This window comes from Cetorhinus maximus, chromosome 6, assembly GCF_964194155.1.
Source record: "Cetorhinus maximus chromosome 6, sCetMax3.hap1.1, whole genome shotgun sequence".
Taxonomy (NCBI): domain Eukaryota; kingdom Metazoa; phylum Chordata; class Chondrichthyes; order Lamniformes; family Cetorhinidae; genus Cetorhinus; species Cetorhinus maximus.
The window spans coordinates 102912585-102984673 of NC_135884.1; the positions used below are offsets into that span (position 1 = coordinate 102912585).

At 42.0% G+C, this 72089-nt stretch overlaps 1 protein-coding gene and 1 pseudogene across 6 annotated transcripts; both read left to right on the forward strand.

The window, feature by feature from the left end:
• Positions 1 to 8511: 8511 nt before the first annotated feature.
• LOC144682306 (histone H2A-like) lies at positions 8512 to 8962 on the forward strand (annotated as a pseudogene).
• A 3123-nt stretch (positions 8963 to 12085) lies between these two features.
• Positions 12086 to 47505, forward strand: esrp2 (epithelial splicing regulatory protein 2). Of its 6 annotated transcripts, none has more exons than XM_078544221.1 (17): positions 12092 to 12285; positions 12415 to 12555; positions 12717 to 12845; positions 18134 to 18247; positions 27072 to 27186; positions 27942 to 28040; positions 28122 to 28176; positions 28875 to 28985; positions 33191 to 33323; positions 33413 to 33455; positions 35080 to 35381; positions 36514 to 36732; positions 40166 to 40364; positions 41017 to 41209; positions 41410 to 41587; positions 45137 to 45253; positions 46629 to 46766. In XM_078544221.1, the coding sequence occupies exons 2-16, from the start codon at positions 12424 to 12426 to the stop codon at positions 45224 to 45226; spliced, it is 2112 nt and encodes a 703-aa protein (XP_078400347.1). In that variant the 5' UTR covers positions 12092 to 12285; positions 12415 to 12423; the 3' UTR covers positions 45227 to 45253; positions 46629 to 46766. The 6 variants fall into 6 exon arrangements, with proteins under 6 accessions (XP_078400350.1, XP_078400351.1, XP_078400349.1 ...); XM_078544220.1 differs by having other exon boundaries at positions 12092 to 12257; XM_078544224.1 differs by having other exon boundaries at positions 12086 to 12555; positions 40166 to 40352.
• The last annotated feature ends 24584 nt before the right edge of the window (positions 47506 to 72089 follow it).

Genomic DNA, 72089 nt, shown 5'->3' on the forward strand with positions numbered 1-72089 from the left:
GCCAGCGATGTCCACTTCCCATGAATGAATAAAAAACATATTCAAAACCTCTTGTAATAAAGGCTAACATACCATTTGCCTTCCTAATTGCTTGCTGCACCTGCATGTTAGCTTTCAGTGACTTATGAACAAGAACACCCAGGTCTCTTTGGACACCAACACTTCCCAATCTCTCCCCATTTAAGAATATTCTGCATTTCTGTTTTTCCTACCAAAGTGGATAACTTCACATTTTTACACGTTATATTCATCTACCATTTTCTTGCCCACTCACTTAGTCCATCTACATTTCCTTGAAGCCTCTTTGCATCCACCTCACAACCCACATTCCCACCAAGTTTTGTGTCATCAGCAAACTTGGAAATATTACATTTGGTCCCCACATCCAAATCATACGAACAAGGATCAGGAGTAGGCCATTCAGCCCCTCAAGCCTGCTCCGCCATTTAATAAGATCATGGCTGATCTAATAGTAACCTGAAGTTTGCATCCCACCTACTGCCGATAACCTAACACCCCCTTGCTTACCAAGAATCTATCCATCTCTGCCTTAAAAATGTTCAGACTCTGCTTCCACCACCTTTTCAGGAAGAGAGTTCCAAAGACTCACGACCCTTTGAGTGAAAAAATTTTGCCTCATCTCTGTTTTAAATGGGCAAGATCTTATTTTTAAACAGTGACCCCTAGTTCTAGGTTCTCCCACAAGAGGAAACATCCTCTCCACATCCACCCTGTCAAGGCCCCTCAGGATCTTATGTTTCAATCAAGTTGCCTCTTCTAAACTCCAGTGGATACAAGCCTAGTCTGTCCAACCTTTCCTCATAAGACAACCCGCCCATTCCGGGTATTAGTCTGGTAAACCTTCTCTGAACTGCATCCAACGCATTTACATCCTTCCTTAAATAAGGTGACCAATACTGTACACAGTACTCCAAATGTGGTCTCACTAGTGCCCTGTACAACTGAAGCATAACCTCCCTACTTTTGTACACAATTCCCCTTGCAATAAATTATAACATTCTATTAGCTTTCCCAATTACTTTCTGTACCTTCATACTAGCCTTTTGTGATTCATGCACTAGGACACCCAGATCCCTCTGCACCTCAGTGCGCTGCAATCTCTCACCATTTAGATAATATGTTTCTCTTTTATTCTTCTTGCAAAAATGGACAATTTCACACTTTCCCACATTATACTCCATTTGATCTTTGCCCACTCACTTAACCTATCTTTATCTGTTTGCTGCCTCGTTATGTCCTCTTCATAACTTACTTTCCTACCTATCTTTCTGTCATCAGCAAATTTGGCAACCAACCCTTCAATCCCTTCATCCAAGTCATTTATATAAATTGTAAACAATTGAGGTCCCAGCACTGATCCCTGTGGCACACCACTCGTTACATCTTGCCAACCTGAAAAAGACCCAGTTATGCCTACTCTCTGCTTCCTGTTAGCCAGCCAATCTTCTGTCCATGCCAATATGTTACCCCCTATACCATAAGCTTTTATTTTCTGCAATAACCTTTGATGTGGCACTTTATCAAATGCCTTCTGGAAATCTAAGTACAGTACATTCACCAGTTCCCCTTTATCCACAGCACATGTTATTTCCACGAAGAATTCCAATAAGTTGGTTAAAAGCGATTTCCCTTTCACAAAACCATGTTGACTCTGCCTGATGACCTTGAGCTTATCCAAGTGCTTCTAACATTTTCCCTACAATGTTAAGCTAACTGGCCTGTAGTTTCCTGTTTTCTGTCTCCCTCCTTTTTTGAATAATGAGTTAAATTTGCTACCTTCCAATCTAATGGCACCTTCCCTGAATCTAAGGAGTTTTGGAAAATTAAAATCAATGCATCAACTATCTCACCAGACACTTCTTTTAAGACCCTAGGATGAAGTTCATCAGGACCCAAGCTCTTGTCAACCCGGAGCTCCAACAATTTACTCAGTACCACTTCTCTGGTGACTGTAATTTTCCTGACTTCCTTCCCCACTTCCATTTCCTGGTTTATAGCTGCTTCTGGGATGGCACTTGTACCCTCTAGTGAAACTGATGCAAAATACCTGTTCAATTCATCTGCCATCTCCTTGTTTTCCATTATTGAGTTTGCGGATGACATGAAAATAGGTAGGAAGGCAAATGGTGAGGATGACACAAGGAGTCTACAGAGGGATATAGACATGTTAAGTGAGTGCACAAAAACTTGGCAGATGGAATATAATGTGGGAAAATGTGAAGTTATGCACTTTGGCAGCAAGAGCTGAATATTATTTAAATAGAGAAAGACTGCAGTAAGCCGCAGCACAGAGGGATTTGGGGGTCCTTGTGCATGAATCCCAAACAGCTAAAATACAAGCCCAACAGGTAATAGGGAAGGCAAGTGGGATGTTGGCCTTTATTTCAAAGGGAATGGAGTATAAAAATTGGGAAGTCTTGCTAAACATATACAAGGCACTAGTTAGATCACACCTAGAATACTGTGAACAGTTTTGGTCTGCTTATCTAAGGAAAGATATACTGGCACTGGAGACAGTCCAGGGAAGGTTCACTAGGTTGATCCCGGGTATGGAGGGATTTTCTTATGAGGAGAGGTTGAGTAGGTTGGGCTTCCCCTGCTCTAGAAGGGACTAGCATTAGCTCCACATTTTCTGCTCATCTGAACGCAATGCATGCAGGCAGAAAAGCTTTCACTAAAGCTGAGGTTTTGGAGAAAATTCGGCAGGCCCTATGGCACCACACAAGACCATCAGGAATACAGTTTAGACAAGGAGACATGGTATATTATAAAAGGGAAGGCCAGAAAGAGTGGAAAGGACCTGGCAAGGTTAGAGGGAGTGATGGGAAAGTAGTAATAGTGCAACACAGTAATCAAACTGTTAGGGTACATTTTTCACTCTTAATTGGTACTGACTATGCCTTTACAGGTTCTGAACAGGACATAGAACATGAGGAGGCACCATGCACTTCAAATATACATACACTGGGTAGTTATGAGGACCAGATGATGGCAGATACAGGGTTGACTGACTATGAACAAAGTAATACTGAGGTACAGGACAATGCTTTTCATCCAAAAGGGCAATTACCCAAAGTAGGAACAAAGGTAACATACATGCCAGAGGGGACCAGTGTGTGGAGGGATGCCACCATCATAGGGAGAGCAGGAAAGGCCATTAGTAAATACAAACATTGGCTAAATGTGCAGGATGACAAGACCTATCGATTGGCAAACTGAGGTAAAGATGTGGAAACCCAGAAAGCGCAGTATGAGTTCTGACAGTGGACCAGAAAGTGGTCGTGGCCCTAGGAAAAAATCATGGACTTGCGAACGGAGTTCTGTTTGCATGGGAGGATGATCATACAGTAGCAGCACAGAAAGGGAGAGGAATGTGAGTAGAGGCCATAGCTTAACAAGGAAGACTAGAGAGCAAGCTAGCAATCTCAACAGAAGTAGAAGTCCTTATGACAGAGAGATTCTAGTAGCTGCTAATAAATTGGAAAGTAAGCCGATAAACGAAGCCAAACAGAAAGAGAAGTTGGAAGGAATTTGGGGTATATTTTGAAATACCCGACAGAGGACAGCCAGCTTTATCTCACAGATGGATCTGTACAGAAAAGGTACTTCCAGATGGCACACATAAGGCTAAAGCGAGATTAGTAGCCTGAGGCTTTGAAGAGAGACTAGGAGATCAGGATGTCAGAGTGGACTCGCCTACCATGGGGAAAGTGAGTTTGTGGGGTTTTTTTTAGCTATTTTGGCATCCTATTCCTGGGAGTGCAAATCGATTGGTATAAAGGCTGCATTTTTACAGGGGGAGAAGTTTCAAAGGGAAGTTTTTATGGAACTACCCAAAGAAGCCAGAAGGAAAGCTATGGAAATTGAATAAGTGTGTTTATGCATTGAATGATGCATCAAGATTACGGTATTTTTCTGTGAGGCCTGTCTTGTTGAAAATAGGTTGCATTCAGTTAAAGGCAGACCCCACGATGTTTCACTGCTACCACAAGGAGAAACTACCTGGGATCTTTATCAGGCATGTTGATGATTTCCTGTGGGGAGGGACTGTAGAATTTGAACAATGGGCAATCGAGAAGATAAAGAAGGAATTCCAGGTTGGAAGTCAGGCTTCTGGGGCCTTTAAATACATAGGTTTAGAGATTAAGCAGAGCAAGTTAGGAGTGATATTGAATCAACAATCTTATCTAGAAAATGTTAATTATATCCCAATAACTCATGGTAGATCCTCACAAAAAGGATCCTGCTACCAAGGAAGAAATGGAACAGTTGAGAAGTTTGATTGGGCAGTTGAACTGGTTGTGCACTTAGACTAGGCCTGATGCTAATTATGATGTGTTGGAGCTGAGTACCATGATGAAACATGCGACAACTGAGCAAGTTCTGAGAGCAAATAAAACACTTAAAAAATTAAATTCTGAGAGATGTGTGCTCAAGTTTCCAGCCTTGGGTGATCCAGAAGATATGAGGTTAGTCATTTTTAGTGATGCTTCACATGCCAATCTTCCAACACAGTACTCTAGCACAGCAGGGTTCATCATATTCTTGGTGGGAAAGAATGATGAATGTTGCCCACTGGCTTGGGAGGCCAAGAAAATAAAAAGGATAACGAAAAGCACCTTAGCTGCTGAAACATTAGCCTTAGTAGAGGCATTAGATATAGGGGTTTACTTGTCCAATATATTGACAGAAATATTATATAAGAGGCTATGTGGGAAAAGTTTGCCCATAGAATGTTATGTTGATAACCGGTCTGTTTGGGACAATGTTCATTCCACAAAAAGTGTCACAGAAAAAAGACTACGAATAGACCTAGCCAGCTTAAAGGAGATGTTGAAAGAGGGGTGTCTTATAATGATGCAGTGAAAAAAATTGTTTTTGTTTTATAATTGTGCGCATATGTGGTAAAAGAAATATGGGAATTATAGACTTGGAAATACATGACATTATTTCCTTCTGTTTGTTTAAAAAAGTGTTCAAGTTTTTTTAGTTTTAATTAGAAAAGAGGGGAATCTGTTAATATGGCAATCATCTTGATAAAACCAATTGGTAGTTAAAGAGGTGATGGACATTAATTATCCCAACTGAATAGAATAAAAAGTTACAGCTGGAACACTTTGTGTGGAAGCTACTAGCACTGAGGAGTTGTCTTGGAAATAAACCAGCTTTAACCAAGATACCTGCCTGGGTTAATTCTTCCACCACAAACTCTTATTGTGAATTTAAGAATGGATATATTTGCATTGGAGGCAGTTCAAAAGAGATTCACTGGGCTGATTCCTGGGATGAAGGGGTTGACTTATCAGGAATGGCTAAACAGGTTTGGCCTTTATTCATTAGAGTTTAGATGAGTGAGGGGTGATCTTATTGAAATGTACAAGATCCCAAGGGGGCTTGATGGGGTAGATGCTGAGAAGGTTTTCCACTAGTGGAGGAATCTTGAACTAGGGGACATAGTTTTAAATAAGTGTCCCCTTATTCTGTAACTGAGATGTGAAGGAATTTCTTCTTTTAGAGGGTAGTGAATGTCTGGAATTCTCTACCTCAGTTTTGGAGGCTAGATCACTGAAAGTACTTAAAGAGGAGGTGGATACATTTTTGAAACATTGGGGAGTTGAGGGCTATGAGGAGCTGGCACAAAAGAAGAGTTGAGGCCTGGGGCAGATCAACCATGATCTTATTGAATGGCAGAGTAGGCTTGAGAGGCTGAATGGCTTACTCCTGCTCTTATTTCTTATGTCATTATTATCAGTTCTGTAGAACCAATACTCACTTTGTTAACTCTTCTTTCTAAAATATTTATAGAAACTCTTACTATCTGTTTTTATATCTCTGGCTAGCTTTCTCTCATACTCTAATTTTTCCCTCCTTATTAATCTTTTAGTCATTCTTTGTTGTTCCTTATCTTCTGGCCATCCACCTATATTTGCACAATTATATGCTTTTTCTTTAAGTTTGACACTATCTTTAACCTTTCTAGTTAATCACGGATGGTGTGTCCATCCCTTGGACCTTTTCTTACTCTTTGGGATGTATCTATTCCATGCATTTTGAAACATCCTCTTAAATATTAGCCACTGAATTTCTATTGACCTATCCCTTAACCTAATTTGCCAATTAGGCCCCCTAACAGTAACCACATGGTAGGGTTGAGCATATAAGAAGAAATAATTGGAGCCTTTCAGAAAGGTACGGCAATAATCTTGGGAGATTTTAATTCTTGAAAAGTCTGATGGGCAAAGATAGCCTAGATGAGGAGTACGTTGAATGTTTTCAGGATAGTTTCTTAGAACAGCATGTTCTGGAGCCAACCGGAGAGCAGGCTACACTAGACCTGGTATTGTGCAATGAGGTTGGAGTAATTAATGATCTCACAGTGAAGGCTTTCATGCCCTCATAATTGCCCTTATTCAAGTTTTAAAACTTAGTCTCAGACCCATTCCTCTCTCCCTCAAACTGAATGTAAAATTCAATTATATTATAGTTGCTGTCTTCACTGAGATCATTAATTACTCTGACCTCATTGCACAATACCAGGTCTAGTGTAGCTTGTTCTCTGGTTGGCTCCAGAACATGCTGTTCTAAGAAACTATCCTGAAAACATTCAATGTACTCCTCATCTAGGCTACCTTTGCCCATCTGACTTTTCCAGAATTAAAATCTCCCATGATTATCACTATACCTTTCTGACAAGCTCCAATTATTTCTTTCTTTATGCTCAACCCTACCATGTGGTTACTGTTAGGGGGCCTGTACACAACTCCCACAAGTGACTTCTTGCCTCTACTATTTCCCATCTCTATCCAAACTGTTTCCACATCCTGGTTTCTTGAACTTAGGTCATCCCTCTCTATTGTGCAATCATTGATATAGATTGTAAATAGCTGGGGCCCAAGCGCTGATCCTTGCGGTACCCCGCAGTCACATCTTGCTAACCTGAGGATGATCTGTTTATCCCTACTGTGTTTTCAGTCCATTAACCAATCCTCAATCCACGTCAGTATATTTCCCCCAATCAATTGAGCTCTAATTTTGCTTACTATCTGTGTGGGACCTTATCAAAAGCCTTAGTTCCAATTCTTGTGCTTAGTGCCAATTAGTATTACTATCATGAAATTAAATCTAGACTGTCTTTTCCCAACATTGCAATCTTAATAACTTCAATTTCTGAGTTAGAAATGTAAATTGAAGTCTCACTTCAATTTAATTTTGATAATATACAAATTCTGCATTTAATAACTCTACTTTCCTAATTGCATGGATCCTATTACATTTATGCAGCAAGCTTCCATAACATATGTTTGAATAGATATGAACTTACGTGAATAAAGTCAGGCATTCAACTCAATTCAACATCGCTAGTGCCAGGACTGAAATGCCATGTCTGGTGGTGCCAGTCTGCTAGAATGTGGTGGTGGTGTGTTACAGTTCACTCAGGGAATCCAAGTTGCTGTGGCAACATACACATTTACATGCACGTCGACTATGGAAGAGGCTTTCCATTTCCTTTCTTTCCATTAAATGGTTGATCAAGAATCTCTCTTCCTCTTGTGTGTGTTGGGTGGATTTGCGGGGTTGATACTCAACCTGTTTGGCTACATTATGAACACACCTTCCTTGGCCATCAAGTCCTTGGTGGAACTTGAACCTGGAGTGTCTGGCTCAGAGGCAGGGACACTACCCATTCCACCACAAGATCTCCTGTGAGAATGTATACATTATCAAAGTCAGTATCAATGTGGGTATATTTGTCTGCATCAGGTTCTATCACTCTATCAGTAGGATCTTTATATCACAAGACTAATTCAGTATTCAAGGTAGTAAGGGAAAATGATCTCCCAATCACAAGGTAGCTCTATGTGGTACATATATTTGGTTTAAACGCCTGTATTAAATGCATTGCATTGACTAGCCAATATGTGTACTACGAACAGAACACAACAGGTGAACATGGAGAGATGCTATGATGCCTATCATTATACAGTGCCTGAATTACTCTTTATTTACATCTGTAAATTGACAGTTCGATTAAGAAAATACTTTAATTCCATATTGCAAAGTATTGAATCTTGTTTGATCAAAACTGTAATAAAATTGGCAAAGTGCAAGATTGGACTGTTGCCTTTTTTTATCAGATGTGATAAACATATACAATTATGTAGGTTAATCTGAAAACTATGCTGAATTTTGCACATCATATTTAGTGCAGGATTAAGCTTGGGAAAGTTTGCTCCAAACAGATAAAGCAAAAGTCGTTTTTGTTTTAAAACATTATGGTATTAAAATATGAACACAAAAATTACTTACCCTTCTCCACTTGATAGAATTCAATCAACAATGATTCAATGGAATTTGAATATGTAATTACAAAGGATGAAGGCATAATACATTCCAGACAACTCTCATTTTCATTGTCAACCTCACAGCTGAAGTAAATATAGCTGATTGTAACAAATTTTTAAAAATAGCTTTTAACAAAATTAAAGTAAGTGGATTAGTAGCTCATTGTCAAGTATTGGTGAAAATTTTCAGCAGGGATAACAAGATGTCCGATCGTGGTAAAACTGGAGGAAGAGGGTGCGCCAAGGCTAAGACTTGCTCTTCCAGAACTGGTCTCCAGTTCCCCTTCAGCCATATGCACCGGCTGCTGCGTGAGGGTCACTATGCCGAGCATATTGGGGCCGGAGCCCCCATCGACCTGGCCGCCATCCTCGAGTACCTGATCCCTTGAGCTGGCGGGCAACGTGGCCCGGGACAACAGGAAGACTCACATCATCCCTCATCACCTGCGGCTCGCTATCCGCTCAGCAGGCTGCTGAGAGGGGTTACCATAGCCCAGGGTGGGGTCCTGCCCAACATCCAGGCTGTGCTGCTGCCCAAGAAAACCAGGCACCCCAGAAGGGGTGAAGGCCTGAAGGGGGTGAGATCAGAAAAACATTAAGTATTCCAGGGGCCCTTTCTGTATTGAGAGGATTCAGGTGCACACCTCTCCCATCCTGCCAACTCCCCCCACCGAACCTCTCTACACAATTTGGAAAATCTGCATGGCACAAGTGGGAAGAACATAACAAAATCCACTAAAATATATGCATTTTGTCCATTTAAAATAACACGTGCAACACTCAAAAGATTTAATGGAAGAAACATAAAACCAGCCACCACTGCTGACAGGTCGGAAATTAGGGAATTAAATCAATAGCAAATGTAACGAACAGTAGTCGACCTTTGCTCCAGGAGGCTGTAAATACGTTTACTGCACCTACTGCAACTTTATCAAGCATTTTCGTTTTTTAAGGTCATTCAGCTATTCAGGACTTTCACTTTTGACTGGAGGCTTTATTCTCTTTGCAGTGAATTTTCGGTGGAATACGCACACGACGTGTAATGAAGAGCAGCTGAGCGGTACATGTCCCTTTGACTGAAGATCTTCAACATGTCCTTGTCGGTTTACATTCTGCGTGTTACAACCTCGTCAATACAGGGTTCGTCGGAAAACCAACAGTGCCGCTCTGGTTGGCTAGCACTCTGACCTCTGGTGAGATGACAGAATTAATTCCGTCACTCAAAGATTTACCCAGAAATGCTGGAGAATTCGTGAATAAATCAATACAGTCAACACGTTGTTTCCTTTAAAAAAAAGTTTTCACACGGATGCTTCTAGCTCCTGTCTCAAGTCATAAAGCTTGCTTTGATTCTAGTTAGCTTCAAACAAAAGCTTTTCCACCCGCCTGTTTTATTTAAGAACCGTCAAGTTCAGACTGGTTAATCATTATTTGCACCAACCACCCTTTATCTCAAATGAAATCTTTCACGGGTTAGGAATTCCTGGCAAAAACGAACTCAGTTCTTACCACGAGTTAATAAGAGTGAAATTGCAGTAAACGCTAAGAGTGCGGTGGATATTTTCAAGTTGCCTTAAGCGGGAAGTGTTACCGGAGTTTACACTGTAAGGGTCATACAATGTGGTCTGATGCAATGATTGCTACTGTACACAGATTTGTTCTGAAGGCGTGGCGCCGTTTCTATGGGAATCCCATGGTGATCTGGGCGGTTGCAATGAAATTCCTTAAAACAAACAAACCTGTCGAGTGCTGTTAAGGTGCTAATGTAAGATTCCCAAATGCAGGCTCCTTTCTGACTGGATAGTCACTTGGAGCATTTTTGTTTCCGAGTGGGTTTCCTATTGAGGAGTTTCAGGTGGCCCTTAGAAGTGCGGTCCCACCGTGTTTACAGTAGCCAGTCCGCTGGGTATTTGTCCTGGGTGAACGGCAGATAGACCTGGTTATTGTTTAACCGAGTCAGCCACAGGCCGGAGCACGTGTTCAGCCCACACTATGCGGAAGTAAATCCTATTATCACTGATTTCATTCCAAAGGAGTAACGCAAGCCTCTTCCAGTCACCAGCAGTTCCATACATTAAATAGGAAAACATTAGACTGGACATACTCATTTCTGCAATTCCAATTCAGAGTCCAACAGCAGAAGTAAGAATGTCCATACGAATTTTATTGTAACGAAATACAATAAAATGTCCGTTAATGTTAATATATTAAGCGCAACACATTAGGAACGCATCTAGAATTTTGAAGATACAATATTATGAATTACTTTTATTTGAATTTCAATAAAATAATTTGCAAGCCATGATTCCATAATATTTATAAAGTATATTCTGTTAAGTATGTTGATAACCAAATATAATTTTGCAAAAATACTGACTTGCAACCTGCCATTATGTCAAATACATCTTTATAACCAGTTGTCTCCTTTTTTGATAGAAAAAGTGAATCTGAAATTAAATCTAATCCTTAATCACTATTTAATAACCAGAAGGACTTGCTTCCAAATAACCTGTCTTTAGTTGTCAATTGCGAGTCTGCCTTAAAGATGCGCTGATGAAGATGACTGTACTACAACTTTGCTTTAAGGATCTGATGGAAAATAACACGAAAAGTATGACCATAATGAAACAGTTATCATGTTGTTGGGAGGCCGATCGGCTTTTTCATTGGCTTTGTAGACCGCCACAGACTAATGTCAAACAAATAGCTTCCTCTGAATTCAGGGAATTGGATATCATTTTCAGCAGAACTATTCCAAAATATCCACCAAGTGTAAGGCACCTCGATTAATTAAAATGTCCGGAATTTCTTAAGAAACCGGCTCGAAATTAAGTCAACAAGCCAATATTAAATTATATTTATGATTAAACAAGTAAATTGTGATAACTAGAATGCTGCTTTTCCATTCGTAATTAATGTAAATACTTCATGTGCACAGGTCCCACGGAAACATTTTACTGAGCATTCAGTGGGCAGTCTGGGCCAGTATCTTATTTTGGCCCAGTGGCCATTGACAAGCACAACTGAGGCGAGTGGTCAGTTAATCTGTTTTTCTTGGTGTTGATTGGTTTAAACTTGTTAACCAGGAGAACTCCTTGTTCAGCCAATATCTCCACGAAATCTTTACCCGAGGTGACAAGTCTTCAAGTTTTGGAGAACTCCAAGTTCATCAGTTTAATGTCTCATCAGAAGGTTGACGCCTCGGACACTGGGGCGTCAGATTACATTGCCTTTTAAACCGACAACCTTGACCCAGAGCCAGAGTACAGCCTCTCATTTAAAAACCCTACCAGTAATAGAATGTTAGTGCCACACGGCATTTGAAATAAACCTATAAAAAACTCAACAATAAACTTCCTAAAGTTTGTTAACTTCAGAGATTCCAAAATATAAAGTCTTAGAAACATGAAAACTATAAAACGGCCCAAAATGGGGTTGATGATATTGTTACTATAGATCAAAAGGAGGCAATTGTCTCTTCACAATAATTGATACTTTGAACAACTGAGTGTCTAGTATATACTGACATATTTTAAATATCAAAAGTGACCTGCTCTACTAATCAAGCCAGTGGTTAGCCTACAGAAGAAATCTTTCAAGTAAAGTGATAAAGGTGATGCGTTCAGTTTTTTTTTCGATTCTCCACCCAGTAAAAGGTGAAACGCCGGATTGGGCTGTTCCATTGCATGCAATGCCACGTCCCTGTTTTCTTGTTTGTAATAAGCCAATGGAATCTCCCTAGTGATTGCTGCTTTGCTTGTCACATGGTCTGAGCGGTAGGCAGGTAAATGAGGACAGAGAGCAGCCATCGTGTTCCCTATGTCAGAGTGAAAGAGACAAGCTTTACCAGTTTCGCCTTGTGAACGATCAAATCCACAAACACCTTGTGATCAGGTAGACCTAGAGGAGCTACTTTTGTTGTGTGAGAAAAGAGACTTTCTTATCTTCCCTTCCTTTTTATTTCTTTCTTTAAGACCGGTAGAGGTGATCACTCGAAAGGTGAACACTTTTCTTGTTTTTTTTTGTGTGTTTGAACCTTTGCTTATTGTAGTTCTTCGTCATGACGGCTTCGCACGATTCTCTGGTGGTTTTGTATGGGGCAACAGCTGGTGCAAATGGGGCTAAACTTGGTTCGGATGAAAGGGAACTAGTTCTCTTGGTGTGGCAAGTTGTGGATCTGCACAACAGGAAGGTATGCAATCGACCTGTATTTTTTTTCTCGTGTGTTTGTGTCTTCTGTCTTTTGATTTGTACACAAACCTCTCCACACTGGTGAACACTTGCTCCTTGTATAGTGTGTTGTGAGCGATTTGTTTCATGGAACATTGCTGCCCCTGTTCCTGCTTTTAACAGGTGGGTGAAGTCCACAAAGTCTTGGTGAAAGCCGACAGCCTGGAATTGAGTGAGCAGTGTAAGGAGGAGATAGGCGTTAACCCGGAGGAGATCGGCAAGGCAGAACCGCTTGATCGAGTCCTTGAGCAGGTGAGTCTGCTCTCCGACTTTTTTTGGTGGGGTGGGGGGAGAGTTTACAGGCGAATAAATCTCAGAAGGCAAGGTTCGGAGTGAAAACACGCACCGAGTGTGAGCAGACCGGGTGGGGTAGGGGGAATAAAGCCTGAGATGACAAGCGTCATCGAGACCTGTTGCTCAAATCCAGGAAGCAGCTCCGCTCCTGGGAGTGACCCACCTGAATCCTGAAGGAAACTTGTCTTAACCACTTACTTCACCCAGCTCCAGAAATGCCGGCTTTTAGTTATACCTGAAGCATATTAAATGGATTATAAGACACATGATGTAACAAATAATAACACACTTTAACCAGTTGGGAAAGTTTTAGTTCGTGTTTTATATCAGAACTTGGATTTCAAGACCCGGAACTGTTTGGATATAGAGACCTCGGCTCTCTGTTTAAACTCAGTGACAGACTGGTAGTTTGTTAAGCTTAATTGGCCCATGTTGAACTGTATTCACCTGTGACTGATCTGAGCTGAATGCTGAATGCACACAGCTGTTTGGGAATGGGGGGGATCTTTTCCATTTTAAGTTGTTTTTAAACTTTATTCAAATTTGAGTTTGCAAGCAACAAGGTTCAAGCTGTTCACACCTGAGATTTTGTTTCAACAGAATTTAAATTAAGGAGACACAAAATAAAACACCCCTTTGGGTGTAAATGTAACCTTGGGTAAATTGAAATTAATTTTAGCCGTGGACAAAAAAAACTTTGGAGTCTAGGAATTGGGAGGCGGGAGGTTTGGTCCTTTCCTTTTAGTTCTCATTTGTACATGTAACCAGTACAGTAAAAGGAAAGTCCTTATCAGTTGTTTGTTGAACACGGCTCACTATAGAATGTGGCGAACAAACCGAAAGTTGAGCTTTAAAGGAATGGAATGTAACCATCTATAATTATTTAAAATCGCAACAAAACCCCTATTTCAGACTCAGAAATCCAAAGGTTTATTGGAGATCGAAAATCTACAGTTCATTGATGTAGCAGATTTCCCTTTATATTGTATGTGCAGATAGCACGTGTCTGTGGATAGCAACATTTAGCGGTAACGAGGTTTGCTGTTTCAGTTGGAGATAAATAGATATATTGTTATCCCTCTATTTAATCGGTGCCAGTTCCCTCCTCCCCTCCCCCGCCCCAAACGTTTGGTTTCTGTTCCTTTCATCGCTCACTTCAATAACTACCTAAACCTAGCTGAACGAATGTGATAGGTTCAAGTTAAACAAACGAACAAATATTTTTGCACTGGCACTCATTTTTCTACGGGGGTGTTGCCACGTATATATCATTGTTTTTTTTTTGACTTTCAAACATTTTAATGCTGGGGATTGGGAAACCCTCCCCTGTCAATAAGTCACTGTCTAGGAGTCCTTGACTTAATGTCCAAAAACAAGTGGCATCTACCCAAAGGAAAAGTATTATTGTCACAGTGTCCATTAAACCAGCCAGTCTGACATTTTGACAACTCTTACAGTCTGGAGGCTTTTGTTGTACACTGCCTCTGATTCCAGGAAGTGATCTCTTCTCTTCCACAGCCTCAGGGATCTCTCTGTGGAACCCAGCTCGGTGGGACCCCAGATTTGAAAATCTAATGAGGCAATGGATAAGAAGTTTTGGAAATAGGCCTAATGTTTGGTACATTTTCATGTTTCAAGCAGGTCTTGGGTTAATGACTGTAGAGAATCTGCTTTTAAAGGATGGCAAATGGAGTGGAGTTGAGGTGAATGGTTGTACAGGCTTGAAGGGCTTTATGGCCTACTTGTATTCCTATTGGAAATGCACAACAGATTTGTCAGCATCTGTAATGAGAAAAAAGAATAAAATTGAGGTCTGCTGAGAGGTTGGGAGTTTCACCCCCAAACACTAGCCTGCCCTTTTTACTTTCTGAAGGCCAACTAGCCTGTGTAAATCAACACCATCCTTGTGTCTGATTTTTTTTTACCCCCGTGTTGTCTGTGTTTTTTCTCTCTTACTTGTTTGTGACTCTTTTTTGGGAGAACACAAAAAAGCAGTTTAGCAGCTTCAGCCACTGCAGGGTGCAGTGTTGGGAAAGAAAAATAAATTGACTTTCGAGTCAAATACCCTCTCTTTATATGTTTACAAATCCTTTTCTTAACATTTTATTTCTGAAATTGTCCTTGTTTCCCTCGCTTGCTGGAAAAGCCCCCTAAATGGCTATTATAGTAAAAAAAGAATGTTTGTAGCCATTGTAGTTTTCAACAAAATCTATTGAATATTTAACTTTGTTGCTTTCAATCTTTGACAAGTCAGTTAGTGGAATTGTCTCTGTCTATAGACATTTTGGAACATTTTTTATTACATAAGTGATAGGAGAAATTGAAGTATTTTACATGCACTATTTTAGTTTTCCTGTGACCTCAGGTAATCACTTAAAATCAGAGATCCTGAACAGTGCATGTGGAGATTTTCCTCTGTTTCCCTGTCCCCCACCATGGGTCTGGTGATATCAGCAACTTGGAAGAGATTGACATTTAGATCTCTATTATACGGTTGACCACTACTTATTTATTTAACCAGATAACTATTTTAAAAATTCTAATTGTGGGCCAGTAGTAACCTGAACAATAGACAAGGTCCTGCTGCTTTTTAAATACAACTTGTGTTTATATAACACTTTTTTATGACCTTGGGACATCCCAAAGCATGTTACAGTTGATGAAGGACTTTTGAAGTGTAGTCACCTTTGTAGTAGGAAACGTGAAAGCCAATTTTGTGCACAGCAAACTCCCACAAACAGCACTGTAATAATAACCAGATAATCTGCCTTAGTAATGTTGATTGAGTGACAAACACTGGCCAGGACACTGGGGATATCTCCCCGGCTCTTCTTTAATGCAGCATTGCAGGATGTTTTATACCAACCTCAGAAATCAGACAGTCTTGTATATTCTGAAAGATGGTACCTCTGAGTGCAGCACTCTCTCAGTACTGCACTGGAGTGTCACCCTAGATTTTTATATTCAAATCCTGGAATGAAATTTGAGTACAAAACCGCCTGACTGAAGAGGGTAAGTCCTACCAACTGAGCTATAGCTGACACCTGAGGGAGGCAGCTTAAAGGTTTCTGTGTCTGGCGGTGAAATCTGAGTTAAATGACTGTTTTAAAAAAAACATTATTGTTGTTTAGGTAGATAATTAATCAAGAATGGGCATTAACTAGATAATTCCATTAACTTGCATGAAAATGCTGAAGTATATTTGAATGTTAAACTGTGCCTGTAGGTCTTTTGAATTAATATTGTTTTTTTTCCAAACAGTCTGCTTGTTTGTAACAAGTTTTGTTCATACAGAAGTGTTTTGAACTAGGAGTAATCTGAGCATTTGAGATGTTGGATTGTGGTGTGCATGGCTGATGCGAGATTAGTTGTCTTTTTTAAGTGGTCGAACATGTTATTCTGCCTTGTGGTCCGGGCAATGACAGAAAGCTGCCAAACTAGTATTTCCACTTCTGAAACTTTATGTATTTCCTTTTAACCCTTTCCCAACTGGGTCAGGTTTTTTAAGCTAAATTTAAGCTGTCTGAGCATATATTGTTTTCCTTTTTTAACCCGAGTTTAATTCTTTAATAAAGATCCAGTTGGTGGAATCACTGAATGACATTTGTGGTGTTGTATTCATGATGCAGGTGATTGTCATTCTGGTCCTGCCATCAGTGCAAACCACTTGATGTTTGCAGACTTCCTGGAGCCACCCATAATTACTAGGGGAGGACACTTCAGGTTCAGTGCTTTGTGGTCTGAAACATGTAATGAAAGGGATGACATGTTTTTGCAGATGTTAGAGCAATTTCAAAATTGATAACTTGATGAATCTTCGGGGGCATGTTTAAATACCTTGAATTTTTGGTATTCAACCTCCTTTATTGGGGTGTCATCAATTGATGAAATCAAAGAAATAATGTGTTCATTAGTGCGCACAGCTCTGAGTGAGTAGGTGGCTTTTTGTCTGAGAAATCTAACACTTTTTTTTAACAGTTTGATTCTCATCAGTTTTGACAAATGAATAAGTGACAGCCTCTTGGTTTTTCTCTATGCTGGTATAGCCTGTTTGTACATCCCTTTTTTATAGTGTGTAGACATGTTGCCAGATTATGTTCCCATCCCCCAACAGGCACTGGACCTGTTAAATAAGGAATTGTTCTTTGCAAGCTTTGATATATCTTTATTTTGCACTTAAACAATTGGTGCTCTCTCAAATCTCAAAACTTTGTGCAGATCTTTTGCTATACATTGCCACTTAGATGTCCTTTAGTGCAATAGTTTTTTTTTAAAATGGTTGATGCTGATTTAACACTTTAGAACCTTACTGTATTTCTACTTTAATGCTAATTATGCAGTGGTCCTTGATGTATGGCTATTAAAGATATGTAAACTCTGTTTCACTTTGTTTTAAAATGCACTGTGCCTATAGGTATGGGAGTTGTCTCTTGATCTTCCCCTCCACCCACCTCAAACTGAACAAACCAATTTCAACACCCAAAACTCTGTCTGTATGTTAACTTGTGCAGCTCCTGGTGCAGCACCCTCTCCGTTTAAAAAAAAAATGTTCTTGTTTTCAAACTCCTCTATTGTCTCACCCTGCCCTACCTCTATAACTCCCCTCCATGATCTCTGCACTCCTCCAATGCTGGCCTCTTCTCTGCCCAATTTTGATTACTCCACTGGCGTTCATGTCTAGGCCCTGAACTCTGGAATTACTTCTGCCTTTCTACCTCATTTCTCCTTTTTAAGATGCTGTTTAAAACCTACCTCTTCATCAAGTTTTAGAGCGTTTGTCTTAATAGCTCCTTACATGTTAAAATTTTGTTAGCAATTCTGTGAATTGCCTTGGGACGCTCCATTATATTGAAAGGACTATATAAATAGTAGTAGCAGCTAATACTAAAGTTGTGCCAGTTCTGGGGCATGCTGGTTAAACTGTACCAGGCTACCTGTGATGCCTTTCGAATATGTAAGCTTTGTTTTGTTTTATTTTGAAATGGAACATGTTTACAGGTATGAGAGGAAAGTTATCTCTTGATTTGTAACATTCCGCCCACCCACCTACAGCCTGAACAAACTCAATCGAATGCTCTGGAAGTACTGAAACTGTGAATGATCATGATTTAGGAAGTAGATACTTTGTGGCATGTTGGCCAATGCAGCTTTTTGTGGTTTAAATGTTTTCAGTGTTCTCTAGAAAGGTGTGAACGAATCATTATAAATGTGCTGAATAAATACATGAATCACTTCTTTCTTTTCAGTTTAATCAGGTTTTGTCGAGTGAGCTGAAATCACTTGGGAGGAGTTCTTGTTGCCTTTGTACTGATGGCCAGCTACTCGTTCGGCAGGTTCTACACCCAGAAGCATCCAAAAAGGTGAAGAAATTTGACAGCTGTAATGTTGCATACATTTTACCATCTGGTAACCAAAACATTTAATTTAGACTATAAGATGTAGGACCAGAAGTAGGCCATTTGGCTCGGTCTGCTCTGCCATTCAATGAGATCATGGCTGATCTGATAATCCTCAACTCCACTTTCCTGCCTTTTCCCCATAACCCTTGATTCCCTTACTGATTAAAAATCTGTCTATCTCAGCCTTGAATATACTTAATGGCCCAGCCTCTACAGCCCCCTGTGGTGAAGAATTCCACAGATTCACTACCCTCTGAGAAAATAAATTCCTCCTCATCTCTGTTTTAAATGGGCGCCCCCTTAATCTTATGCCCTCTGGTCCTAGACTCTCTTCCACAGGGGGAAACAACCTCTCAACATCTACCCTGTCAAGCCCCCTAAGAATCTTGTGTTTCAATAAGGTCGCCTCTCATTCTTCTAAACTCCAATGAGTACAGGCTCAACCTACTCAACCGCTCCTCATAAGAAAATCCCTCCATACCCGGGATCAACCTAGTGAACCCTCTCTGGACTGCCTCCGATGCCAGTATATTTTTCCTTAGATAAGGGGACCAAAATTGTTCACAGTATTCTAGGTGTGGTCTGACTAGTGCCTTGTGTAGTTTTAGCAAGACTTCCCTATTTTTATACTCCATTCCCTTTGAAATAAAGGCCAACATTCCATTTGCCTTCCCTATTACCAGTTGAACTTGTATGCTAGCTTTCTGTGATTCATGCACAAGGACTCCTAAATCCCTCAGACAGCAAAGGCTGCAGCACATTCTCCATTTAAATAATATTCAGCTCCTCTATTCTTCCTGCCAAAGTGCATAACCTGACATTTTCCCACATTATATTCCATCTGCCAAGTTTTTACCCACTCACTTAACCTATGTCCCTCTGTAGACTCTGTGTCATCCTCACCACTTGCCTTCGCACCTATTTTTGTGTCATCCGCAAACTTGGTGATACTACATTCACTTCCCTCATCTAAGTCATTAATATATATTGTAAATAATTGAGGCCCAGCACTGATCCCTGTGGCACTCCACTAGTTACAAGTTGCCATCCTGAAACTGCCCCACCTTACCCCAACTCTGTCTTTTATTAGTTAGCCAATCCTCTATCCATGCTAATATATGCTTCCCAACACCATGGGCAATCTTATCTTATTAAGTAGCCTTATGTGTGGTACCTTAACAAGCGTCTTTTGGGAAATAAATATATTATGTCTGCTGGTTCCCCTTTATCTATCTTGCTTGTTACCACCTCAAAGAATTCTAATAAATTTGTTAGGCATGATTTCCCCTTCATGAAGCCATGTCTGCTTGATGAGATGATGTATTTCTAAATGCTCTGCTATTACATTCTTTGTAATAGACTGCAACATTTTCTCATTGACAGATGTTAAATTAACTGGCCTATAGTTACCTGTTTTTTGCCTCCCTCCCTTTTTCAATAAGGGTGTTATATTGGCTGTTCTCCAATCCTCTGGGACTTTTCCAGAATCTAAGGATTCTTGCAATATTACTACCAGTGCACCCACTATCTCTGTAGCTACTTCCTTTAATATCCTAGGATGCAACCCATCAGGTCCAGGGGACTTATAATCCTTTAGCCCCATTAGTTTCCCTAGTACTTCTCCTCCAGTGAAAGTTATTGTATTTATTTCCCACCCCACCTCCAACTTTTGCCCCTTGATTATTTAGTATTTTTGAAATGCTATTAGTATCTTCTACCATGAAGACTGAAGCAAAGTATTTATTTAACTCTTCTGCAATTTCCTGGTTCCCCATTATTATTTCCCCAGCCTCATTCTCCAAATGTTCACTTTGGCCTTTCTCTTGCTTTTTCATATATTTAAGGAAGCTCTTACTGTCCGTTTTTATTTTACTTGCTAGTTTACCCTCAAAAGTTTATTTTCTTTTTTTTTTTGGTCATCTTTTATAGCCTTCCCAATCCACTGGTTTATCACTTATCTTTGCCACATTGTATGTTTTTTCTTTCAATTTGATACTGCCCTTAACTTCCTTGGTTGCTTTACCCCCTTCCTTGAACCCTTCCTCCTCACTGGGATATATCTTTGTTGAGAATCATGAACTATTTTCTGCCATTGTTCATCAACCATCTTTTCTGTTAAACTGCTTTCCCAGTCCACTCCAGCCAACTCTGCCCTCATTCCATTGTAATTACCCTTATTTAAGTTTAGCACGGTTGTTTCTGACCCAAGTTTCTCACACTCAATCTGAAAGCTAAATTCTACCATTTTATGGTCACCGTTTCCTAGGGGATCCTTTACTCTGAGATCATTTATTAAACCTGCCTCATTGCATATTACCAGATCCAAAACAGCATGATCCTTGGTTGGATTCACAACATATTGTTCTAAGAAACTGTCCGAATACACTTCATGAGTTCTTGCTCATGTCTACCTCTGCCAGTTTGATTTTCCCAATCTACATTAAGATTAAAGTCACCCATGATTAATGTACTGCCTTTTTTTTACATGCCCTCGTTATCTGCTGATTTATTCTCTGTGCTACAGTATAGCTACTGTTAGGGGGCCTATAGACTACTCCCACCAATGTCATCTTCCTCTTGTTATTTCTTACCTCCACCCATATGGATTCTACATCTTCCGATCCAAGATGCTTTCTTGCTATTGTACATATTCCATCTCGTACTAACAAAGCTACCCCACCACCCTTTCCTTCCTGACTGTCCATTTGAAAAGTCACATACCCATGAATATTTAGTTCCCAGCTTTGATCTCCTTGTAACCACGTCTCCATAATGGCTATAAGATCATACTCATTAACCTCTATTTGTGCCGTTTATTCATATATTTTGTTCCGAACACTATGTGCATTTAAATAAAGAGCCATTAATTTAGCCTTTTTACCATTTTTTTTCCCCCTTTTGACCCTATTTGCTGCTTTTTTTTTATGTTTGTACACTCTGTCCCTCCCTGTCAGACTCTGTCCCTCCCTGTCAGACTCTGTCCCTCCCTGTCAGACTCTGTCCCTCCCTGTCAGACTCTGTCCCTCCCTGTCAGACTCTGTCCCTCCCTGTCAGACTCTGTCCCTCCCTGTCAGACTCTGTCCCTCCCTGTCAGACTCTGTCCCTCCCTGTCAGACTCTGTCCCTCCCTGTCAGACTCTGTCCCTCCCTGTCAGACTCTGTCCCTCCCTGTCAGACTCTGTCCCTCCCTGTCAGACTCTGTCCCTCCCTGTCAGACTCTGTCCCTCCCTGTCAGACTCTGTCCCTCCCTGTCAGACTCTGTCCCTCCCTGTCAGACTCTGTCCATCATTACCTAAATAGCTGGCCTGCAAGGCTGCCATGTCCTTTTGCTTTGTGAGCCTACATATCCCTTTTCCAGAAACCCCCTCCCCCTTTTCCCTCTATTTTGTTTAAAGCCCTCTCTCAGTTCGCCAGGACATAGGTCCCAGCACTGTTCAAGTGAAGCCCGTCCCACCGGAATAGCTCCCTTCTACCGCAGTACTGGTGTCAGTGCCCATGAACTGAAACCCATTCCCCCTACACCAATCTTTTTGAGCCACACATTTAACTCCATGACTTTATTTACCCTATGCCAGTTTGCCCTTGGCTCAGGTAGCAATCCTGAGATTATTACCTTGGAGGTTCTGCTTTTTAATTTAGCTTCTAGTTGTTCAAATTCTTTCAGCAGAACCTCCTTTCTAGTCCTATCGATGTCATTGGTACCATCATGGACGATGACAACTGGACCCCCCCCCCCCTCCCACTTCAGTTCCTCTCCAGCTCTGAGGAGATGTCCTTAACCCTGGCACCAGGCAGGCAACACAGCCTTTGGGACTCGCGGTCATGGCTGCAGAGAACTGTATCTATCCCCCTAATTATGCTGTCCCCTACCACTACTACATTCCTATTTCCTCCCCCCACTTGAATGGCTCCCTGTACCACGGTGCCGTGGTCAGTTTAAGGTGATAAATTGGTGTGATCTAAACCTATACTGGATGAAAGGTGACATGGTTTCAGTTTGGTTGTCGTTTATAATGTACTGATGCAGTTAGCTTGATAGCATCATATCCACAGATTCCAGCTTCCTTTTTTTCGAAATGTCAAATTTCACAACTTCATTGTTTATTAGCTATGACTTCCTAGTGCACAAACCTCCCTAGCAGCTAATGAGATAATGTCACATGAAAATCAGTGAGTTGCTGCTCCAGGAATTAGATTGGGTATAATGAGATTTGATTAATCGTGAATAGAACTGGATCGTGGCTGATGGGTTATAATTTTTTAAAAATTAAATCCTGTACATACACTTGAATCTTTTAGACTAAGCTTGATTACCCTGCAATGACTAGACTTTGGAGACAATAGTGGATAACATAAGGAATGGCCATTCAGTGAAGTTCATACCCCTGGTGCTCCAACCCAATTCAGCAGCTAACTTCACTTAAAACACTCCATGTCTTTGACATCACTACTCTTAACTGTTAGGATATTCCAAACATGTACCAGCCTTTAAGGTAGTAAAGATTTTTTTTTTCTTTCCTTGTGTTTATTGTCCTCTAATTTTCTTGGGCTAATTTTATCTTTGCTGTAATATTCTGTGCTCACTTTATTTAACAACTTTTATTTATATAGCACCTTTTAATGTAATAAAATGTTTCAAGGTGCTTCCCAGCGGCATTATAAAACAAGATAAGACATTGAGACGCAGAAGGTATTAGGGCAGAAGACTAAAAGCTTGGTCAAAGAGATAGGTTTTAAGGAGCAACTTGCAGGAGGAAGACAAAGTAGAGCAGAGGAGTTTTAAGAAGGGAATTCCAAACTTAGGGGCTAGGCTGCTGAAGGCATGACCATAAAAGGTGGAGCATCTAAAATTGGGAATGCTCAGGAGGCTGGGATTAGAGGAGCACTGAAATCCTGGATAGCTGTAGGGTTGGAAGAGATTAGAGCAGGAAAGGGGCCAGGCATCAGTAAGGTTCTTGAACAGCAAGCTTCTTTGTAGATGGTGAAGCTTGAGCTTTGCTAATCTTTTCTCTTTTTATACCAAGGAGGTTATAGTGGGGCACTTAGAAAATCGCAATGCAATCAGGCATTTAAGTTTTGTGAAAGGGAAATCCTGTTTGACTAATTTATTGGACTTCTTTTAAAGAAGTAACAAGCAACATGGATAAAAGGGAGCCTGTGGATATGCTGTACTTAGATTTCCAGAAAGTATTTGATAAGGTGCCACATCAAAGGTTACTACACAAAACGAGATCATGGTGTAGGGGGTAACATACTATCATTCATGCCACACAAGTGCCAGGCAATGAACATCTCCAAAAAGAGAATCTAACCATCTCCCCTTGTTATTGTGACACTACTATTGTTGAATCCCCCACTATCAACATCCCAGGGATTATCAGAGACCAGTCACAGGAATTCTGAAGTGAGTAACTCCTGACTCCCCAAAGTCTGTCCACCATCTACCAGGCACAAGTAATGAGTGTGGTGGAGTATCTCCTACCTGGGATGATTGCAGCTCCAAGAAAGCTCAACGCTGGACATCAACCAGGACAAAGCAGTCAGCTTGTTTGGCACACAATCCTCCACCTTAACCATTCGCTCCCTCCACCACTGGTGCACAATGACGGCTGTGTATTGCAACAACTTGTCAAGGCCCTTTTGACAGCACTGTCCAAACCTGTGTGCTCTCCCACCTAGAAGACCAAGGGCAGCGGACACATGGGCACATCACCGGAAAGTTCCCCTCCAAGTCACAGGCTGTATGACTTGAAAATATATCATGATTCCTTCATCGTTGCTGGGTTGTTCTCCCTGAACAGAGAAAGTTGAGTGGAGATTCGGTAAAGGTGTTGTAAATCATGGAATGGTTTTAATAGAGTAAATGAAGGGAAACTGTTTCCAGTAGCAGAAGGGTCATTACCCAGAGAGGACAGATTGAAAGTGCTGTGCAAAAGGACCAGAGGCAACCAAACAGTTGTTGTGATCTCAGATGCATTGCCTGAAAGGATGGTGAAGCAGTAACTACCAAAAGGGAATTGGATGAATATTTGAGTAGGAAAAAAAATATTCACAGGATTACGGGAAAAGAGCAGAGTCTCCGGACTAATTTAATAGATCCACCAAAAGGGTGGCACAGACACAATGAATGGCCTCCTGTATCATTCTATGAATCGTCTTGTGTTGGCTTGGTCATAGAAGACAGAGGCTAGCAGTGGAAGGGTGCTTTTCTGAATGGAGAGCTGTGACTAGTGGAGTTCCACAGGGATCAGTGCTGGGACCTTTGCTGTTTGTGGAATACATAAATGATTTGGAGGAAAATGTAACTGGGCTAATTAGCAAGTTTGCAAACAACACTAAGGTTTGAGGAGTTACAGATAGTGAAGAGGATTGTCAAAGGATACAACAGGATATAGATCGGTTGGAGACTTGGGCGGAGAAATGGCAGATGGATTTTAATCCGGACAAATGCGAGGTAATGCATGTTGGAAGGTCTAATACAGGCAGGAATTACACAGTAAATGGCAGAACGCTTAAGTGCATCGACGGGCAGAGGGATCTGGGTGTATAGGTCCACAGGTCACTGAAAGTGGCAACGCAGGTGGATAAGGTAGTCAGGAAGGCATATGGCATGCTTGCCTTCATTGGCAGGGGTATTGAGTATAAAAGCTGGGAAGTCATGCTGCAGCTGTATAGAACTTTGGTTAGGCCACACTTGGAATATTGCGTGCAATTCTGGTCACCACATTACCAGAAGGATATGGAGGCGTTGGAGAGGGTGCAGAGGAGGTTTACCAGGATGCTGCCTGGTCTGGAGGTTATTAGCTATGAGGAGAGGTTGGAGAAACTCTGATTGTTCTCACTAGAGTGACGGAGATTGAGGGGCGACTTGGCAGAAGTTTACAAAATTATGAGTGGCATGGACAGAGTAGATAGTCAGAAGCTTTTTCCCAGGGTGGAAGAGTCAATTACTAGGGGACATAGATTTAAGGTGAGAGGAGAAAACTATAAAGGTGATGTGTGGGGTAAGTTTTTTACGCAGAGGGTAGTGAGTGTCTGGAATTCGCTGCCAGAGGAGGTGGTGGAAGCAGGTACGATAGTGGGGTTTAAGAGGCAGCTTGACAAATACATGAATAGGATGGGAATAGAGGGACATGGACCCTGGAAGTGCAAAATGTTTTAGTTGACGGGCAATATGATCGGCGCAGGCTTGGAGGGCCAAAGAGCCTGTTCCTGTGCTGTCCTTTTCTTTGTTCTTGTTCTTGTTCTTTGTTCTTTGCCTCATAGGAGGCTTTTTGGAAGTCAAAGCAAACAAAGCTATTAGCGAATTGTGCTATTGTTCTCTACAATAGTCGAGGGACCTTTCACAAACTGATCCTTTCCTTTCTAATCCTGCTGGCTGCTTCTTAAGCTTTGCATTAGGTAATGCACCATTACCTATATCTTTGGTATCCTTTTCAATTATTTTACCCACTAATGATGTTGAAACTATAATTAACTGGGTTATATTTATCTCAACCTACCAGTACCTTTTTAACTGCAAAACAAAAACAGAATTACCTGGAAAAACTCAGCAGGTCTGGCAGCATCGGCAGAGAAGAACAAAGTTGACGTTTCGAGTCCTCATGACCCTTCAACAGAACTAAGTAGAAATAGGAAAGGGGTGAAATATAAGCTGGTTTAAGGGGGATGGGGAGGTTCCCCCCATGTATGTTCCCATCCATGTAACTGGATGTTTAAAAGAAAGATCACAAACGTGAACCGTATAGGTTTGAAAGGATGCCCAGAACTGTCACCTAGACAAGGAGTAGATTTTTGCAATATTTGCGCAGGAAAAATGATTAGAACTGAGTATTTGGGAGTAGGACTTGACAATGTTCCCCTTGAAGTGCAATACAAATGGGTATTGAATTACAGTAACCAAATAGGTCAAATTACACAAGATTATGTATTTTGGAATCAAATTCTGATGTCTATTTATAAATGAAAACTATAAATTAGTGGTCTTGCCAATGGGAGAATATCTAGTTTATTCTATTCATGAGGTACAATATTATCCATGATGCATTAATCTGATAGTCACTTGATCAGTTTAATAAACCTGCAGTATTTGTGTTACAATAAGGAATGTGAATATTATGACAATTTGACTATGGAGTAAAGCTGCCTATGTTTTGCAGTGATACCCGCTGTTGCCATCTTGCTATATCTTTCAAACCCCTTTCAATCTGCTTGTTGCTTGAACCTATATGTAATTGTCACTTCAGTGGTTCTCCAGGAGCTTATAATTCTATTAGCCTGATTTTATCAATTTCTCTATTAAAATGGGCAATAGAAGAACAAAAAAAAAGTCATTAACATAATTAGTTATAAAGTTAATTTTATCATCCATCTGTTGTTTCAGTCCCTCCATTTGATTATTTTTTAGACAGTATTTGTGTGATTCCTTTTTTTGGATTATCTGTTGAAACGGTAAGTGTCCTGGCACTGTCTGACTTCGCTACTTGCTGAACTATTGGGTGGGCTATGATAGCTTAGTGTTCCTAGCACTTAATTACGATTACATCTAGGACTGCTTTCCTGTGCTGTCATACGTGATTTGCAGCAGTCTTGTGCCCCCTAAGCAGGGTTATTGTTCCATGTAACTTTGTACCTATCTCGCAACAAACCTGTGGATCGGCTTTGAAAAATTCCATCTTCTATATTGCAGAAAAATCACCTTGTGATTTGAAATATTAATTTTGAAAACCTTAACTGTAAAATTTCATGCACTTAAACATAATTGATTTTCCTTTTTCTTTTTGTAGAACTTGGTGCTCCCTGACTGTTTCTACTCGTTTTATGACCTGCAGAAGGAATTTCACAAATGCTGCCCAAATGCAGCCTCCGTGAAAGAACTCTCCATCAGTTCCATGGCTGAATGTATCCTTCCTTCTGGTTAACCATCAAGAAATTTAACTGGCTTTCTGTGTCACAGTTCTGAGCAGAGGTTACTGATCTTAGAATGGATATACACTTACTGGACCCCAATATAAAAATTACTTTTATATAGCACCTTTTAGTGTAGTCAAGTGTTCCAAGACACTTCACAGCAGCATTATAAGACAAAATTTGACACCGGGCCGCGTGAAATGTTAGGGAAGATGATACAAAGCTTGGTCAAAGAGGTATGCGTTACGGAGTGTTTTATAGGAGGTGAGAGAGAGAGAGAGACAGGTTTAAGTTTGGAGTTCCATAGCTTGGGATCTTGGCAGCTGAAGGCACAAAAAGCTAATGGACCTAATTTTCTGCTTTTGCACACATACAGCTAAACCACAGGGACATGATTGAAGACAAGAACAATACAAAAAAATAAATCAACATTCGCAACTTGTTGTAAAGCAGATAATATGCAAATGGATATTAGAAGGTTCAGTGCAGTAGTTTGGGGATTTTATTTGATGTCTTGGTCAAGGATTTGTATTCAACGTCCTCTTTTCCCTTTGTGCCCCCTCCCAAAAAAGGGACTTTTCACCAATATCTAGGTGTAGCATGTCTCCTCTGATGCAACCCATTTATCTTATTCCTGAATAACAAGTACGAATGATTGTTCCCACTTAAACTTGCATCTTGTTTGGTTTTGTTAATGGGAAATTAGGAGGATCCTATTGATTTAACTTCCTTAATGCTGTGTACAGATTTGGAATTAAGCACAGACAATACAGCCAATGAGTCTGGTGTTTTTGAAGTTATTACCATGGGTGCAATTATTTCAAGTTTAATAAGTGAACCTTACAGTAAGTCATCTTTTTGATTAAGCATTCTAAGCCTTTCAACAGTGACTGGTTGGTGTATAGTTACTTCATTTTCTCTTTCAGATTATGAATTCAAAAACTTTGAAACTGTCAAGTACAAATTTGAAACGGGTCCTTGGTAAGTGGTGCACTTGTACATTTGTATTTAAAAGGTGCTGTATTGTAGTCCAAGAATGTTTAACAGAAAATGATAGTTATGAATTGTGCAAGTAATAAAGTTTTTAATGATTTGCCTTAAGAATAGAAGTACTGCCTGCATCCAGAAAAAAATAAGAGCAAGGGCAACATGTTTTATAGCTCTGAAGAAGAGTCCTACAGGCTCTTAACTCTGTTTCTCTCTCTCTGCAGATGCTGCCAAACCTGCTGAGTTTTTTTTTTCCAGCATTTTCTGTTTTTGTTTCAGATTTCCAGCATCCACAGTATTTTGCTTTTATCAGTGTGTTTTATCCTTAGTCAAGTTTCCCACAGAGAATACAGAATGGGTTGATTCCGCTTTAGTTGTGGAGAGGTGTTGAGCAAATATTGACCATTTTTGAGGAAGGAAGAAAATTAGCTGGGCTGTTCATGCAAGTACCCCAGTTACTAGCTTTGATTGGCAGCAGTATTTACCTGGACCACATGGTCTAAATGATGTGGGGAAGACCAAAGAGGAGGAGAAAACGCTTTCAAGGGAAGTGATACGTGCTGCAAATCATCATAGCCAGTTTAGACAAATTACTTCCTCTACAAGGCGATTTATACAATTGTTGCATAATGGACTTTTTTTTTTCAAGGAACAATGATGGGCAGAAATTTATGTGAAATGTTCTCTTACAGTAGCAAGGCTGAAGGAGTAAATGGTGAAACTGTAATTAGGGCAAGAGGTCTTCCATGGCAATCATCTGACCAAGATATTGCAAGATTTTTTAAAGGACTAAACATTGCAAAGTAAGTGTACTTTGGAATAAGAATACAGTGCTGTGAATGTTTTATAGTTTTAAGTTGAAATGAATGCATGGCTCAACTTACCAGAGGTGTAATTGCTATCAAATATCTGTAATAAGATTTCCCTCCGATTGTCCACACTCTTAAGTCACTTTTTCAAACTATTTAAAATCTGAATACAAGTAGAGATGGAAAGTGGGAACCAAATATCTTGGCTTTCCGACTTCCAAGATTGGTTGTCGTGTCTGTCTCTGGTGTTCCCTCTAAACCTCTGCTTCCCTTTTCTGGTATTTGCTTTTTTTAAAAAAAAGCTTTTCATTAAACAATCTCTCACCAAGTTTTAAGTCTTGTAGTTTCCTCACTATCCTGCTTTTCTTTTCCCTATCTGTAAATCACCTTGGGGCACTCCTTACAGTAAACGTACTGTACAAATGCTTGTTGGTGTTTAACCACTTGTGTTCCTGTGCCAGCCCGGCCATCAAAATTAGAAGCATTTACTGTTGCTGACTCTCCCCTGAAGCTATTTCAGTGAGCATCTTCAGAGTTAGCAGCAATGTGAATACAATTTTGCTTCATGTAATGCCTGCCATTTGTTTCTGTCTGTGGGTGGATTGAATCTGCCCAGTGTAGTTGGCATTTTCTCAGTTTGCAAATATAATTCTTTTTAGACATGGAAGGAGGGCTGACAATCAAAAATTCCAAGAATTAAAGACTTTCCAAGATATGAGAGATCAAATTTGCTATCAAAATTAAAGCCCTTGGGATTAAAGGATCAGGGACAATGGGGACAGAAAGCAAAGGATGTGGTGACCGGTTGTTTTTCAGACTGGAGGAAAGTAATATCGCAGTGACCTTCCTCAGGGGTCAGTTTTGGGAACACTGCTCTACTTGGTATGTCCTTGACTTGAATATACTTGGCCCATAATTTCAAAATTTGCAGATGATACAAAACTGGGAAATGCAGTAAACAATGAGGAGGATAGTATTCAAGAAGATGTAGACAGATGAGCAGGCACAAACATTTAATAGAGAAGTGTGAAATGACACATTTTGACAGATTGAGAAGCAGGCAATATAAATTTACTGGTACAATTCTGAAGGTGGTTAGCTACAACAGTTTATCTGGGAGTGTATATAGCCAAATCTTTGAACGTGGCAGGACAAGTTGAGAAGGATGTTAAAGTGTATGAGATCCTTGGCCCTATTAGTAGAGGCACTGAGTACAAAAACCAAGAAGTTGTGTTTACCCTTTATAAAACGCTGGTCAGGGCTCAGCTGGAGTATTGTTCGATTCTGGACACCATCCTTTAGGAAGGATGTCGAGACCTTGGGGAGAGTTCTGAACTGATTTACTAGAATGGCACCTGGGATGAGGGACTTCAGTTATCTGGAGAGACTAAAATTACTGGGTTGTTCTCCTTGGAGCAAAGAAGACTTAAGAGGAGGTTTGATAGAGGGGTTCAAAATCATAAAGGCACTTGATAGTTTCTCCTCATTTGCTCTGTTTCCAGTGGCAAAAGACTTAGCAACCAATGGACATTAAGGTGATTGGCAAAAGAGCCAGAGGTGATATGAATACTTTTTACACAGGAAGTTATGATCTGGAATGCACTGCCTGAAAAGGTGTGGAGGCAAATTTATAACTTTCAAAGCAGATTGCAAAGCAAATACTTGAATGGGGGGAAAATTAACATGGCTGTGGGAAAGAGCAGGGGAATGAGATTAATTGAATACCTCTACCAAAGAGCCAGCATGATTGGATGAATGGCCTCCATCTGTGTTGTATTGGTCCATGATTTGAGAATAGCTTGGGTGCTTTTTCTATATCTGAGCTGCCTGATTCTATTTCCCTTCTGCCTCCTTGTTTCCCTTAATATTTTTTGTTTATCTAATTCCCTCTTAAATGCTGCATTTGAATTTGATTCAGTCGGTACTTTTGGTAATGCTTTTCATGGTCTATTAACTGCATGCACTGGGTCAGATGCTCTGCTCAAAGTCAAATAGCCAGGCTCAGATTCAAACCTTAGTAGGTGAGGGGGATTCATCAGTGACGAGGATATGGAGTCCATGGTGAGGTGGAAGATTATGGCTTTGATCTCCAGTGTTTAGCTGAAGGAAATTGTGATTCATCCAAGTTTGGATGCTAGCCAAGTATCTTATCAACACTGGCAATGAGGGGTCTAAGGGGATGGTGAAGAAGAAGAGCTGGGTGTTAAGTGCTGAACTTGTATCAGGATGATGTTGCCATTTGGAGCATGTAGCTTTGATTGATCTTATGGTGACCCTAGAGATACCAGTGTCAGGGTGGGAAGCAAGGACATTGCTAGGAATGCACTCACTAGTTATGGCCAGACATTACTTTTGAGAGGTGGTCAAGAGAGAAAGAACATTCACTCGGGTGGAGAAGTGAAAGGAGGAAAATACTTTAGGACCAGTTACATAATGCATAGATATGTGTTCTTGGCTGGGAAATTGTTGGTTTGGGGTGAAAGTAGAACAGAATAGACCTAGAGATGGAAACACCTGTAACAATTACTTTTATGACTTCTTAATTTACTTTAAAAGATAGTCAGTGTAGGTGACCTCCCTCAGCCACAGTTGTCAGCCAAGACAAGTGGTGAATCAAAGGTTTCTTTTGCAATTTTCTCTCTTGTCGGTGGAATGATTCTGTTCCCCTTTCCCTCCCTCAGCACCATTATCTTCTAGTACTCTGAAATAGTTGTTCATATGACAGCTGTGACACTGAATGTCAACAAGTCTTTAACTATAAGGGGAAACCGTGCCCTCATCAAATGTTGCACACATTGCTGAACAAAGATCAAGAGCAAGAATCTTGCCCCTTTATTTCTGTGCTTAAATTGGAATGCCAAGGTCCAATTTGTAGCACCCACAGAATGAAGATTATTCATGGGACTTATGGTTCAATTACTTATTGGATAAGCTTGCATTATTGAGGGAAGCCCTGCAAGAATTGTATGTTGTAAGACAAATCAAGAGTGCAGCACTGATTTTTGGGGTTTTTTTTTACTGGTGTTGTTAAAGGTGCAAAATATTAATAGAGTTTAAATATTAGTGTTGCAAGTACCTAGTTCATGGTCCATGTATTTTAGAGTACAGCTTTTAGTTTTGGGAATTAAAGTTTATTTGACTTAGCAGCTGGAAAGCTAAGATCATAAAGCAGCAGGTGGGCTTACTTAGCTGGAGAGATGATGTCTGCAATGCTTCCAACAAAGGTGTTCCAGAGAGATGTTCTTGTTTTGGTAGTTGGAGCTAAATCAATTTTAAAGCATTTAATGAACCCTGGAAGGTTGTAAAACCCATTTACTCAATCAGATCAAAGAATAAATTGTAAATGGGGGGGAGTAATTAATCTAAAGGTCGGTTTGAGGATATCCCAGAGCAAGCTATGTTGTAGATGGGTGGAGTCTAGAGAGGTTTTCTGGTTTCAATTTATCTGGGTGTTTTTGCCAAGAGACTTAGTTGCAGATTAGACCTTGTATGGTCTGTAGCTCATTGAGTGAAGATAGCCAAAATAAATGACAATTAGATAGACTACTGTAAGCAGAGTTTTTTTTAAAAAAAAAACTAACTACTTCATTCACTGTGGAGTGCAGGTGAGGCTTAATCTCAGTTTGAATTTGTGAGGCAACAGAAGATGGAAGATTGCCTGGTTTGAAACGAGTGGAAGAATCTACAGTGGTCCTCCTTGTGGCAAAGAAGGCAGCAAGTAGATTAGCTTGGAAGTATTGGAAAAGTAACCAGAACAAGGGACTGAGACATCCATAGTCAGAAATGAAAGTTTTACCTTTGAGAATAGCTGGAGCTGAGGAATATTCTCCGAAGGACTGTGGCATACTTATGCGTGGTCCCTACAAAAGTAAATAACTTTTGATGTGTCTTCTAAGAGAATTCTTGGGGGAAAATGAGTGCATAACCTATGTAGTTGTAAACCATATTGTTAAATGAGTAGTGTTTGTTTTGTTTAACCCCCTTTTTATACACACTTTTTTTTAAAAACAGAATACAAACTAAAATCTTGTGGTATAATTCTATTAATTAAAACAAGGTATTCTGGTATTATTAAAATGTTAATGGTCCCTAACTGGATCGTAAGTGTTTAAATGGATTGAAAGCTCAGATTTGTGGTTGACAATAATGAATGAATCAGTGTATAGTTTTATAATGGGAATTCACTGGTTTTATTGTAGAGGTGGCGTAGCACTGTGCCTCAACTCCCAAGGAAGAAGAAATGGAGAAGCACTAGTCAGGTTCATCAATCCAGAACACCGAGACCTTGCACTCGAGAGGCATAAACATCACATGGGGAGTAGATACATTGAGGTGGGCACAAATGTGAAGTAACTTTAAATTTCATTTTAAATGGCAAAGTTCAAACGAATGGCTGATTCTGAAAATTAATTTCCATTCAGGTATACAAGGCTACTGGAGAAGAATTCTTAAAAATTGCTGGAGGTAAGTTTTTAGAAAAATCCAATGGAATGTTTGCAAGTTAGAATATATACATAAGGAGAATAAATCTCAAGAGATCAGTGGTTGCTGATCTCATCGTTCCCACCCCAATCCCTGAGTACTGAAGGGGATCCATTTTAAATATTGTACAGGCTGGTGCATTCAGTTTGATGATCAATGGCCTATTACAGCTCGACTTAATGAATACTATGACCCTGAAAATCTGCAGTTTTGCTGCACCGCCATAACCATGGCCAAGCGAGTCTTTCTGCTTTGGGGGAAAAAAAAACCCTTATCTGGGGTGAAGAGCATCTCCATTTAGTGAGAATGTGTTCCTGCCAGCAGTGGTACTGCTGAGTCATCTGCTTGTTTGGGTGGGGTGGGGGAGGGGTGGTTGGAAAAAGAATTAGCAAGGGAGGAACACTAGCAGATCTCGATGGCAATGAGGTATTTCTAACTATTGTAGATGCTTGTCTTCCATGGAACCCATGCATACAAAGACTGCCCTTGCTAAGGAGATTGCCTTGCAGCATCTGTGGGGCTCACTTCTGTAGCCTGGCAGCTGCTGGCGAAGAGGACACTTGCTTACAGGGATGGAACTAGTTGGAACTCTGATGACATTGCCAATGTGGGCAGACACCAGAAACATCTGCCTCCTCTGTTTAAGGAAACTCTGCCCAAACAGGGCAGAGATGCAGTGTAGTGGGCATCAACTCTAATACATAACCTCTCTGTCCAGAATTCACTTTGAAGGATTTTTGCAGAATGGGTTTCATTCTCCAATCCCTCCTGAGGAGTGTGTGCATTGCTACCATAATGGCAACTCGTACCTTCTGTCCTAAAGCGATTAAGTCTGTGCATGTTGATTTCATTCTAGATCATCATGTTGCAAAATTTGTGGCCTACTTCAGGTGAGGTTTCTAACTGGAAACCAAGATGGCAGCCAACCCTTTGGCATAGTCTTAAAACTCATGAAATGGGTGACTGGCAGCAAAACCTGAATTTGCTGCTTAATTTGGTTTTTAAAATGAGATGTGTGTGGGGATGGAGAAGGGGATAGTTTAGTTCCTAATGTAGTGAAAAAATGTGAAATAATTCTGATTTTTTTATTGTATCTAACATGCATCCAAATTGTTCATTCACTAAAACTGACTATTTTTGGTAGACTGGCTGAGAATTTTGTTCTTGGTCTTGCCTACCAGTTGCCATAATAATCCTCTCCCAAGAGATTAATTTATGAAGCAGGAGCCCAGTGTAGTAGCCATGTTTTTTTTCTCTCCTGATGGCAGTGACTCAGTAAAATGATTAAACCTGTTAACCTGTTCCCAGTAAAATGATTAAACCTGTTCTCATTGGACAGCTATTTTCAGTAAAACCCTGAAGTGATTACAAGGCAATAAACTCATTTTGAGATTCAAGTGACCATTATAATCTGCTTAAGGTTTGTCTTTTATTGATTTATTATTAGAATTATTTAACTTACCACTTCATAATTCATTTTTTTTCTGTATTTAACTAATCTTGGGCCCTTGCTGTACTCATTGTTATTTTTATCTTGGACAATTAGAAGGTGGTTACATAGTTAATGTTCTGTTAGTACCATTTTGAAATATACTTTTTAATGCAGGTACTTCAAATGAAGTGGCACAATTCTTGTCCAAGGAGAGCCAAGTTATAATACGAATGCGTGGACTACCTTTCACAGCCACAGCAGATGATGTCCTAGGCTTTTTTGGAAATGAGTGCCCTGTTACAGGTGGCAAGGAGGGGCTCCTCTTTGTTAAGTACCCTGATGGAAGACCGACTGGGGATGCTTTTGTGTTGTTTGCCTGTGAAGAGTTTGCACAAAATGCACTTAAAAAGCACAAGGAAATATTGGGGAAGCGTTACATTGAGCTGTTCAGAAGTACTGCGGCAGAAGTACAGCAGGTTAGTATTACTACATCATGTAGCACTGAACATTATATTGTGGTTGTGTATGATCTTGATGTAACAATGTTGATGGTCTCCCCTCTTCCAATTCATCACGTGCTTTCTCCAAATTCTCTAAATTTGGTGCTAAATTGTCCTCGGTTTGAGGACATAATCTTATGGCACAGAATAGGCTGTTTAGTCAATCATGCCTGTGCCAGCTCTTTGAAAGAGCTACCAAACCAGTCCCACACCCTGCAAACATTTCCTTTTAGAATTGGATCTGTTACATTGCTGCGCAATGTTACTTAATGACTTTGTTTATTGCCAGCCGAACAGTGCAAGTCATGATCAGGACTCGTGCAATAACATTCATAAAGTTCAATTTCAGGGAGTGTGCTTATAAGTTGGGAATCCCAGTGATGATTAATCAATTCTGGGGCACATTTTATTCTGTTGAGGAACCATTTTAGCCAGTACCTTCAGATAATAGGCTGGTTTTTAAAGTAAAATTCAATACCTTAAGAGTAAATATGTCAACTGCCAGATGATTGAAATTTAACATTGATAGAACAAACTTCATTCTCTGATCTCGCCTGGCATTTTTACTTTTGATGTTTGTTTCCCAAACTTTAACAAAGACATTCCTTTTGAAGTATGGAATGTGAATGTTTTGAGAGAGAGAAATGTGATGCCTGGTATTGATGTAACATCGATTTTTACAAAATCTAGACTCTGCCAATTTTCCCAGATCAATATGGGCTAAGTATTTCCTTGTACTAATTAACCAGCACACTGGACCTGCATTTACAATGTGATTGTAACATTAGGATGAGGTGCTGGGAATTTGCAATGTTAAGTTTGGAACTGAGGCTCAATGGAACTCCACAGCAAAGTGGGGTGTTGTGGCCTGAAGCAATAATGCAAAGCAAGATCCTCCAAGTTGTCTGCTTCTGGCTCCAGCCTTGCAGTACTGCTTCCTAGCTTGCTTCACATGGATACAGCTGAAATATAAATGTGGCTGTAATGCCTCTGTGTAAGGTGCACCAGGTGTGTTGGAGCAGCTTTGCAATAATGCTACATCTTTTTTCTAATTTTTTTTTTTACACGAGAACTCCTTCCAATTGTTTTTTTTCTTCCAATGCCTTAGGTATTAAATAGATACATGTCTACACCACTAATTTCAACACTCCCAGCTCCTATCATCCCTGTGATACCTCAGCCGTTCATTGCCACTGGACATACAAGAGACTGTATACGTCTACGGGGCCTTCCCTACACAGCAACCATTGAGGATATTCTAGACTTCATGGGCGAATTTACAATTGACATAAAACCTCATGGCGTTCACATGGTACTAAATCAGCAGGTAACTTGCAATCTGCTGCCATTAATGTAATGTCCTTACCCTTTGAAAATGCAAACCTTTAGTTGGGATTGGAGAAAAGGATATTTGTGAAGCTATCCTTCAATCCATGTGCCACAAAGCTCTCTGAATTTCTAACATGACTGTGTAAATGCCAACCTGTAAATCAAACAGCCTATTATTTCAAGTGCACTCATTGAATTAAGATTTTTTCTGTATGTGAATCTATTCAAGTTGTTTAGGTAGCAAGCTGACCTCCACTATACTTGTAATGTAGTGTAGATTTTTTGGCTTGTGGACAATACTTGTCCATTGGGCAGCAGGTTGGGAGGGAGAGAGATGGGAAAAAGTGACACTAAAAGAAACCTCCCTGTTGTGTTGGTGACTGGTGGGTTTAGTTGTTCCACTGGAGTTTTAGAAGTTAGGAAGGTACCCTGTTTTGGAGTTTTTGAGCTTTGCATACGAGCTCTGGGAATGTTGTGTGTTTTTAAAAATTCTTTCACGGGCCATGAGCATTGCTGGAAAGGCCAGCAATTGTTGTCCGTCCCTAATTGCACTTGAACTGAGTGGCTTGCTAGACCATTGCAGAGGGCAGTTAAGAGTCAACCACATTGCTGTGGGTCTGGAGTCACCCTTCCCCAAAAGGGTATTGGTGAACCAAATGTGTTTTTACAACAATTGATGATTGTTGACATGGTCACCGTTACTGAGCCTGGTTTTCAGTTCCAGAATTATTAATTGAATTTAAGTTTCACCAGCTGCTATGGTGGGATTTGAACCCTTATCCCCTAGAACATTAGCCTGTACACTATTGTGTATGTTGTGTACATGTGTATAGTTTGTGATTTTGATCCAAATGAAATTTGTGTAGTCTCAGCTGACATCTTAGCTGGCAGCTTAGTATTCAGTCTGGATTTGCCTTCAATCTCCTCAATGACTTTGGGAAGAATTTCACCCATGTCGGGTGGGCTCAGCAGGGGTGGTTGAGAAGCTGACCACTACCCGTGATCGGGTCCGCAAGGCAATTTCATGCTGGTGGGCCAATTAAGGCCCGCCCAGCGTGAAACGTGAGCGGCAGCGCTCAGCACTGCCTGTGCGGGCGGTGGAGGGGGGAGGCTGGGGAGTGCGACCTTCGCACGTGCGAGTGAGTGCACGCTTCATAATCTCCGAGGCAAAGAGCTGCCTCAGGGAGATGAAGTGTTATATAAAAAAAAATTAAAATGTAATGAAACGTCCCCTCATGTGACTCTCACATGAGCAGGGACATATTATTAATTTAAGTTTTTATTTTTTATTTGCTTTAGGAAACCTTATCTCACCCATGGATGAGGTTTCCTAAAAAATGCAAAGGCCTCTTGCCTGCCCGCCAACTGAGGTTGGATGGGCAGCAAAAAATTCAACTTAATTGACCATTTAATGGCCTTAACAGGCCTTTTAATTGTCGATGGGCGCACAGCCAACTCCGGCGCATGCCCGCCACCCGAAATATCGTGGGACTACGCAATGACGTCAGGATGCTCGTCCAACATCATCACGCGTCATTTTGCGCTCGGTCGAGTTAGATCCGCCGCCTGCCGAGCTAAAAATTTTACCCTTTGTCAATTAATATTTTGCATTTATGTGAACTTGAGTACATTTGAGATTGCGAGAGCAAGAATGGCAAAGGTTGATCGGCTCACTTCAGCAATCGTGATTAGGTATAAGAATGCACTTAAAGGATATGCTGACTCTTTTCTACCTAGTCCCTCCCTGTGTCAAAGCTCTATGTTGAAAAATGGACCAAATTAAAACCCAGTCAGGCCTCCTGGTCACACAAAACCAGGCACTGAGTTATAAATACGTAATTCAACATGGAACTTGTACCTATGCTTTAAATTTATTATTTCAAGTTGCATGAAACCACTTTTCTCGTCCCTATTTTTTACCAAGGTTCTCATTTTCAAATATGTCTAAGGATTAATGAATTAAACACTGAGCGAAACAGTTCCAGGGACTAACCCTTGAGCCCTGTCAGACATGTTTAGGCAGGGATGCAGTGATGCACTGATCTACATTTTTGTTTTTTTGCAGCAATACTTCATGAGCACAATGTTGGTACGACTGGAGTTAGCAATGTAGAAACAATTGATCGGTTCATCATCTTGATCCTTCAATGACTGCAGCTACAGGGAAAATCCTATTCATGGCCATGCTCTAGGCACCCTGCTGGCGAGAAGCAGTCAGGATTTAGTGTTTGAGGTTTCTTCTATGGCCTGTGTTACTAACTTCCTCCTTGATACGTGGTAGTTCCATCTCCCAGATATTCACAATCACATTATTATATAGTTTAAGTAATTGTGTCGCATGAGCCAATACACTGACGGTTGTCCTCCGTGAATTGTTAAAATGCACTGTCCTGTCAGTAATTTTGTCTTCTCAAATTTTAGTAAAGTAGGTAAAACTTAACTTGGCAATTTGAGCAATTACTTTGAAAGCTATTTTAAATAAATGAACAATGTACGTAATTCAATCTTTGGGTACTATATAGAAAATAAAAGCCTGTAAATTATTCTATAAGCATTTTGGACATGTTAAGGGAATGAAAATCTGGGAGTATTGACAAGTTCTGAGCTTGATTTTCCTTTTAAGAACCTTTTGTCTTTTTAGCATAGAAAATTGTTTTATTTTAATAATTTGCATATGAATTGGCTTAACTGGATACATAAAACTGCCCCATGCTTGAAGCGGTTTTGCAACCAATGGGTGGGGAATAGGAAAACTCCACCAGCACCACAGCAACCTGCACCAATATCTTCTGACTTTTCTTTTTGCATGTGCCTTGAGGTGTAGCTTTGAAATAAAGGGAGGGGAGAGGAAAGTCTTCAATCAAGTACAAACTTCCCATTATTTAAAACGTTCTACATAGGAAGCAGGCTGTCTGTAATTGAGAATGAGTTTTACACTGGTTGTGTTTTGAACTGTGATTTGTTGATTTGGGAGTCTTAGAATTACCTTCAAGTTGGGCCAAGATCTCAGGGTTGACTTCAAGCTCAACCAGTTGAGATTGGGATTAAAAACAAAGTACTGGAAAAACTCAGCAGGTCTGACAGCATCTGTGGAGAGAGAAACAGAGAGAATGTTTTGAGTCTAATATGACTCCTCATGTGACTCCTCTTCAGAACTAGACTGAAGAAGAGTCATATTGGGCTCAATGTTAGCTCTGTTTCCCCCTCCACAGATGCTTCCAGACCTGCTGAGCTTTTCCAGCACTGTTTTTATTTCAGATCTTCAGCATCTGCAGTATTTTGCTTTTATTTTGAGGTTGAAATAACATGTTTTAGCACCTTTTTTGAAAAGGTCCTGAGATTTGAGTCATGTTCTTGACTACAATGGTGCATTTGCTTTGTTTTAAAGTGTCCAGCTCGGAATAACCACTCTTTGTCCCCAAACCCCCCAGGGCCGGCCCTCAGGTGATGCTTTTATTCAGATGAAGTCTGCAGATCGTGCTTTCTTGGTTGCACAGAAATGTCACAAGAAGACAATGAAGGATAGATATGTGGAAGTATTTCAGTGTTCTGGAGATGAAATGAGCTATGTCTTAATGGGTGGCACTTTAAATCGTAGTGGCTTGTCTCCGCCGCCATGTAAGTTACCATGTAAGTTTTGAATTCTGATGCTCTCTTGCTGCTAACGGCTGACATTGTGGTAGGTGGAGCCTGGGGCTTTGTTTACCTTTTTCATCTTTACCTGGTTGCCATGATCAGTAATTCATTAATCAAGGCTTGTGTCTGAATGGGGGTTTTGATTATTTTTTTTCCCCACCCCTCCCCACTCCCCCTTCACCAAATGGCGAAATTGGACATTTGTACTGGGCAATTTTTTGCTTTTGGGGGTATTTTCTGGAGCTCTGCATTTAGTCTGCCTGGTAATAGGATTTTTGATCTTTGGAGATGATGCTCATAGAGTTGCCAGTGGGTTGAAGATAAGGTGGCCATTCACCAGGGTGTCTCTCATGCTTAACATCCAAGATGTCATGCATGTTCAGATTAGCATTTGACTTGCACAATTATGAGCGTGTATAGTTTTTAAAATGTAGGGATAAACAAAATGCCAAATTAATTTGAAGGATATGCATGAAGGCAAAACTGGATTTGAGAATTTATTGGCAACGATGCAATGGCTGCCGATGGAGGTCAGACACCTTGAATGCTCGTTATGCACCAAGGTATTTGGGACTCTGTCAGATGCATAAGGTGATTATATACACTACTGTTTTCATTTATCCCTCTTTTTTTATTCATCTTGCAGGCCTTTCCCCACCCACGTACCCCACATTCTCACCTGGTACTGCTGTGATACCAGCCGAAGCAGCACTTTATCAACCCCCAGCCCTGTTGGCTCCAACACGGACAGCACCGCCACCACCACCTGCAGTTGCCTATTATCCCGCTCAGGCAACAGCCACTCAGCTTTATATGAACTACACAACCTACTATCCAAGGTAAATGTTTTTGGTATTTTCTTATTATTACTGGCAATCTAATGCTTGGGCCTTTAGTCAAGAATGTTTGTTTGTGATGCCTTTATAGTTCAGTGTTCAAATGTACTGAACCATGTCATTAAGAAACATCTTGGGAATCCTGCTGTCCTCTTTTTTTGTGGATATTTGAGCTGATTTTATTATGGCCACTTCCCTTCCAGCCCTCCAGTATCTCCAACGACAGTAGGATACTTTGCAGCTCCCCAAGCAGCAATGGCTGCTGCAGCTACATCAGCAACCCATGCTGTGTTACCACAACCAGGAGCACTCATTCGCATGCAGGGCCTGCCGTATAATATTGCAACAAAAGACATCCTTAGCTTCTTCCAAGGATATCAGGTAAAGATCATTACTTTGTACTCCTTCTTGAGGATCTGTTTCCTTTCCACTACAGCATAATTTGATTTGAGGATGTTCTGCATATATGCCTCCTTTTTCAGGATTGCAGTACAACGTTTAAAACTCAAGTGTGCCTGTCTATATTATAGTTCACTTGTTTGCTAAGGCCTAAGAATGTCTAACTGAGCAATTTTTTTTCTCATGCGTTCCATTTCTCTTGCTCTCCTGGATGTGTTGAATGACCGTGCTGATCTTAAAGTGAATACATGTTGGACCGCCTCTAGCTTGGTATGGCCATGTGAAAATGGGAGTACCGTTTACAATGCACTGTCTGTGGGTATTGATCTGACAGGTGTCAGTGGTGATGTAATTTAGTGGGAGTTTGGTCTCTACCATCTCTGGGGGGGAGAAATGAGATGGTGGTGGTTTTTTTGGGGTTCCCTGCCCCCTGTATAGAATCCTTTTCGGTTTTGTGGGGCTTTTGTACTGCATGTGTGAGCACCATAATGAACAGTTGCAGTAATACCAGACCTGCCATAGTATAAATACCATCTTATGTGGCAAGTAAATATACTGTCTCAAAACTACAGTGATATCCATTTAAATGCACAAGTATTCTCCCTTTTTTAAAAAAAAAACAAATTTCATGAGTTCATCTTTTAAATGTGATGAGGGAATCTATTGTGCTTTGCATCACCTTTCTTGGCTGTAATTTACTGTTCTTGACTGTCAATGCTACCCTTCTGTTTTTTTTGTTGACCTCTTTAATTTTGATGATCTTCTATCCAGTTCTGCCTGTTGTCTTATAAGACATTGTTGTAACTCTACTTGGTGATTTTACTATCAATTTTTGTGTCAATCCACCTGGTGTACAGTTTCTTCAAATCTAATTGTGCCATTTTATTATATGCTCAAATGGGGGGAAAGGTCAATGCAGAAGCCATTTTGTTAATAGACTTGTGCAATTATAGTTCCAGGCATATCTTTAATTAACCATGGTGTGGACTGATCAGTTTCTGCTTACAGTCAAACCAAATGGGTTTCTTTCCTAAATGCTCCATTTCCAAAACTCTTATCTGCAGAATTATCATCAGCTGCTAGGTATACAAGAGTAGCATTTTCTTTGTCCGAGGCTGGGGAGCAGGGACTAACTTTTTATCTTTTTCTTTTGGTGATTTTGTTGTACTAGCCTGAAAATGGCAACATATGCTCACGATATTTTAGACTTTTATATTTAACCAGTTAAACAACCAGTTAACCTGCACGTTTTGGATCTTTTTTTCCTTCCACTAGGCTGTGCGCTTTTGTATGTGCCTTTTGAGCTCTGTTTGAACAGGGAGCACTTCTACTGTTTTGATATTGCTGTATATTTTCCACTTTACATATTAAAATCAGTACTGATGGTCACAACACAATGTTTTGAAGTAGATCTTTACAGAACCAGAACAGACCAGGCTGGTAGTTACAAGGAAGACAAACAAGCTAATCTTGTCAAATCTTTGTTTGCAATTCAGATTAAAATCCTGGATTGGTGCAAAAGTTTTGTTTTCTTTCCCCACTGTATGTCTGCTGGAGTATTGCACAGAATAGATTGTACCACGTTAGACTTGCAGGAGCAACGAGTCATAAGGCAGCCAAATATTTGAATACCCTCACATAATAAAAATGTTTGTTTTTGGTCATTTTATCTGGGAGGTTTTCAGTTAACATATTTCTGTTTTGCTCTTATCCTTTTCTGGATCTCCTTTCTGTCTTCGCCCTCCATCCCTACCCACAAAAAAAACACCTTTTTCTACAATTGCATTCTATGCAAGCAGGTCTGGTAATATGCTAATATTTGCACAGCCTAGCCAATCCAACCTAGAGTATTTTGCTGGGCAGGATTAGTCACAAGGTAATGGTTTATTATAAAATGGTGGATGGGCCTATGCCAGGATTAATGATTCAACAACAGATTGTGACTGCATTGTGTGAGTTTGTGAATGTACACCATCTGCTTTTATTGTAAATTTTGACTTTTTGCTCCAGATACCTGAAGCAATTTTCTCCCAAAGTATGAATCTTGAAATTGGCAGGAGAGAATTTGTGCTTTTACAGGTGTGATGAAAGTAAGCTTGCGGCGTCTTGGAAAATGGTAAAGACTAACTGGCACTTCCCAATCCCATTTGTTCAGGAGTCCACAGGCTGCTTAACTTTTTCCCACTACTCTCACCATTTGAGCTCTATTTTTTGAAGTGTTCCCATCTTATCCATAAAGATATCTTTCAGCATCTTCTAAAAAAAAATATGAATTCCGGATCTAGATTCAGGTATCCATATTTGAGCTTTGAATGGGTAGTGGAATTCTGTGTTAAGTGCTGCTATTAATGAATAACTAGAGTGAACTATTCACTGTCCTGTTGCTCTTTTGATCCCATTCAAAACTTTATATCACGTTGTTGTATCTTTATTCATAATGTTATAGTGCAGTAATTGGTAGGTTTGCATAATCATACAGGGCTCTATAGCACATGTGCTGTGTGTATGACCATTTTTAACATGACTAATATTCTAGTCAAATAGTAGTTTCATTGTTTGCGGCTTGTCTTGTTCTGCCATGATCAGAATATGGCTTATGCTTGCAATGCACAAGTTTAATGAGGGTATACAGTTGTGATTGACTTGGCAACTTGGGGGTTACCATTGACCAGAAACTGAACTGGATTAGCCATATAAATACTGTGGCTACAAGAGCAGGTCAGAGGCTGGAAATCCTGCGGCAAGTAACTCACCATCTGACTCCCCAAAGTCTGTGCACCATCTACAAGGCACAAGTCAGGGGTGTGATGAAATATTCTCCACTTGCCTGGATGAGTGCAGCTCCAACAACAGTCAGGAAGCTTGACACCATCCAGGACAAAGCAGCCTGCTTGATTGGCACCCCATCCACAAACATTCATTCCCTCCACCATTGGCACACAGTGGCAGCAGTGTGTACCATCTACAAGATGCATTGCAGGAACTCACCAAGCTTCCTTAGACAACACCTTCCAAACCCTGACCACTACCATTTAGAAGGGCAAGGGCAGCAGATAGATGGGAACAGCACCACCTGGATGTTCCCCTCCAAGTCACTCACCATCCTGACTTGGAAATATATCACCATTCCTTCACTGTCGCTGGGTCATAATCCTGGAACTCCCTCCCTAACAGCACAGTGGGTGTACCTACACCACATGGACTGCAGCGGTTCAAGAAGGCAGCTCACCACCACTTTCTCAAGGACGACTAGGGATGGGCAATAAATGTTGGCCTAGCCAGTGATGCCCATATCCCAGGAATGAATTTTTAAAAAATTGCTTTTTAATGTATTTTAAAAATTTTGATGCCTTTATTCTTGCAGTCAAAGAGCTGTTAATTGATTCATGGTTTGTAAAAGTTAAAGTTCTCTCTTGCCAAGTTATAATGCCCGGGTTAAGAACTTTCTAGGTTTGGAAATTGTGGTGAAACATGAACTCACCAAGCTATGTTCCTTTTTGACTGATGCATGTATTCAAACTTGTACTGTAGTATGCACCTGATGACTACAGCGGCCTTATTCAGATGAACGAACAAGCAAGGAGTATGTTTCAGGCACCCAAAGAGTGGGTCTGTTTGTAGATGACCGCCTTTACAAATTTCAATAAGGTAAGAGAGAAACTTCCCAGCTGGCTCTGTGGCCAGGCTTCACTCTCAAGTGACATCAAGTGGTGTTTCAAAACTGGGATTTTTATTTCTCTCTCTCCACCTCATCTCTGGGACTACTATCATCTTTCTTGACACCTTCCAATGATGTGCTGCAAATACACGGTGAGGTGGTTGCAGCCACCTTTTTGAGCAGTGGTGGTTGCAGTGCTTTTTTTTCAAAAGGGAAAGAAGTTGAACTTTTCTTTGCATGGCTAAGATAATGCTGATTCTTCACTCGCTACAGTAATGCAGTCACTTTGTGCACAAATTAAACAAGAAACTCTTTCTGCATAAGTTTACTATTATTCTTGCACGTAAATTCCCCTTTCCCTCCAAGGAGGAGCTGGATAGTTATCACGACTGGGTTATAAATAAATAGAATAAGTATAGGATGATCCAGTCCCCTGACCATGATGGCTCCTATGCAGCTTTAGAAGACAGAGAAGATGAAGGTGTGAAGGGCAGCAAGACATGGTTGAGTAATGGATATAAATACGATGAGATCAATAAAGTATTTCATGGAATATCACCCCCCCCCGCAGTGATTAAATAAGTAGGTAGAATCAATGAAGGGCCCTACATTTGTAGGAGAAATAGACTTAATGGGAAGGAAGACATTTGGAATCCATCTTTTCCAACAAAGGGTACGGACTCTGAAATTAGTTCCTACCGAGTTATCCAGAACAAACCATTCTATTGCTTTCACCAGTTTACAGTCTACCCAAGCTCTAAATTGCTAAGCTTGAGACGATCTGGTGATTCTGAACTTCAGGCAAAGGCTGTTATTGTAACACTTCAGAAGTTTAACAATTCTAAATTTAAATTCAATGCCCTGCACTTAATTTTTATTTTAAACACTTAAATGCTTTGAGAAAGCAACATTACCTCTTGTTCTTTGGTTTTATCTGCTGTGCAATTCTGTATTGAAGAGTTGAAGCATAGCTTTGCTCTCTTGTGGTGGTTATTCATTACTTCGGAGCTCTACTGCTTTTCCTGTTTGCTTTGTGTTTTTGTCCTTACCTGATTTAATGTAGCGATATAGCTGATAAACTAGGTCCAAGAAGAGGGGATCCCTTGGAAGCTTGACAAAAGACTGCCCAACACTGAACCACATTAGTCAACATACACAGTTTAAAGCTGTGGCAATTCAAATTTTTGTTTAGCTAAACATTTTGAAGTCTACCAGCTGGACGGAACAAACCAATAGATTGACTTGGAGTTCATTTACCAAAATATGCTGCTCCATCCAAGATGCAGAAGGCACGCTAAAGACTCCAACTTTACATTAACAAATCTCTAGCCATCCTTCAATGTGTATTTTCTCTTTCTCCTTTAGCTTCCTGCAGATGCGATCTTAGTTCTGTATAACTTTAACGGCCAGCCCAGTGGAGAAGCTTTGGTGACTTTCCCAACCGTTGAGATGGCTACACGAGCGGTGTCAGAAAAGAATGGACAACTTATTGGCCATCAGCCTGTAAACCTCAGATTGGTGTAAGAACCACAGATTGACTCATCAGCCGTCATACCAATGGGAAAACGATGATCATTCCTTTATAAAAAGGAGTGCGGCCTTGTACAGAATGTGGCAAAAAGAGGAAACTGCATGTGTCGGACACCCCCTTTCTGCCAAAGGGTTGTGCACTAATGCAAAAGCCATAATAGACTGCAATATTCTGCATCGACCTATTTTTAAGCTGCCAACTCGCATTTATGATTTTGACTTTATGCTGATGTGGAAGTGACTTGCAAAACTTGACGATGCTAAGTGTAGTTAAGTTATATATTTTATTTAAACCTAGTAGCTTCAGAGCCACATGTAGACTCGCCATTCTTAACATGCATGCAGTGTTTATGTTAAACCATTTGTATATTATGATACAAGGATGCTGCTTATAGGTAATGTCTTTAATGCATGCAATAGAAAAATTTTGTATATGCCTATAAGCTATAAGGATGAATTTTTTTTTACTCTAAGACGGCTAAGTGACAAACTATCTGCTGTTGGAGCACTAACACTTGTTATCCATGATTTCTTTATCCCCGTGCCTTAATGCAAAAAGTGCAATATCAGCAGAACAAAAGTTTTGAAAAGGCCTCATGTGAGGCTAAATGAGTTGTATGTACTTTAGTTAATAGAGCAAGTTTGAAACTTGCAGCAGTATAAAATTGTATGCTTTGTATAGCCAAACAATAAAGGTTTGAAGATGCATAAATGAGTCTGAATTAGTGATGTTATTTTGGAAGGGGAAACGACAGCCAGCTTTCAATATCTGAATACAATATAGATTCCATTTATTGTAGAAATGAAGTCTCCTTTGTGTTCCTCTGTCCATCCATAAAAAGCAAAAAAAAAGCCATTAAGGCAAATTGTGTATACAAACTGTGACTTGAATGGGATTAAGCTCTGACTTTCCTGCTCTAGACTCTGTAGTGCTAATTTGACTAAAACTGCTTGTTAATGTAAAGGAAAAACTAGTAGAAACATCAGAAATTGCCCCACCTAGGGATGCCCACATAACTGGGTGTGACAGAGTAAGGACAGATTCGTAACTCTCTCTGGGAGAAAAAGGGTTGGTTTACCAGCATGAGCACCAGAGAAACTCACCACAGTATGAGTTGTTTCCTTCAAGAGTAGGGCTACATATGTAAAGACCCTTCAGCCCTTGCCTTCACATCCTCTTCCCACCCCACCCCCTCCCCCCAAAAACCCATCCACTCCAATCCCCCCCACAGTGTTTAAGGACTGTATTCTCTGTCTTGTCCCATGTTGACAGTTTTCTGTAGTTGTACTGGAACAGCTTGGCTAGGGGTGTGGCTAGTTCTGGAGCATAAGCCTTGAGTGTGACTGCAGTGCTGTTGTCAAGGCCCATAGCCTTTGCAGTATCCAGTACCTTCAGCCATTTCTTTAACATGTGGAGTGAATCGAATTGCCTGAAGACTGACATCTGTGATGCTGGAAACCTCAGGAGGAAACTGAGATGGATCAACCACTCAACATTTCTGGCTGAAGATGGTTGCAAATACTTCAGCCCTGTCCTTTACATTGATGTGCTGGGCTCCTCCATCATTGAGGATGGGGATATATATGGAACCGCCTCCTCCAGTTAGTTGTTTAATTATCCACCACCATTCCCAACTGTGTATGGCTGGACTGCAGAGCTTAGATCTGATCTGTGGTTGTGAGATCACTTAGCTCTGTCTGTTGCATGCTGCTTCTGCTGAATAGTGTGCAAAGTAGTCCTGTGTGTAGCTTCACCAGGTTGACACCTCATTTTTTGGTATGCCTGGTGCTGCTCCTGGCATGCCCTCCTGGGCTTGATGGTAACAGTAGAGAGAATGCTATGTCAGGCCTTTATGTGGCCAGACCCTTAAACTATACTTCTTCCGCTGCCGCCCCCCACCCCCCCCCCCAAAATAAAGTTTCTATCCATCATATTTATAAGTTATCCCATGTATTTACATCATTAATATTACTCTATCTTACACCCCACCACCCCACCCTCCCTAAAGTCTGAGTTCATAGGTTCAGGCAATCTGGAGGACTGGAAAGCTCTGTTGCTGCAGGTAAATTTTGTTGAATTGGAGGTTGTTCTGGCATCTGGGTGCCTGTTCATTCTCTATTTCCATTTTTTGGCATTGAATCGCTCTTTGTCGGTTCCCTTATTGATGGCAGTTGGTTTATCGTGCTCTTTATGGAGTGGACAAACTCTGGGCTCATCTCCTATAGTGTTTTTTTTCCTTTTTTTGTGTGGTTTGTTGTGACGCGTGCTTGGGATGGAAGGTGGCTTTTCCTGATGTGTGTGTGACCTGGTAGTAAGTTCACCTTTGCATTTGGCTCTGGTGTGCTGTCGTCAATGGATGGCTGCTATTTGGTTCCAGCATCATTTGTGGCACTGTCATGCTGGCTGGGGATTGCAGTGTCTGCTCCGTGATCTCGGGATTTATCTCTCCAATTGCCATTGGAGCCAGAGGTTGAGGCTTTTTCTTGCTGGTTCCTCTCTTGACTGTCATCTACTGGAGGTGTCATGGTAACCTTCTCAGTGGTTGGCTAGTCTGCTCAATGAGGGGCTTCTGCCACCTGTAATGAAAGTAGTCAAACATGCTCTGGAAAGAGAGGAGACAATTCAGAGCTAAATTCCGAGTCAAGCGAATCTTGTTGGAGCTCTCAGGAACTTGCCAGTTCTGTATAATTTACGACAATTGTTGTCTTGACCCAGACTGTTGTTCATAGCCAGAGGTCTCAGCCATGGTTCTTTGTTCAATAGGACCATAATACTGGCTCCCATGTCCAGTTTAAAGTTTGTGAGATGGCCATTAAACAAGATATCCGCATTCCAGAATGAAACTCCAGGATCTTTGACCTCGCCCAAGATGCATATTTGTGTGTCCTCTTGGTGCTGTCTCAGCCTCATAGATCCTCTTGGGATCTTCTGTGTGTTGTCATGAAGCTATTAATGTATATATTTTTGGCAATTATTTTTCTTTTAAAATAGAGGTTTAGTTTGAGTGTGGCTTAATTGTATTAAAGCCAGCTAGTCTGGATGCTTTGATGTAAACTAGTTTTGAGGTGCAGAGAGGTAAAGGTACATTTGTATTTTGTTGAATAGAGCATTCAAGAAGGGAAGTGAAATCTGGCACCTAGCTAGCAGAGACCAAGCAATGCTTAATAATAAAATTGGTGGTATGAAAGGGGTTTTATTGTTAGAAGAGGTGGTGCTCAAAGGGGCTGGTGATCCAATGAGAATTTGCATTCAGAGATGTGCTGGGTGTAACACAGCAGTTTAAGCTGTGCAGGGCAGAGGCAATGTAACATCAAAGCCTGTAAGCCTACCACTGTGTCTGCAATGGAACCTCATTTTGAATTTGTAAGGTGAAACTGCTTTGCCTGGTGTTTGCTTAAAGCCTATGGGTTGCTGTTGCCTTAGTGGAGATTAGTTTGGGAACTTGTTAAAAATTATGATAGTAATTTGTAGCCTTGTGTATATGTTTAAATTGTGTAACTTAATAAATCTCATGTAATTTGATATAAAGATCCCTCAAGAACTGGTGGTTTTATGCCTGAATTCAGAGTTGCATCTCAAACATATCAAATGAAAATATAGGTTATGACAGTTGTTTAAAGTTTCCCTCTGGGAATTTTAAATAACTCAGCTTTACCAACTGCAGTGTCATAACAATTGGGGGCTTGTCTGGGATAAAAATATTTCTAATTCCTTGATTGTTTGGAATTGGTGAATCTTAAGGTTACGAGTACGAGAAGCTCTTTGAATCCAGGAGTTGGTGAAGTATTTTAGAAGTGGTGAGACTGTAAGGTGATTTGGCAATTGCAAAGACTTGTCTGGGAGTAGGAGAGATAACTGATTGGGTTGGAAAAAATAACCAAAAGTAAGTTAACAGATTTGGCAAATAAGTTAAAATTGGGGTTACCTGAAGGGGCTAGGAAATTAGACATAATTAAAAGTATAGCACAGCATCTACAGTTGGAAGTGAAACCTGACACTAGTGAGTCACAGGTGGAGGTAGTGAGACTTCGGGTACAAAGACACTTGAATTTGAACAAGCAAAGGAACTGAAACAACTTGAATTAAAAGCAAAGGACAGAGAAATGGCTTTTGAAAAAGAACAGGTAGAAAGACAGGAGAGAAAAAGAAAACAGGAAAGGAAATTAGAAATTGTGAAGATAGAGAAGGAGGAAAGAGAAAAAGAGAGAGAATATTCCAACTGAAAATGTTGGCAGCTAAAAAAAAGAGTAGAACCCAGTGGGGAGATGTTAAAATTTGAAAAGCTCTTCTAAAGTTTGAAAAAGATATTGAAGCATTCTTTATTTCATTTGAGAAGCTAACTAAACAGATGAAATGGCCACAGGAAAACTGGACGTTATTATTACAGTCTAAGTTAGTCAGTAGTCAGGAGAAATATTGATGAATTATGATGTGAAAAAAGCTATTTTGAATGCATAAGAGTTGGTTCCTGAAGCATACAGGCAGAAATTTAGGAATGAGAAAACAGCCTGGGCAAATTATATTGAATTTGAAAGAGTAAAACAAAGTAATTTTGACCAGTGGATACAGGTGTTAAAAATAGAAACAACCTATGCAGCTCTTGGGGAAGTAATTCTTTTGGAAGAATTAAAAGATTCAATCCCCTCGGTAGTGAGAACTCATGTGATTCTGTAAGACAAGCAGCAGAGAGAGCTGATGATTATGAGTTAGTTCATAGAGCTAAACCTTTTTCTCGTCACCCTTTCAAATTGGAAAAGGATAAAAAGTGGGAAGGTGAAAAGAAGGTAAGTAGTCAGGGAAGAGAAGGAGTAGCTGGAAGTTCCCAGGAAGTTTTTTCTCAGAACAAAAAGGAAGATGCTGAAGGTGCTGAAGGTAGAGGTGACATTTGAAAATTGAGATGTTTTCATTGTAATAAAGCGGGGCACACAAAGTGTGTTGGAGGTTGCAGGAAAAATCTGTTGGAATTATTGGGGTACAGAAAAGCTCTGGAAGTAAAAGTACTCTGGGTTCTGAGGTTCAGGCACAGGAGAAACCTATGGTTTGTGTACAGGTAAAACAGGGAGAATCCATGAAAAGCGAAGAAGTGGGAATGTGTTCATTTAGTTTACTCAAGAGAATTCTGAGGAGCAGGTTGCAGAAATGTTTAAAGATTTTGTATGTGAAGGGAAAGTCTTTCCATGATGAGAAAAGGGAGGTCGGATCATGTCTCAGCAAATGAAAGCTGGAGGGAAATGCATCAGATTGTTATTCCATTAGGTTATAGAAATGATATTCTGAGGATTGCTCATGAAATTCCAATGGGGGGACATTTAGGAATTAGGAAAACACAGGAGAAAAGATAAAGGTTTCTTTGGCAGGATAACATAGGGACACAGTCAAATTCTGTAAGACCTGTTATACATGTCAAATAACAGGAAAACCAGAAGCAGTGATTAAGCCGGTGCCTTTAATCTCAATACCAGCATTTGAAGAACCTTTTACCAGGGTCATGATTGATTGTGTAGGACCCCTCCCTAAGACTAAAAGTGGAAATCCCTATATACTGACATGGATGTGTCTACCAGGTTTCCTGAAGTGACACCTTTAAGAAATATTACAACCAAGAAGATTGTGGAGGAGTTAATTACATTTTTACGAGATATGGTTTACCAAAAGAAATACAATCAGATCAGGGGTCAAATTTCATGTCACAGCTGTTTAAGGAAGTAATGAACAGTTTGTGGATAAAACAGTTTAAGTCAACAACTTATCACCTGGAGTCACAAGGAGCTTTGGAAAGATGGCATCAAACTTTAAAAACTATGATAAGAGCATACTGTCAGGATTATGTACAGGATTGGGATACAGGAAATCCATTTTTGTTATTTGCTATTAGAGACGCTCCTAATGCATTGATCAGTTTTAGCCCTTTTGAACTAGTTTATGGTCATGAGGTAAGGGGACCACTGAAATTGATTCATGAGAAATTGGTGCGTCAAAATTCAGAAACTACTCTCCTGGATTATGTATCAAATTTCAGGGAAAGATTGAACAGAGCATGTGAGTTGGCTAGGGAACATTTAAAGATATCACAGCAAGTGATGAAAGTGAAAGCAGGTAAGAAAGCTAAAACTCGCAGTTTTGTTTCTGGAGAGATTGTACTCGTTTTATTACCAGTGCTAGGTGATTCATTAAATGCAAGGTTTAGTGGGCCTTACACGATTGAAAAGAACTGGAGTGAAGTAAATTATTTAATAAATACTCCAGATGGAAGAAAGAAGCAGAGGGTATGTCATGTAAATATGCTTAAAAAGTACTTCGAGCAAAGAGAGGTGTTAGTGATGGCGGGAGATGAAAACAGGACTCTGAAATTGATTTTCCTCTAATCAAATTGGATAATGAGGGGGTACTTGAAAATTTAAATGAAACATTGGGTTACCTTCCAAGCAAGTGTCAAAGCAAAACTGGAGTCAATGGGAATCAGGGGGAAAACTCTATGCTGGTTGGAGTCATACCTAGCACAAAGGAAGATGGTTGTGGTTGTTGGAGGTCTGTCATCTCAGCTCCAGGACATCACTGCAGGACTTCCTCAGGGTAGTTCCGTCAGTATCTACATTGTTTCAGACCACAAGCTGCTGTTGGGCCTTTTTAAGGAGCATGACGCTATTTCACCAGTAACCTCTGTGAAGATTCAGAGGTGGGCATTGATCCTGGCCACATAGGAATATACCTTCAAACACCGACCAGGCTATATATTGTGAATGCAGACGCCCTGAGTCACCTGCCCTTGAGAGATCTATTCCTCAAGAAATTGCCTTGGCCTTAAGCGTTTTGGATACGCTACCAGTCTGTGAAACAAATCAAAACCTGGACCAGTCGGGATCCACTGTTATCTAGATATGAGATAAAATCCTTACGGGATGGGGAAATGAGACAGCTTGAGGACATGAAACCTCCTCCATCTGTAAACATGAACTTAGCACTATGCCATCTTGACAACTATGGGGAGCGCAAGTGGTCATTCCTGCGCTGGGCCAGAAGCTACTCCTGATGGAACTATACAGTGGCCACCCTAGTATCTCGGAAGTGAAAATGTTAGGCAGGAGTTATATATTGTAGCCCAGAATCAACACTGATATTGAGAACATGGTAAGGAATTGCCAACAGTGCCAGTTGCAGCAAAACCTGCCAGTCACAGCTCCACTACTCCCTTGGGAATGGCCTGGCCGGCCATGGGTCCACATCCATGTCGATTATGTAGGACCATTTATGGGTACAATGTATTTGATGCGCACTCTAACTGGTAGAAAATTTTGAGGTGAAAACACCGACATCACCGCCATCGAAAAGCTGCAGCTCTGTTTTGCACCTCATGGTTTGCCTGAAGTAATCATGTCCGATAATGGGGCAATGTTCACGAGTATGGAGTTTCAAAACTTCACCACTCTCAATGGTATAAAAGACACAAAGGCAGCACCCTACCATCCAGCATTGAACGGCTTAGCCGAGAGAGCCATCCAAACCTTTAAATCTGGCATGAAAAATACTATCAGGTGGATCTTTAGCAACAAGAGTCTCTCATTTTCTGCTGAGTTACCGTACCACCCCGTACCACGCAACGACAGGTGTTCCTCCTGCTATCAATGAAACGTCATCTCAGAACGAGGTTAAATCTTGTGTTTCCAAATTTGCAGGGGAGGGTAAAGTCAAGTCAGTGCAACCAGAAGACAAGTCATGGTTCTCACAGTAGATCTAGGAAGTTCTCGACTATGAAAATGTGTGCGTGAAAAACTTCAGTAGCGGCCCTAGATGGATTCCCTGAAGGGTGGTCTCTGAGACCGGACCTCTTTCGCTTTGAGTAAGGATAGAGGGATGGAGCGTTCAGAAGCAAGTTGACCACTTGAAGGGTAGAGAGGCACTCCTGCAGTCAGTGTCACCACCGAATGTTGGCGAACCTGTGTGCGCTGAAGACTCTGGTCGACTTGTAATGAACATCAAGGACATCCCTGTGGAAGTTAATGATAATGAATTGTCTGTACCAAAGGAGGTACCCATTAGTACAGTTCTGGAAAATATTGATCCAGCATAAGCCTCACAACCTGTCGAACTATGCCACTCGACACAAATTCAAAATCCACCCCAAAGACTTAATTTAGAACTATGGAGTCTATTGTATGTATGGTGAAATTAACGACCAGGCTGGCGACATATAATTATTTCTAGAATTCAGAAAATTCTTGGTTCAGTTGTATAAAGCAATTGTTAACTGAAAAGATGTACAAAAGAGTTAAGGGGGGAGGAATGTGATGACTGTCACTTTAAGTTCAGTTCGACTGAGTAGGGTGTCACGTGATTTGTTCAACCAACATCAAGCGAGCACAGGGGAAATAAATTCTAAGGGAGGAGTTCCCTAGGAAATGTTTGTATGAGGGGCTGGCTAGAAACAAGCAGCTACAGAAGCTCTCGTGTAAGTAAAGTTTGTTTTGTTTGACTAAGAAGCCTCCCAGAGCGTGTTTCTACACATCTCATTCAAAAAACTGCACTTTCAACAGTGCTGCACTCCCCTAGTACAGCCCTTCTGTTAGCTTATATTTTGTGTTCAAGTCCAGAGTGGGACTTGAACCCACAAACTTTCTGATTCAGAAGTGAGAGTGCAATCACTGAGCTCTGACTGACATAACCAAATTAATGGCTGAAAATTATATGCACACCTCCCCCACCTATCCAACTATTGTGGGTCATTCAAATATTGAATATTCACAAGAGTACAAGCTGTAACTAAAATGCTGAATTTTTGTTTGAGGGATAGAGTGATTAAGATACATTTGTTACTGTGATTGGGCCCATGGGAGAAAGGTGCAATAACACACAAGATGGTAAAAGCATTTGGAATTCTCAGAGGGATATTGTATGCGTCAGCGCATGAATATTGCCATTTTTAAAATAATACTACATAAGAATCCTAAAATGGTCTAATTTTAGGGGAAAAAAAACCATACATTTGTAAAACTTAAACTGATTGCTTCTTTCAGGGACCACAGAATTCATGTTCAGAGCTGTCTCCCCAAGAAAAGAGCATAGTTAAATAAATGAATCAGTCAGTCTTCAAAGTGTTAATTGAGACTGGTGAGCCCTGTGAATTTCCTGAACACAAATGCTCAATCAGCCATGATACATGCACCAGTCTCCACCATGTGGAGAAAAGCTGAATAACATAATTTTTCTTATAATGTTATTTTTCTGGAATGTTGTCATTGAGTCATCGTCTTTGCAGTACAGAAGGAGGCCATGCTGCCCATCGAGTCCATGCTGGCTCTCTGTAGAGCAATCCAGTCAGCCCCATTCCTCCACTCTATCCCTCTAGCCCTGCAAGTTAATTTCCCTCAAATGTCCATCCACTTCCCCTTTGAAATCATCGACCATCTGCACTTACCCCACTCTTGTAGACAGTGAGTTCCAGGTCATTACCAATCTCTGTGTAAAAAAGTTCTTCCTCACGTGCCCCCTGTACTCTCTTGCCCAAAACCTTAAATCTGGGTCCCTTAGTCCTTGTACCATCAGCTAAAAGAAACAGCTTTTCTTTGTCTACCCTATCTAACCCTGCTTAGGAAGGCAAATGGAATGTTGGCCTTTATTGTAAGGGGAGTGGAATATAAAAGTAGGGAAGTTTTACTGCAGCTGTACAGGGCCTTGGTGAGATCATGTCTGGAGTACTCTACAATTTTGGTCTCCTTATTTGAAAAGGATATAATTGCTTTAGAAGCATTTCAGATAAGACTCGCTCGCTTCACTCCTGGGACGAAGGACTTATCTCATGAAGAGAGGTTGAACAGGTTGGGCCTATACCCATTGAAGCTGAGACTAATGAGAGGTGACACATAAGAAACAAATATGAGAGGACTTGATAGGGTCGATATGAGAAGATGTTTCCTCTTGTAGTGGAGACTAGAACTAGGGGACACTGTTTAAGAATAAGAGGTCTCCCTTTTAAGACAGAGTTGAGGAGAACTTTTTTTCTCTCAGAGGGTTGTCAGTCTGTCGAATTCTCTTCTCCAGAAAGCAGTGGAAGTTGGGGCATTAAATTTATTCAAGGCTGAGTTAGATAGACTTTTGATTGACAAGGGATAAAACAAATAATTAAATCAGAGATGAGGAGGAATTACTTTTCTCAAAGAGTCATGAATCTGTGGAAACACTGCCTCAGAGTGCCTCAGCCGGGATGCTGAATAAATTTAATGAGGAGATAGACAGATTTTTCATTAGTAATGTGTTGAAAGGTTATGGGGAGAGAGCAGGAAATTGGAGTTGAGGCCGAAATTAGATCAGCCATGATCGTATTGAATGGCGGGGCAGGCTCGAGGGGCTGAATTCCCTACTCCTGCTCCTAGTTCTTATGTTCTTATGTTATGGGGGACAGGCAGGAAACTGGAGTTGAGACCACAAACAGATCAGCCATGATCTTATCGAGTGGCAGAGCAGGTTCGGAGGCCCCAAATGGTCTTACTCCTGCTCTAAGTCCTATGTTCCTATGTCCTATGATCATTAGGAGATACTGGGGCCTTTTGGCCCTTTGGTTCAGTTACAGAAAGACTCGATGAAAAATCAGGGGAACAACAGCAAATCAAATATATTAAATATAGTGTTGAAAGGCTGTTTGTGATTCAGAAAATTGAATCTCAACACAATAAAACACCAGCATTCTGGCTGATTTGTTTTAATATCCTCATTGGTTCTTACAATTTAGATCCAAAGATAATGGATCATACTTTGAATAAGATTAGACAAACTCAATTTAAAAAGTAATCACATCAAAGCACATTACTTCCATTGTTGGATTCTATCTAAAGTTACATAAAATTATTTTCCTGAAAAGTTATGGTAAAATAAGAATTAGTGAAAGAGAGAGCGTGGGGGAACAGAGATGACCTGATCAGAGGTGCCAGCAGCAGTGGTGGAGAATAAAAGAGAGAAGGTGGGGAATACCACAGACATGATCGGAGACACCAGTGGATATTCCACTGAGTATTTACAAAAAGATACAAGAATTGGCATTGCAGGGCAACAGGTGGGTGATTTGTTAGTGAGCATTAGTGCTTTTAATAATAAGGATCGTGGTTTAAGCTAGGACTAGGGAACTATAAAGTACTGTTTTAAATGTATAGTTTAACTAGTTATGCTAATTAATATAACTACAAATAATCGTTGAATAATCAGACAAAAGGAGAGGTCCAGGAGCAGAGCAGCAAAAACTGTGAGTCTGAATTGAACAGGAGGAAGAAAAACAAAAATATCGCAAAGTGACTTCACAGGTCAAGAAGCCACAAAGGGGAGCATACTGATAATCTTTTAATTTAATCTAAATTAAGCAACTGTAAAGTAGGATTTGATCAACTGATTACTATAAAAAGTAAATCCAATTGATTTAACGTATAATTACAATCAGTGTACAATTAATTAATCAAGTCCAGAGGATGAAGTCTAAATTAAATAGACACTAAAAGTGTTCTAACTTTTTAGGTGAATTAAAACCTGAGGTATATGAATAACGGGGAGTTGATGGCGTAGTGGTATTGTCACTAGACTGGTAATCCAGACACCCAGGGGTAATGCTCTGGGGTCCCGAGTTTGAATCAAATCATGTCAGATGGTGACAAGCCAGTCAGTTGTATCAAATCGTTAAAAAGTCAGTAAAAAGGAATGAAACCGGACAGGCTATCTGATATTGATCTAGGCACCGGAAACGACAACAGCAAACCCAACCCTGCTGGCCCTGCAAAATCCTCCTAACTAACATCTGGGGACTTGTGCCAAAATTGGGAGAGCTGTCTCACAGACTAGTCAAGCAACAGCCTGACATGTCCATCCTCATGGTATCATACCTTACAGATAATGTCCCAGGCACCACCATCACCATCCCTGAGGTGGCGGCACAGTGGTATACAGTCAGGAGGGAGTTGCCCTGGGAGTCCTCAACATCAACTCTGGCCCCTGTGAAGTCTCATGGCATCAGGTCAAAGATGGGCAAGGAAACCTCCTGCTAATTACCACCTACTGCCCCCACACCCCCCTCCCCCCTTAGCTGGTGAATCAGTACTCCTCCATGTTGAACATCCCTTGGATGAAGCACTGAGGACGGCAAGGGTGCAGAATGAACTCTGGGTGGGTGACTTCAATGTTCAAGAGTGGCTCGGTAGCACCACTAATGTCCGAGCTGGCTGAGTCCTAAAGAACATAACTGCTAGACTGGGTTTGCGGCGGTGGTGAGAGAACTAACAAGAGGGAAAAGCATTCTTGACCTCATCCTCGCCAACCTGCTTGCCACTGATGCATCTGTCCATGGCAGTATTGGTAGGAGTGACCACAGCATAGTCCTTGAGGAGACGAAGGGCAGAATTTTCCATGCCTTGCCCGCTGGCGTTGGGTGTCATGATGGGCATGAATGGACAATATGGCTGAAAGGCCAAAAATCAGTTTCTCGCCATTGTGAAACCAGTTTGTATTCATCAACTCTGCCCGTCAATGCCAGGCCATGATTCCCACCACCACAGGTCGGGTACTTCATTTTAGTACATCTGCACCTCATTATAAGCCCTGCTTGCTGAAAGCATCCCCCATGCTGGATCATCCGGGCATGTCAGTGTGATTACACGCTGATATGTTTCTCAACAGCATTTATAAGGCGTACACCAGGCGAGCTTCAATTCGAGGGGAACTCGGAGGTGAGCGCACAGTAATGTTGCGCAACGCTCACAAGGGTCGCCTGTTGGACTTCAAACTTGAGGTACCACGCATTCAGGTGAGGGCACAGGTAAGTCGCTTTTTCCCGGCTGGCTGACAGTGTGGTATCGGGGCAAGGGCTGCACTGCAGTTGAGGTGAGTTTGGGGGGGGTGCAAGGGTTGCACTGCAGTTGATTGTAGTGCACAAGCACATGTGGGGATGGGGGGGGATGCAGGGAGTGAGGGAAGTGGCCACGCAATGGGGAAACTTTTGTGTGAAGTGACAGTTCCTCTGCAACTGAGACAGTTCAGATGCAGCCACATTGATATGATTGGAGTCAGGTCTCTAGCTTACCTGCCCACTCAAGCAACACAGAGGCATGAAAGTGCCACCAAATGCTCCAGAGCTTTTCACCCCTCAGGCACAAACAGCAAACTAATGAATATTTTAGTGGACCGCAGAACAATTGGACAACTGGGCACCTTGTACAATCCTTGTGAAAGCTGGCTGTGAAACAGTCACTGGTGAAGGTGCTCACAGCCCCTTGCAATGTCATCATCCCAGATTGGACCAGTATCCCTCATGGTTCAAGCTTACAGTGCAGCCTTGCAGGGTGGGTTATGAGAATGCCTGTGCCTGTACTGGGAGCACAGCATGCAGTCCAATGGGCAAAGCTGCCACCAATCGGTCAGGTAGAGAGGGGCGGAGGTGGGTGGGGTTTTGGGCAGCTACACTAAACTCTGGGAGCACACTAAACTCTGGCCATCCAAGTGGTGGCCAGCACTCTCTGGGATGTGTTAAGGGGCCTTCAGACTTAACCAAGAGAGGTTCTTAGTATACCCAAGCTAACCCATGTGTCTTTTTCATCCTGCAGGAGGAGTACACCAGCAGCATGGCGCCTAATGACCTGGCTGTATGCCTTATGGCTTACAGAGAGCGGGAAAAAAGGAGAAGAGAGCGACGGGGGTGCCTGGCTGGGCAGAGGGAGAAGCAGCACCCCCAGGAAGAAGGGGCGGCTGGGGCCCCCATGCAGGCTGCTGAAGAGTCACAGAGGGCTGTTGCTAGTTGACGCCTAGCTAGACCCAGCGTCTATAGACGGTGCTTGTCATTCCTGCAGATGACCGAGAACCAGTGCCGCTGAAGACTGCGCATGTCTAAGGAACTGGTCGGTCACATCTGCCACCTGTTGCAGGATTTGATGCCATGGGGACATGCAGGGTGTCCATTGCCAGTGGCCATGAAAGTGACTGCGTCGCTCAATTTTTATGCCAGTGGCTCCTTTCAGTGCTCCACAGGCAACCTCTGAGGGATATCAGAAGCCTCCACCCACAAATAAATCCATGAGGCCATAGACGCCATCTTCGCGAGGGTACATAACTTTGTGCATTTCACCTGGGATCAGCAAAGCCAGGAAGCAAGAGCACTGGGATTTGCCCAGATCTCAAGTTTTCCACAGGTGCAGGATGCCATCGACTGTACTCACATGGCTCAGATCTCCATGGCAATAAGTGGTCAACTACATCAACCGGAAGGGCTTCCACTCGTTGAATGTTCAGCTGTTGTCCGACCACCACAAACTCATCCTGTAGGTCTGCACATGGTTCCCTGACTCCTATGTTCTCAGTAGATCTCAGATCCCTGAAGTCTTCCAGAGACTGCCGGGTTGGCTCCTCAGGGACAAGGGTTACCCGCAGAGGCCGTGGCTGATGACACCGGTGGCCTCAGACTAGAGCAGAGCGAAGGTATAACGAGGCTCATGCTGCAATTCACAACTTGGTGGAGCAAACCATCGGGATATTGAAAATGAGGTTCCAGTGCCTGGACCAGTCTGCTGGAGCCCTGCAATATACCCCACAGAGGGTGTCACACATTGTCATCGCCTGTTGTGCCCTTTACAGCCTGGCACTGCAACAGGGAGAGGAGCTGGCTGAGGAGGAGATGGAGGAGCTGGAGGTCTCTTCCAATGAGGAGGATGTCGATGGTGATGAGGGTGAGGAGGTCCTCGAAGGCGAAGATGATGGCAATGAGGCTATTGCATTGGCCAGATGAGGCAGGCGTGCTCAGGAGGCCCTCATAGCTGCTAGATATGTGGAGGATGATGACGACATGCAGTGAGGAGACACCATAAGACCATAAGACATAGGAGCAGAAATTAGGCCATTCAGCCCATCGAGTCTGCTCAGCTATTCAATCATGGCTGATAAGTTTCTCAACCCCATTCTCCCGCCTTCTCCCCATAACCTTTGATCCCCTTACCAATCAAGAACCTATCTATCTCGGTCTTAAATACACTCAATGACCTGGCCTCCACAGCCCTCTGTGGCAATGAATTCCATAGATTCATCACTCTCTGGCTAAAGAAGTTTCTCCTCATCTCTGTTCTAAAAGGTCTTCCCTTTACTCTGAGGCTGTGTCCTCGGGTCCTAGTCTTTCCTACTAATGGAAACATCTTCCCCATAGATCCTCACATTGCATCTGTGAACGTTTGACTTTGGTCTGGCTGATGGTAGTGCATATACCCTCTGTGATAAGGCTCCTGTCATGGAGATGCGGCAGATACCTACAGTCCCGACATTCCAGGAGGATGATGACAACATGCAGTGAGAACTCTCCACAGATCCTCACATAGCCTATGTGAATGTCTGACTCCTGTCTGGCTGATGGCACCTCACTTGTGCTCTGTGAACAGGGTCGTACAATGGAGATGCAGCAGGGAAACTTTAACTTCTCTTGATCCTATGGCATCCTTTGTGAGCTGAACCCTTCAGGACCACACTGTCACCAGACACAGATGTTGATGAGTTACGAACATATAACATACAAACATACAAATTAGAAGCAGGAGGAAGCCACTCGTCCCTTCAAGCCTGCTCCACCATTCAATAAGATCATGACTGATCTGATGTAACCTCAACCCCACATTCCTGCTGACCCATGATAACCTTCACCCCCTTATTAATCCAGAATCTATCTAGCTCTGCCTTAAAAATATTCAAAGATTCTGCTTCCACTGTCTTTTGAGGAAGAGAGTTCCAAAGGCACAATACCCTCTGTGAGAAAAAATGTTTCCGCATCTGTCTTAAATGAGCGACCCCTTATTTTTAAACAGTGACCCCCTAGTTCTAGATTCTCCCACAAGAGGAAACATCCTCTCCACATCCACCTTGTCAAGACCCCTCAGGATCTTAAAGGTTTCAATAAAGTCACCTCTTACTTTTCTAAACTCCAGTGGATACAAGCCTAACCTGCCTAACCTTTCCTCATAAGACACCCCACCCATTAGCCTAGTAAACCTTCTCTGAGCTGCTTCTAACGCATTTACATCTTTCTATAAATAAGGAGACCAGTACTGTACATAATACTCCAGATGTGGTCTTGCCAATGCCCTGTACAATTGAAGCATAACCTCCCTACTTTTGTAATCAATTCCCCTCACAATAAATGATAACTTTCTATTAGCTTTCCTAATTACCTGCTGTATCTGCATTCTAACCTTTTGTGATTCATGCACTAGAACACCCAGATCCCTCTGCATCTCAGAGCTCTGCAATCTCTCACCATTTAGTTAATATGCTTCTCTTGTATTCTTCCTGCCAAAATGAACAATTTCAAATTTGCCCACATTACACTCCATTTGCCAGATCTTTGCCCACTCACTTAACCTATCTATGCCAGCCATACCTTAAAGGTGCTGGGGGCACACAGAGACAATGACGGAACTCTGTGCCGCCGACCCAGGACCTTCTGGCAGCAATGATAAGCCCCACTGAGTTGCAGGCATGACTGATGTATCCAGTAACAGTGAAGGCACACCAGCAGTGTGCTAGGAAGGTTGTACAAAGCACAGGGAGAGGCCCTGGACTGAGACACCTACCTTAATCTTGTGCAGGGATCAAGGTTTCACATCTGATTCACACAAACACTTGCCATAAGGAAGAAGATATTTTTGGGAGTTTATTAACAAAGTGAGCATAATGTACAATTGATTAACACCCATGCCCAGGCTGTGCAATTAGATCTTCTTAATCTTCCTAACCCTGCTGCTATGTCTCGGTGCTCCCCCAACATCCACAGCGGAGGTGGAGGCAGCTGACTGCTATGCCCTGTCTGTGATGACCTTGACATGAGTCCTCTGGAGGGCCAAGACCTGGAGGGTCAAGGACTGGAGGGCCCCAGCCTGCTTTTGGTGTTCTGCTGTGTGGCAATGGCACCCTCCTCGGCCTGTGGAACTGGGTTTGCTGGCGTCACAGGGAGAGGGGACTCAGATGGGCCGGACACTGCCAGAGTTGCCTGGGTGGATGGCCCCGGGGTGTTGAGCTGCTGGTCCTCCTCCTTATGGGTGCCCGAGGGCCCCTGGCTGATTCCTTGAGGAGAAGAGGAAGCTGGAGTGAGATCAAGCTGCCCCACATTCCTCTTGCATACACACTTTTGGAGGCCAACTATGGTGTCAGTGATGAAGTTCAGCCCATGCAGCAGTGCAGGAGTGATGTCCTGGACCAAGGTTTCCATAGTGGCTGCCATCCTGCCAGTGTTGACCTCGGTGCATTGGCATGCCGCGTTATCACCTCAGACTGAAGATGGATGGACTCCTCCATCATGCCTTGCAATCTGAGGAGTGCAGCAGACATCCCTTCCTGATGTTCCCAAGCTTGCCTTTGCAGCTCTAGCAACTGAGGTAAGACCGAGTCCAGAGGCTCATCATCTGACTCAGACTCAGCAGGCTGCTGGTCTCCAACAATCCTCCGAGTGCCAAAAACCTGGGAAGTCCCTGCCGCTGCCTGCTGTGGATCAGACAGTGTGATGTGCACAGCAGATTGTGACCCCAAGGTTACTCTAAAGCTAGGTCTCTGCACTGGTGGAGGGTGTGGGTGAGCGCTGTAACGGGTCTTCAATTGGGGTTTCAGCAGATTCCTCTTCTAAGGTGTCTTCAGGGCTTGAGTCGAAGACCTGGGTCATAGACTCCCTCGGCTGTTTCCCAGATGTGCCTGTGAAAGCAAGGGGAGATAATTAGTGCATGGCAGCGGCCTGTGAAACAGGACACATCACTCACAGCATGGTTGTCTGATGGATGTTGCACTGCTGGATCCTCAGCAGGGTAGAGCAGCGCCAACCTCACTGTCAGCACAGGAACAGTCCAGATCTTCGCCAGCCAGCTGTATGATTCTATTTTCAAAGTCCGCGAGGGCCTTGATTTAAGGCATTCCTCCACCAGTCTGTGACCTCTCCCTTTTGCTGTGTGCCAGCTTGTCCTGCATGAATACAGAGAAGAGAGTGTAAGCAGGATGCCTGCCAGGCCAGATGATAAGTATGCCTGATGTGTGTGGGTGGTGAGCGGTGCCATTGACAGGATGACAATGAAGGTGTGTGTGAGAGAGTGAATGGTGATGTCCCTTGAACTTGCAGTGAGATCCCTGTGAATGGTGATGGGTTTGTGAATGTGTGAGTTGAGAGTGATGAGAAGAATGACTTACGCTGATGAAATGGAGGAGATCATACATCTTCTTGCGGCACTGGCTGGCTGTCCTCTTTTACAGGGCGTTGCACTGATCGCCGCTGCCACCACCTCCCATGCTGGATTTGTCACATTGCTTGTTGGCTTTCGCCCAGAGCGAGTGTGGAGGACATCGCGGTGGGCCTCCACTGTGTCCAGTAGGCACTCGAGGGAAGTGTCGCTAAATCTGGACCCAGCATGTTTCCTCCCTTTGGCAGCTATCAGTTTGCAGCAGCTTCCTCTCCCTTGAAGAGTGCTAGCTCTTTGCAGGGGCGGCCTTTAAGTATAGCGCTCGGTCTAGTGAAGGCCCGATGTGACATGGGGCAGGCGAATGGGAGGCTGGCCCGGCTGCGCCCGCGTGTTCCCGGGAATGCATGATTAATGAGGCTGGTTTGGGACGATACGGCGTGAAAACCTGCCATTGCAGCTGGGTGGGTAGCACCCTTAGTGCAAATCTGGGACGATTCCACCCGAGTCCCGCCTTTACATTGAGGATACTCTCCATCATGTTGTGAGGCGTTACCACCATGTTAAATGGGATTGATTTTGACCAGATCTAACAACTCAAGACTGGGCATCCATGAGATGCTGTGGGCCATCAGCAGCATCAGAATTGCACTCGAACACAATCTGTGACCTCATGGCCTGGCATATTCCCCACTCTACCATTACCACCAAGCCAAGGGATCAACGCTGGTTCAATGAAGAATGCAGTAGGGCATGCCAGGAGCAGCACCAGGCTTACCTAAAAATGAGGTGACAACCTTGTTTCTTTTTATTCATTCATGGGATGTGGGTGTTGCTGGCTAAGCCAGTGTTTATTGCCCATCCCTAATTGCCCTTGCTCAGAAGGCATTTAAGAGTCAACCACATTGCTGTGAGAGTGGAGTCACGACCAAGTGAGGACAATAGATTTCCTTCTCTAAAGGACATTAGTGAACCAGATGGGTTTTTACAACAATGGTTGTCATTAGACTTTTAATTCCATATTTTTATTAAATTCAAATAAAGTGTGGTGGGATTCAAACCCAGGGCCCCAGAGGTTTATACTGGACTTCTAGATTACTAGTTCAGCAACAATAACACTACGCCATCACCTCCCCTATACAACAACTCAGCTACAACACAGGACTACTTGCGTGCCATACAGTGTAAGCAGCGAGTGAAAGACAGAGCTAAGCGATCCCACAACCAACAGATCAGATCTAAGCTCTGCAGTCCTGCCACATCCCATCGTGAATGGTGGTGGACAATTAAACAACTCACTGGAGGAGGAGGCTCCACAAATATCCCCATCCTCAATGATGAGGGAGCACAGCACATCGGTGCAAAAGATAGGGCTGAAGCATTTGCAACGACCTTCAGCCAGAAGTGTAGAGCAGATGCCAGTCTTCAGCCAATTTGATTCACTGCATGTGATATCAAGAAACAGCTGAAAGCACTGGACTCTGCAAAGGCTATGGGCCCTGACAATATTCTGGCAAGAGTACTGAAGACTTGTGGCAAGGCTTGCCGTGCCTCCAGCCAAGCTGGTCCAGTACAGCTACAACACTGGCATCTACCCGGTATCAGTCTACTCTCAATCATCAGTAAAGTGATGAAGGGATCATCAACAGTGCTACCAAGTGGCACTTGCTTAGCAATAGCCTGTTCACTGACGTCTAGTTTAGGTTCTGCTAGGATCACTCAGTTCCTGACCTGATTACAGCCTTGGTTCAAACATGGACAAAAGAGCCAAATTCCAGATGTGAGGTGAGAGTAACTACCCTTGACATCAAGGCAGCATTTGACCAAGTGTGGCATCAAGGAGCCCTAGCAAAATTGCACTTAATGGGAACCAAGGGGAAAACTCTCTAGCTGGTTGGACTCATACCTAACACAAAGGAAGATGGTTGTGGTTGTTGGAGATCAATCATCTCAGCTCCAGGGCATCACTGCATGAGTTCCTCAGGGTAGTGTCCTAGGCCCAACCATCTTCAGCTGCTTCAACAATGACCTTCCTTCCATCATAAGGCCAGAAGTGGGAATGTTCACTGATGATTGCACAATGCTCAGCACAATTTGCAACTCCTCAGATACTGAAGCAGTCTATGTCCAAATGCAGCAAGACCTGGACAATATCCAGGCTTGGGTTGACGGATGAAAGTAACATTCATGCCACACAAGTGCCAGGCAATGACTATCTCCAACAAGATAGAATCTAACCATTGCCCCTTGACCTTCAGTGGCATTACCATTACTGAATCCCCACTATCAACATCCTGGGGGTTAACATTGATCAGAAACTAAACTGGACTAGCCATATAAATACTGTAGCTACAAGAACAGGTCAGGGGCTAGGAATCCTGGGTGAGTAACCCATCTCCTGACTCCCAAAAGCCTGTCCACCATCTATAAGGCACAAGTCAGCAGTGTGATGGAATACTCTCCATTTGCCTGATTGAGTGCAGCTCCCACATCACTCAGAAGCTTGACACCATCCAGGACAAAGCAGCCCGCTTTGTGGTTGTGGTGATTGGCACCACATCTGCAAACATTCACTCCCTCCTCTACTGACGAACCATGGCAGCAGTGTGTACCACATACAAGATGCACTGCAGGAACTCACCAAGCCTCCTTGGACAGCACCCTCCAAACCCACAACCACTACCATCTAGAAAGACAAGGACAGCAGATAGATGGGAACACCAGCACCTGGAAGTTTCCCTCCGAGCCACATACCACCCTGACTTGGGATTATGTCGCCATTCCTTCACTGTCACTGGGTCAAAATCCTGGATCTCCCTCCCTAACAGCAATGTGGGTGTACTTACACCACATTGACCACAGCAGTTCAAGAAGGCAGCTCACCACCATCTTCTCAAGGGCAATTAGGGATGGGCAATAAATGCTGGCCTAACCAGCAACATCCACATCCCAGAAATAAATTAAAAAAACTTGGTGAGTCTATAATTAAGTTTCAAGTTTATTTCTGTTAAGTCAGTTAATAATCTAATCAATAGAAACATGGCAGGGCACAGTCCCGTGAAATGCACATCCTGTTCCATGTGGGAATACCTGGGCACATTTTGTGACTTGGGCAACCACATATGCAATATCAGAACTTGAGCAGAAGCTGGCATCACTGTGCTGCATGAGCAAGGCTGCACGAATCATGAATAGTACATTTCTGGATAGGGTCACCATGTAGATTAAGGGTTTACAGGTAGAGAGGGATGGGTGACCATAAGGCTGTCAAGAAAGACCAAGCAGGTAGTGCACGAGTCCCAAGACTGCATCTCACTCTCCAAGTGGTATTTAGTTCCTATGGTGAGTGCACCAAGAGCCAAGTCCATGGAACCATGACCGACTCAGTTGTACAAGGGGGAAGGAGAAAGATTTGCAAAGCAATAGTAATAAGGAATCCTATAGTAAGGTCCTTCTGTGGCTACAGGTGTGAATCCAAGATGGTATGTCGGCTTCCTTGTGCCAAGGTCAAGGACATCACTGAGCGCTGCAGGACATCCCATGGGGCCAGAGGTTATGGTCCATATTGGTATCAACAATATTGGTAGAAAGAGTGACGAGGTTCTGCAGGCAGGTTTTCGGGAGCTAGAAAAAAACTAGCAGCAGGACCCCAAGTTAAAATCTCCAGATTACTTCTGGGGCAGAACATTTACCTTGGCAGGAGGCCGCACGCCCGACCCGCTTGAGTGTAAAATGACATGTGTTGATGTTGGGCAAGCGCCCTGAAGTCAACGCGCAGTCACGCAATATTTCGGTTGGCGGGCACAAGTCGGAGTCGGCAGTGCGCCTGCTGACAATTAAAATGTCTGTTAAGGCCATTAACAAGGTCATTGGTGGACAGGCGAAAAGGCCAAGCAGTCTTTGCACTTTTTTGGAAACCCCATCCACGGCGGGATGAGGTTTCCAACATCAAATAAAAATGAAATTAAATGTTTAAAATTTCATTTATAACATGTCCCTAATGAGGGGACCTGTTTTATAACATTTTTAAAACCTTTACTCTTTTTTAAAAACTCTTCATCTCCCTGAGGGAGCTCTGTGCCTCAGGGAGATTTTCAAGCGCGCACTCACGCGAATGCACGAGGTTCCCCACTCGCCCTCCTCCACAACCCGCACAGGCAGCACTGAGCGCTGCTGCTCACGTTTCACACTGGACGGGCCTTAGTTGGCCTGCCAGCGTGAAATCGCAGTCTGGCCCCGATTGCGGGCAGCGGTCGGCATCCTGACCGCCTCCACCTGCCCCCGCCGAGCCCACCCGAGGAGGGCAAAATTCTGCCCCTGGTGCCACAAACTTGTGAATATGGAAATAGGAAGATAAAGCAGATGAATGTGTGGCTGGAGGGATGATGCAGGAGAGAAGGCTTTAAATTCTTGGGACATTGGGACTAATTATGGGGGAGAAGAGGGTTGTACAGGCTGGACAACCAGTACAGACCTAAACAGAGCTGGGACCAATGTCCTTATAGGGGGATTTGCAAGTGCTGTTGGGAATGGTTTACACTAACTTGGCAGGTGTGTGGGAACCAGGAGAGAACCATTAGAGAGAAAAACTAAGGTGCACAAAGAACTGGGAGAGACAGATAGCATGAGAGTAGAAAATAGTAAGATATTAGTTGGGGTCAGAGTAAGGCAGAATGTAATAAGATCTAAGTTAGGTTAACTGTGCATGTATGTGAATGCATGGGTTGTGGTGAATAAGGTTGATGAGTTACAGGTGCAGGTAGCCAAATTGGAGTGTGATGTTTTGGTGACAACGGAGATCTGGCTCAAAAAGGACAGGACTGGATACTAACGATTCCAAGATACAAGCGAAGGAAAGAAAAGAGGAGCAGTGGCAGCACTGATTAAGGAGAATAATACTGAATAATGCTGAAAAGAGAGAGGATGGGCAGAGTCTTGTGGAGGTGATGGGGTCTCAGCTGTCGGCTGGAGAGACAGTGAGAGCCCCCATCGCCTCTTTGCCAGAAAGTCCGCCACATCTTTTTCCACTCAGGCACTTGATTGGCCAGCAGCAGACCTTCTCCTGAGATCAAGGACCGTCTGCAAGAGCTGCTGCCCAATTAGAGGCCGGCAGTTCTATTGAATGGCAGCAGCACTGGGGAGGAGGTGGCTGATGTTGATACAACACTCACCTAGGATCCCAGGCCACAGGTGAGTGGTGGTGGGGGGAGAGTCGGGTGATGGGGTGGGGACCACGGTGGGGAGTGAGATCAGCAGCAAGCAGCAGCAAGGGCAAGGTGTTGGCTCTCAGTGGGCCTCCCCTTACAGATGCTGGGTCTCTGAATCACAGGGACTGAGTCCCTTTGAACGAGGAACCCCGCCGGAAGCTCGCAAGCAAGCCACACAGGATGAGGCCCTTGAGTGGGTATTAATTGCCTACTTAAGGACCTCAATTGGAGACGGTCCATGGTTCTGATCTTTTGATCTTTGGTGTTTGGGTTGTTTCATAGAAATTATAGCATTTTCAGCTTTACATTTTCTGATAATTTTCTTCATCATCTCTCATGTCGAGTGATTACTTGACATAACAAACCTGCCGTTAGCTCCCTCAGCAGGGGAAATCCAGCATTTCCCATCTGCACAGTATAGCAAGCGGTGTGGGCAACATGGATGTTGTTGAGTGTAACTGCAACATGCCCTACATCTGTGGTGCACCTTTATAAAACACAGGTTCAGTCACAACTGGAGTATTACGTCCAGTTCTGGGCACCACACTTTCAGAAGGATGTGAAGGCTTTGGAGAGGGTGCAGAAAAGGTACACGAGAATGATTCCAGGGATACCTGACTTCACTTATGTGGATAGATTTGAGAACCTGGGGTTGTTAACTTTAGAGAAAAGAATGTAGAGAGGAGATTTGATAGAGGTGTTCAAAATTTTAAAACCAACAAAGAATAAGGAAGGAGAAATTAGAGTATGAGAGAAATATGAAAACATATAGTAAGAGATTCTATGAGTATTTAAAAAGGAAAAGAGTAACTAAAGTGAGTGTGGGTCCTCTATAGAGTGAGTCTGGAGAATTAGTAATAGAAAATAAGGAAATGGCAGAAGCATTGAACAGATATTTTGCATTTGTCTCCACTGCAGAAGACACAAAACACATCCCAGAAATATTTGTATATCAAGAGGTGAAAGGGAGGAAGAAACAAAATAATTGCAAAGGGTACTGAGAAAACTATTAGAATTAAAGCCTGACAAGTCTCCAACACGTGATGGACTTCATCCCAGGGTCTTATAAGAAATAGCTGCAGAGATAGTAGATGCATTGGTTGTAATTTTCCAAAATTTCCTAGAATTCTGGAAAGGTGTCCTCAAATTTGAAAATAGAGAATGTAACTCCTCTATTCAACAAGGGATGGATATGGAAAGCAGGAAACTATGGGCCAAATTAAATAGGTTAGAGCACAGCACTTAGAAAAACCTAAAGCAATAAAGCAGAGTCAACATGGGTTTGTGAAAGGAAAATCATATTTGACTAATTTATTAGAGTTCTTTGAAGAAGTAACAAGTAATGTGCATAAAGGGGAACCCGTAGATGTGGTGTACTTGGATTTCCAAAAGGCATTTGAGAAGATGCCATATCAAAGGTTATGACACAAAATAAGAACTCATGGTGTAGGGGTAACATATTATCATGGATAGAGGAGTGGTTAGCTAACAGGAAGCAGAGAGTAGGGATAAATGGGTCATTTTCAGGTTGGCAAGCTGTAACAAGTGGAGTGCTGCAGGGATCAGTGCTGGGGCCTCATCTATTTACAATCTCTATGAATGACTTGGGTGAAAGGACCGAATGTACGGTTGCTAAATTTGCTGATGGCACAAAGATGGGTAAGAAACTAAGCTTTGAGGAGGACATAAAGAGTCTACAAATGGATTTAGATAGGTTAGGTGAGTGGGCAAAAATTTGGAAGATTAAGTATAATGTGGGAAAATGTGAACTTGTCCACTTTAGCAGGAAGAACAGAAGAATAGGATATTATTTAAATGGAGAGAGATTGCAAAATCCTGCAGTACAGAGAGATCTGGGTGTCCTGGTAGATGAGTCACAAAAAGTTACTATGCAGGTACTGCAAGTGATTAGGGAGGCAAATGGAATGTTGTT

What these genes read in the sequence shown, in the direction of transcription:
- esrp2 (XM_078544225.1), top strand. Translation starts at nt 12,424, where the DNA reads ATGACGGCTTCGCACGATTCTCTGGTGGTTTTGTATGGGGCAACAGCT. An exon ending in AAAGGACTAAACATTGCAAA is followed by an intron (nt 28,986 to 33,190) that starts GTAAGTGTACTT and finishes GTTTTATTGTAG; the next exon opens with AGGTGGCGTAGCACTGTGCC. An exon ending in TACACAACCTACTATCCAAG is followed by an intron (nt 41,210 to 41,409) that starts GTAAATGTTTTT and finishes CTTCCCTTCCAG; the next exon opens with CCCTCCAGTATCTCCAACGA.